This window comes from Poromitra crassiceps (genome assembly GCF_964638095.1).
Source record: "Poromitra crassiceps genome assembly, chromosome: 3".
Taxonomy (NCBI): Eukaryota; Metazoa; Chordata; class Actinopteri; order Beryciformes; family Melamphaidae; genus Poromitra; species Poromitra crassiceps.
In genome coordinates this window covers 39,498,539-39,570,627 of record NC_139625.1, presented here as the reverse complement: position 1 = coordinate 39,570,627, position 72,089 = coordinate 39,498,539, and the positions used below count along the sequence as shown (strand labels likewise).

General features: G+C 43.1%; 3 protein-coding genes across 3 annotated transcripts; all 3 read left to right on the top strand.

Annotated features, from left to right (window-relative positions):
* Positions 1–17,846: 17,846 nt before the first annotated feature.
* LOC310773100 (adhesion G-protein coupled receptor G2-like) lies at positions 17,847–24,275 on the top strand (the record flags this gene model as incomplete). Its single annotated transcript, XM_083633018.1, has 7 exons — positions 17,847–17,875; positions 20,114–20,270; positions 21,069–21,179; positions 22,768–22,889; positions 22,969–23,234; positions 23,639–23,797; positions 24,044–24,275. The coding sequence occupies 7 exons, from the start codon at positions 17,847–17,849 to the stop codon at positions 24,172–24,174; spliced, it is 975 nt and encodes a 324-aa protein (XP_083489144.1). The 3' UTR covers positions 24,175–24,275.
* A 31,765-nt stretch (positions 24,276–56,040) lies between these two features.
* On the top strand, positions 56,041–58,879 carry cyp1c1 (cytochrome P450, family 1, subfamily C, polypeptide 1; the record flags this gene model as incomplete). The annotated part of the gene is made up of 1 exon (XM_083634178.1): positions 56,041–58,879. One exon carries the CDS (start codon positions 56,041–56,043, stop codon positions 57,616–57,618), a length of 1,578 nt encoding a protein of 525 aa, XP_083490304.1. The 3' UTR covers positions 57,619–58,879.
* A 1,744-nt stretch (positions 58,880–60,623) lies between these two features.
* cyp1c2 (cytochrome P450, family 1, subfamily C, polypeptide 2) lies at positions 60,624–62,198 on the top strand (the record flags this gene model as incomplete). Its single annotated transcript, XM_083634179.1, has 1 exon — positions 60,624–62,198. The coding sequence occupies one exon, from the start codon at positions 60,624–60,626 to the stop codon at positions 62,196–62,198; it is 1,575 nt and encodes a 524-aa protein (XP_083490305.1).
* Between the last annotated feature and the right edge of the window lie 9,891 nt (positions 62,199–72,089).

The following is a 72,089-nucleotide window of genomic DNA, read 5'->3' as shown; positions in this document are numbered from 1 at the left end:
TGCATGGATTCTGACAGATAATGGAGAGAAGCCATGCCATGCCTATTCCAGGAAATATATAGCAGCAACAACTTCTTTTGGTGGAACTCGACTTTGGCAGCGTGTCTTAATTCCTGCTGAACACATCCTCCACTTCAGATGATGTCATTTTGTCAGCCTCTTTGTTTCTCTTTGTGAATAATTAACCCAGATAAGCAGCAAATACACAGGATGGCCCGGAGATGAGATAGAGGGATGCGAGGGAGGCAGACAGATGAGAGAGAGAGAGAGAATGAGAGGAAGGGGGGGGGGGGGGGGGGGGGGGGGGGGCGTTTCACCAGTTCTTGACCACATTCCAGGAGTATGAGGTGAGCGGGTGTCAACTGCCCCAAGAGGAATCCCTTTGATAGCGCTCCTATCTTCCCAGCGATCGATACATAGCACCATGCTGATAAAAGAACACAGCTCACTTCAAAGCACACGCCTGCCATGATGAGGGGGATTAGTAATAAAATGTCAATTATTAATGGAGGTTGAAGGGTCCCCTTTCAAGTGGGAGAGAAATTAGATAATGAAAATCAAACAGTGTCTGCTGTCCATGAATAACATCCTCAAGGTATTAAAATCCCCTTTAAATTCTTACACTTTTTTCAAGCCACTTTTCATGTAAAAAAAAAAATCCATTGTCCCATTTAACCACATTTGAGACAACAAGCTGTTACCACTATGAAATCTATTGTTAGGTTGTTTTGAATAGATGCATTCATGCATCAATAATAACCATTATTGGATGTGTTGAGTGGAGATTATTACTTCATAGAAAGGTCATATGCCAAAACCTCCTGCAACTTTCATGCAAAGCTGTTCCACAGCTGCCTTGAATTTGAACCTGTAACCCTCACCCCCACATAACCCCGACATCTGTCCCACCAAGCTATGGATGCAGAGATCCATAGCGCATATGCACCTGAACTCTGCACACCTCACTGTGGCTCTCCATCAATAGCTTCCCCCTGGACTCCTGGCTTTGTTCTTTGATGTTTTGGCTTTCTCTGAATCGGGTGGCCAGCAAAGTTGTTTGGGTTTTCTTCAGCTGGAGTTCAGCTGTGAAAGCCATGTCTTTTGATTTGTCTTGTCAAAAGCGCTGATTTATTGATTGGCGTGCCTATGATAATCAGGCAGAAAAGAGAGCTGGGCAGTGCACTTAAGACCTCTCCACTAGTTGTATCAGAGAACGTGGTTCATGGTATATCGCTCTGTGGGCTGGAATGTTAAATATTCATGGCAAAAGACTCCTCAACATATGGATTAACATGCATATTTTATGTTGGCGGTCCCATATGGCAGACTTATTGCAACAAAAGGCTTTGCATGAATCCTCTGTCTTCTTGCCCTTTCACTCTGCCCATAGGCAAACTGCTTGCCGTCTCCCCCCTGCTGCAGTAAGCAACACAGGCGCATCACAGCCACTAATGAACCTGTGTGAGCGTTTCTGGGTCATTCTTTCCCGTGAAGTTCACATGAAAGCAGCTTTATTGATTTCTCACACCAGGCAAATGTGCTACGAAGTTTTCTCTCTACTCCCAACTCAAGCCTTCTACCCCCTACCTCTGCTGGCAGAGAGGTGTGCGCGCTCGATGGAGGGTCATGTTTGTTTATTTTCATCCAACTGGTCAGAGGACTAGTCTCTGAACACCATTGTTTTGTTCGCCTGTCAATTTGGTCATTTGTAAAGTCTTCAACCTTTCCATTTGAATATTAATTCCCCTTCTCCAGGGAGTTTAACTATACATAATGAAGAGCTAAATAATAGTTATATGCAAACATTAATTAAGAGCTAACAATCTTTGACAAGTGTCTGAACTTATAAGGAAAATGCAGCGAAATAAAGCCCAGAGGACAATAAAATCCCCATTGCTGAATTTAATAAATAACTACATATATTTAATATAAAAAAGGGGATTCATGCAGTAATGAATAACACATATAAAGCCTATATTCGTTGTTAAAATAATCCGAAATGTTGTAAATTGTAAAGGAGAGGTCATGGGGCCAGTGTCACAGTGGGGGTGAGGGGCTCTTTAGAGGGAGTCTGCAGCACTCAGCAGGAGGCTCCTGGCCACCTGCAGCTGAGGACAGCCCAAGAATGATCACATCACCTTTAACAAAGGGCCTCTTTAAGGTCAAGCTGGGATGGCTATTTCTGTCCCCTCCATGGTTGCAGCATGCACCCTTTAACCCAGAGGTTCTCAAATGTGTTTGTTTAGGTATAATTAGGTATTAGGTATTAGGTATATTAGGTATATGCTATTTGCACCTAACAGAATGTTATTATGTTTAATTATGTTTAAAGTATGTTCATGCCATTTGCACATATGGGCAGTGAATACGCCACTGTCTGTGGCGTGTCTTACTGCTTTATTGCTTGTTGCCTCTTGTTTTTATTTATTTATCTTTTATTTTTTGCACTATGTTGTAACGGAGCCTACAGCACAAGAATTTCACACGTGATACTTGTACTACGGAGTGACAATAAAAATCTTGAATCTTGAATCTTGAATCTTGCCCAAGGACACTTCGACATGCGGACTGGAGGAGGCGGGATTCGAACCACTGACCTCTTTTATCCGAAGCAATTAGGCCATGTTCACATTACAGGCAAATCTGATTTGCTGATAAAGTAATTAATCATCATTATCTTGATTGGTTTCCCAAATCTGATTTGGGGGTGTGTCCGCACTGCCACAAATCTGATTCTCAAGTCGGATCTGTGTGTCCAGACCTATGGTCCAGACCTAAACAGCCTATCTGCATGGGTTGCTATGGTAACGACGTGGGCGTCAGTAAATACGTACGTTGGTGACGTGGTTTTCCTGTGCAGAAGCATTTGATGACGAGTTGCGAGTGACGTTCAAATCAGATTTGGTGGATCTGTGCGTCCGCACTCAAGTCACATCAGTCGAAAGCACATTCGAAGCAGATTGGAAACTACCTCCATATGTGGTTTGGGACAAGTGACACAAATCAGACTTGGAGCGTCCAGACTCATAAAACCAATCTGGATAAAGTCATTAATAGGTCACTAAAGTTCACAAATCAGATTTGGCCTCCTAGTCTGAACATGGCCTTAGTAGTGGACATTGACTACCTGCTCTACCTCCTGAGCTACAGCCACCATTACTTGCAAATCAATTGTGAGGATGTCCTTCAGTAGAATTCATTCATTTTTTGTGAGTGTGTGTGCTGGCAGTAGGTGCTGGTGCCTCTAATGGCCTCTAATGGCCACAGTACACAGCCACAGTACACAACACAACACAACACAACACAACACAACACAACACAACACAACACAACACTACACCACACTACACCACACTACACTACACTACACTACACTACACTACACAACACAACACAACACAACACAACACAACACAACACAACACAACACAACACAACACAACACTACACCACACCACACCACACCACACCACACCACACCACACCACACCACACCACACTACACTACACTACACAACACAACACAACACAACACAACACAACACAACACAACACAACACAACACTACACCACACCACACCACACCACACCACACTACACTACACTACACTACACTACACTACACTACACAACACAACACAACACAACACAACACAACACAACACAACACTACACCACACTACACTACACTACACTACACTACACTACACTACACAACACAACACAACACAACACAACACAACACAACACAACACAACCGTGTTGTGTGTGTGTGTGTGTGTGTGTGTGTGTGTGTGTGTGTGTGTGTGTGTGTGTGTGTGTGTGTGTGTGTGTGTGTGTGTGTGTGTGTGTGTGTGTGTGCGTGTGCGTGCGTGCGTGCGTGTGTGTGTGTGAGCATGCATGCATGCGTGCTTGCAGTGGGTGCTGGTGCCTCTAATGGCCACAGTATACTTGCTGCAGAAAATAAACATGGAAAGTTTTGTACGAACAAAAGGACGTGTGGTTGGAAATGTGCTTTTTATCTGCAGTGTGACAGGCAGCTTGCTGGCTGAACTTCTTACAACACTATCCACTGTCTGACCATCGGCTAAAATATCACATGATTGGTCATCTCCATTTCTTTTTCCAGGTCATTGGCTTTGTTCACATCTAACATCCTGTGATCTTCTAATGGTTTGGTTCGAACGCACGACTTGAAGAGCTTGTTAGATGATATCTGCACCTTTGTGACCGATCAAATGGCTTCTAAACCTTCATATTCCCTCAGCCGCCTCTGTCGCTCTTTCGCCGCAGCCATTGTTGTTGTGGTTCTTTTTGTCACCGTTATATGGTCTCCCTAGGTTACGCTTACGTCTTTGATCTCTGGCGTGCAGTGTAAATAAATGAAGCTGCTGCGAGTAGCCTCAGTAGCTACCATAGGGCCTAGGCAACCAGGCAGACGAGCCACCATAGGGCCTAGGCAACCAGGCAGACGAGCCACCATAGGGCCTAGGCAACCAGGCAGACGAGCCACCATAGGGCCTAGGCAACCAGGCAGACGAGCCACCCTGCTGCTCCTGACCCGCTGGGACCGTGCCAGAGAGGAATGCCCGGGCAAACACCAGGCAGACAGACAAATCAAGTTACTGGCAGCCTTTCAGACCGACGGCAGACAGACAGCCAAACCAATACCTCAAGCACAAGAGAATGATGTCACGCTGTCTCCTGCCTGACAACGGTGGCACTTCCGAGTCAATATTACCACTATTAACACAACGGTCTGGAAGAAAAGGCCCATTTGAAGGATTGCGACAAACCACAAAGTACTCATATTATAGGGTACGCAAAGAATCACCGCGCCACAAAGAAGCTATCATTTCATTCAAATTGCCTCGAAGTATGCAGCCTGTCGTACATTCGTAACACGACCCCAGTGTGATGCACGAATGATGAAATCCTCAATTCATAATGAAAGTGGATCTGCAGGCGTCGCCCACAGTGAGATCATTCCTTTCCTTATTTGCCCCTCTGACTCACCTAGGGGGTATGTTACACTTGGAACGAGGGGGTGTGGTCAAGTGTCTGCTCCTGAACAAATTCTGAACTGCGGTGAAATCCAGGGAGAAGAGAACGTGCCCTTGTGTTAACCAAGAATTCAGGTTGTTTTCTTTTGACATCTTCGTCTTACATAAATCAAACTCTGCCTTGCAAGGGAGAAACTTTCACATACAGATTACATTTCAAGGCACAGGCACCTTAACCTAATGACCCATCAAAGAATCACCATGTCTTTAATCTCCCCTCAAATCTGTTAGCCTTTCTCATCTCGCCACCATGCCCATTCCCAGCAGTTAGCCATGGTCACCTGGTCATCACCTGCACTTCCACATTCCCTTCCTTTTATTCCCCAAGTTTTCACACTCATCTCCTACTTCACACCTCTATGGTCAGAGGTTTGGGCAGAGGTTTGTAATCTTGGTCCTTCTGGCTCCCCACTGGGCTCTTCACACTTCAGTTTAGCCTCCAGCCATCCCCCCTCCCAGCCCCCCGATGAGAGGATCGTCACTAACTACACCACCGTCCCCTGTTACACCACATGCCTGGTACTCGCCAAGCAGCAACCTCCAGGGCTAAAAGATTAAGCCAATGTGGAAGTGCCAAAACTGTGTTCGGTCACAGCTACAGGTGCAATTTTACGTGTGATTGGGCTGAATCTTTCAGGAAGTGTAAAGAGTAACTTCCCTTCCCTCCATCTTGCCTGGACCAAGAGCCGCCCATTCGTTCACAGAACTTCCTGTCATTTGGAACAGTTTTGCCATGGTGTCACTACAGTATTCGTGCATTCCTTTATAACTGGGGACTGGTAATCTTACGACTTCAAAGGTCATGAGCTGGGCGGTGACGTCATCAGAGCTGGTATTTCCCATTCCAAACTCGTAGGAGCCTCAGCAGCCCCAACCTAAAAAATCCAAGATGGCTGCGCCGCGCAACAACAGTAGTAGTAATCGTACTAATATTGTTTAGCACTTCTGTTTTGTTTGTGTCTCATTAAATCAGCTGTACACACAGCGCGCGCCTACTTCTATCTGTGTGGACATGAGGCTGCAGTGTTTGTATGCGCAAAATGCCGCGAAATGCCATGTTGTCAATTGTTATTGCTAACAATGGCTTGCCTGGCTAGCGACTGTATCTGACCAATGAACAGTGAACTTCCCAGCCCAAGTTTTCTGCAAATGGAACGCTAACAAAACGGATGTGATGTAATTTAGCCTCCACATCCCAGTTATTTTGCGATAAAGGAACGCACGATATATCACTATCACTCTCTACCCTCATCCATCCCATCTACTACCTACCTCACTACTACTGTCACTATATCACTATCACTCTCTACCTTCATTCATCTACTACCTCAATGATGTTATTTGGTCCAGGAAGTTCTGTGAATGAATGGGGAGCTCTCGGTCCAGGCAAGATGGACGGAAGTTAAACATTGTTTTTTGCACAATCTTCTTACTTATCACAAAATGTCTGTCTATCTGTCTGCTGTCTGTCTGCCCTCTGATTTAGCAGCTGTGCCGAACTGTTACGCTGTTCTGCTGTTGGGATAGGCGCATGTGTGGTTCTGATATTCTGAATATATAAGCTACAGTGCAGTAAAAATAAGGTTGTACATTGATTTCCCTGCTGTGCTGCTGTGTTTGGTCATTCAATTAATGGAGAGAGAGGGAGTCCTCCAAAGATATATGTCGGTTCAGTCTTTGTTTTTGTATATGTGAATGTTCATAATTAAGAGTGAGAGAGAATTGGCTGAATTCTGTAAGCAGAATATATGGAGACAATTTTTTTTTTATCATTGTAAAGCCACAGCATAGTAAAGAGCCTATTAATATGATGTGTGTAGTTCTTCATAGATCTAGCCTCTTCATTTTGGGGGGCTGCAGACCCCCTGCCAAATGTCCCCACCACTTTCTATCTAACCTATGCACTTGGCCACTATTCATTTCAACTAGGTGACTGCTAACTCCTTCATTAGGGCTTATATAAGTATTGTCTTGGCTGCCTGAACATAATTCCAATCAAAGTTAAGAAAATATGTTTTGATTATTTTATTTTACTTTTGTTTATGCCTACAAAGCAAATGCTACTTTGTACTTGAGTTTTCCCTTGGAAATTATTTTAGGTATATATGGGCCATTGTATTTCCTGTTCTCCTCCCCCACTATTCTAAAGCATGGCACCCATTCTACCCTAAAGTATGGCGCCCATTCTATTCTATATTTCTATATTTTCTATATTTCTCTATCATATGATTGTTCAATGTATTATTATTACTACTGTAATTTCCCTGCTCTCTCCTCCCCCACATCCCCCTGCTCTCCCTCCCTCCTCCCTCCTCCCTCCTGCTGCTCCCTATTTCCCCCTTCCCTGCTCCTTCCCCACCTCATCACTTTCCTGCTCTCTCCTCCCCATATTCCCCATGCGCTCCCCACCTCATCACTTTCCTGCTCTCTCCTCCCCACATTCCCCCTGCTCTCCACTCCCCTGCTGCCTCCCCACCTCCTCCCTCTCCTGTTCTCCTCCCCCACTATTCTAAAGCATGAAACCCATTCTACCCTAAAGTATGGCACACATCCTATTCTATATTTATATATTTTCTATATTTCTCTATCATATGATTGTTCAATGTATTATTATTACTACTGTAATTGCTAGTGATGTGTCAGCTAGAATTAGCTAGACATATTTTCTGTGAAGTCCTCTGAGACATGCTTGTGAATTAGGGCTATACAAATAAACTTGACTTGACTATTTAAGCAAGCAGTACTATACAGCAGAATACAGTATATACAGTAGGGAGACAATTGTTTTTTCATCATTGTAAAGCCACAGCATAGTAAAGAGGATATTAATGTGATGTGTGTAGTTCTTCATAGATATTTGCCTCTTCATTTTGCTCTCAAAGTGCACCAGATTGATGCATTTTTATTTCAAATGTGCACAATTTTCTTCCGTGCCGCCCCTGGACCCCCCTAGTGGGTGTGAGCCTCACTGTGAGGTCCACCCACCATAATCTCTTCAAATCCTGTGGGAAACATGGGATTCAGTGCAGTGGTGATGTGGCTATACAAACTGAAGAGGCAGGTGTCAGCACGACATCCTAATGTGTCTTGAAGGCATTCAGCATCATCAGATTCTCTTGATAGCACAAAAAACTGTATTAGTGTTAAAATGACTGCAAAGCGCGTGAAGGGCGCGATCCTGGCAGCTGGTCTGGCGCCCTTCGTGCGCTCGGAAAAAAGGCCTCTTCATCTACAACTCCAGGGGTGAATTTCAGTCCCAGTCCGCCCCTGGTCATCAGTGATGAGTGATGAGCGACATTAAGGATGATGTCATAACCACTGTCAGTGGTTATGACATCATCCTCTCTCGCGATGGGTTGTTGTGATCTGGGGTACACATCCGCGTGGCTACACATGACATCATCAGTGGCACTGATGATGTCATGTCATGCCTCACAATCTTCAAGTAATGTCATACCCACTGATCACAACAACAAAAAAGTGCACTCATGGCACATCGTCTCCAGAGTCTCCACCCTAGACGAGCGTGTACAGCGCGCAAGATGTCTAGTTTCATTAAGGCTTAAAGTTATGCATAATTAAGGGCATGGCTGCTTTGAGTGACAGGTGGCTATAGGCATCAGCTCATCCCTATCTCAACACTCATCCAAATATGGTCACTTCTGGCTCCAAAAAAACCAAGATGGCGACGGTCAAAATGCCAAACTCAAAGCTTCAAAATGGGAGTCCACAAACCAATGGGTAAAGTCATGGTGGCTATATCCATATATTTATACAGTCTATATATGGTCCTCGTGTCTTCACTCCTCACCTCGCTCCAGTGTCGCCACATCTCCTCACCCGCTCGGACCAGCAGGCCTCTTTGTGGAGCCTGAGGTCGGGGATGGGGGGGGGTTGGGGGGTTGGGCTGGGAAGGGGGTGCGGGGGTAGAGTTACTGTATACTGTCACTGTCACTGACCGGCAAGATGGGGATAAGTCACGTGGGTGGAGGAGTGAAATGCCTCCGCCGCCTGGCTATAGACGCTGATGTCATGGCGAGATGCCCTAGGGATGGGCTGCACAGGCTGGTGATGTCATAGCATGCTGGAAAATCTGGTGGGTTTTTTTTTGGGGGGGGGGGGGTGTTTGGGTGGGGAGATGTTGGGGGGTATAAATGTGTGGCTTTTTGCAATGTTGAAAATTAGGCAGATGATGGGAAGGGCAGTGCTTCTAGATAGCGGCGCCCCTACTGTCTTTTCATGTTGATGCAACGACACGTAATCTCATCTGATGTCATTGAATGGGAATAGGATGGAATTACTGAAAATTGGCTTTTTCCTATAACCAACAAAGCATGTGTAAATTATTCTGCTATTTACAGTGATAACACTGCATCCACACAGTGTTCCACACAGTGATAACACTACATCCACACAGTGATAACTCCGTGGTGAGAAAGTCTCCACCGACCAAGGTGACCTTGCACTAGGCCTCCTGTAACTCTAGGATGCGCGACGAATGCATTTCTGTCAACCGCAATCATGATCCACTGCATGCAGCCTGCTCCACTGTCCTCGTGTTCATGTTTGTTTGTTTGTTTGTTTTTTGGTTTTTTGGTTTGTTTGTTTGTTTAGTTCTGGGAGACGCAGCACTGACCAGTATAGGCTGCCACCTTGTGACCTTGTAAAAGAGAAGCAATGAAAAATTAATGTGAGAAATTCGACCGCCTGTTTGTTTTTTGCTATTTAAAAGCTCCACAGATCATAAATTATGTTTACTCCATATTTTACCATCATATCTCCACTTTAGCTTTGTTTTTCCTCTCAGACATGAAGGGACCGTACAGAGAGCAGCAGGTGTTGTAGTTCGGGTTAGGAAGGAAACCAAAGAGGGGGCTAGGTTACATCAAACTGATTTATGTCTGTAATGTGAAATATTGTAGCCACATGCAGATCAGGTTTTACAGTGAGGCAGTACAGCACACCACCACATCAGCCATGGCTGTGCAGGGTGAGAGACACACTGTACACCGGGTTGAATGAAGAGCCAGCCACTCACTGACACACTCACTAACACACACTCACTGACACAAACTCACTATGACACACACTCAATGACACACACTCACTGACACAAGCTCACTGACACACACTCACTGACACACTCACAGACACAAACTCACTATGACACACACTCAATGACACACACTCACTGACACAAACTCACTGACACACACTCACTGTCACAAACTCACTACGACACGCACTCACTGTCACACACTCACTGACACACAGACACACACTCACTGACACACACTTACTGACACGCACTCACTGTCACAAACTCACTACGACACACTCACTGACACACGCTCACTGACACACAGACACACGCTCACTGACACACTCACTGTCACAAACTCACTATGACACACTGACTGACACACACTGACTGACACACACTGACACACACTCACTGACATAAACTCACTACGACACACTCACTGACACACACTGACATGCACTCACTGACACAAACTCACTACGACACACACTCACTGACACACTCATTGACATAAACTCACTGCGACACACACTCACTGTCACACACTCACTGACACACTTACTGACACACACTCACTGTCACACACACTGACACAAACTCACTGACACAAACTCACTACGACAATAAACTCACTGACACAAACTCACTACGACACACACTCACGGACACACATTCACTCATAATGTAAACTCAAGAATACTTTTACCCTCTTAAGCCAGTATTGATTGCATTGTACAGCGTGATTTTTTGGGGATGAAATACATTTTTTGGTTGCTTTTTAAGTTTTCTTTGACTGATATTTAATATAAATGATATGATTAGGTACAGTAGAGCAGTGGTTGGTGTCCAGGGACCACCAGGGCTCCTTGAGGGGCTTCCAGGGGGTCTGCAGCAAATTGATGAATTGTTAAACTTCTGCATTATTTCATTTACAAGATGAGAGAATGTAGAAGAATGAATGTTTTGATTATAGTGTCTCTGTTATCTCTATACTTAAAATACACACAGTCATGGAATTCTGGACACAATCATATCTACCAATACAATATATTCTCAGATTTGGGTCAGAGATAAATCTCATCAAATGGGCATCTGTCTGTATGTGGACTAAATTGGGGTTCTTGATTTGAAGAAGATACAACAGTGTTATAGCGGACGATCAACTGTGATGTGTGGTTACTGTATGCGTCCGTGAATGTTTGAAAGCATGCTTACACAAGGAGTGAGTGAGTGAGTGAGTGAGGAGTGAGTGAGTGAGTGAGTGTGTGTGTGTGTGTGTGTGTGTGTGTGTGTGTGTGTGTGTGTGTGTGTGCGCGCGTGCGTGCGTGCGTGCGTGCATGCGTGCGTGTGTGTATGTAAAACTCTCTCGTAACGGACAAGCCCGTCTTTTATTGTCACACGAACACCACAATACATGCATGCGGCCACAACACACTCATGCTGACGGTGGCCGGTGAAAAGTGTCCTCTGCATTTAACCCATCCAGGCATGTCCTTTCCTCTGAGGGGCAGGCCAGGAGCAGTGGTCGCTTTCTCGTACAGCGCCCGGGGACCTACTTCGGATGTTGTCGTCACTGGTCGGATGACGATGACGATCTGATCTTCTGCATGTTTTTGGTGGGGGGGTTATATACGGAGGAACCCCCTGGGGGGTACGGGGAGAACATGCAAACTCCACACAGAGAGAAAGGCCCTTACAACGAGATAACCCACCTGGGGAGTAGGCACTGAAGATATGGGGGGGAACACAACCACACCGCTCACAGTGTCCCAGGCGAGAATCGAACTCAGGACCTTCTAACTGTGAGGCGACAGCGCTACCGACTGCGCCACCGTACCCCGTACCACACACACACACCGTGTGTGTGTGTGTGTGTGTGTGTGTGTGTGTGTGTGTGTGTGTGCGTGAGAGTTCCAGGGGGAGAAAGTACATTGTTGACCCCTCTATGTCCTCGTGCCTCTGGCTGACTGAGCTGGTCAGAAATAGCAGGGGCAACTGTGTGTGTGTGTGTGTGTGTGTGTGTGTGTGTGTGTGTGTGTGTGTGTGTGTGTGTGTGTGTGTATGTGTTTGTGTGTACACACATTTACAGGCTCAAACATGTAAAGAGAGCAGAAACAGGTGCCATAACACACACACACACACACACACACACACACACGTATGCACACACACACACATACACACACAAACACACACACGTACGCACGCGAACACACACACTCACAACGTCTGATATGCCACATTCCAGCACACGGCCAAGCTGCTCCTCCTTTGCTTTACACCCTCCATCAAAAACTCTTAAGACTCCCAGACCCTTTTACACTCTTACACTGATTAATTGCAAGATCCATTTACAGAACTAAGCAAATAGCAAAACATAATTGACAGAACTAAGCAAATAGCAAAACATAATTTACAGAACTAAGCAAATAGCAAAACATCATTGACAGCACTGAGCAAATAGCAAAACATAATTTACAGAACTAAGCAAATAGCAAAACATCATTGGGAAGCAACTGTCAAGTATATGGATTTGAAGCTGTGTGTGGAGGATGAGGTCACTGAGCTGATGCATAGCTGCTCTACCTCACTGTCACTTGCCTAATTGGACTGGCAGACTGGCTCATATCTGCCTTGAGTTAAGATCCTAATCTCTTGATGCAGGCCATGTTTAATACCCAGTGGACAGACAACCTGACACATGTATCATGGACATGTATCCATATGTATATGGAAGGACCAGAGGTGTAACCGGAGGCTGTCCCTCTGTGGTGGACGGCAGGTGATCGGCTGACCTTGGTCCAACCGCCTCCTGCCACGCTGTACCAGATTGCTGGTGACAACGGCTCACTATGTGGGCTATGTGTTCCCTTACACCCTTTCACCTCTGGGAGGTTCACACACGGGGCACAGGGCGAGGGATACAGCTGCATGTTAGGGTGGGGTAACAGGAGGGCTTGTGGATATGGTGTTTGGCCATGGAACTTCAGCTCCACTACTCTACCAGTTGTCGGCCTGGTAATCTTTATGGCTAAGGCCGCCGGCTGGTACACCGAAATCACGGCAGCTGTTGTTTTCGTCGGTGTGGCCGAACAGGCGACCGAATTCACCAGGGAAGCGCCACAATGGACGCCGACCACACGGCTCAGCCGCAGCCCTCCATTCCACGGCAGGAGGGCAAGGCTCCATTAAGGGCCATCAAATATGAATGTGCCATAAGGCTCTGTCATCAAAACACTGAGAAGATGGCTGCTAAAAACAACACGCAGTGAAAAGCCTTTACTGCAGAGCTCAAAAGAGCTATGATTTAATCATCTTTGCCCTGATTGTAAATCACCAGGCAATACCGATTTTATTTATTGATAACTACTGGCAGACATGACATCTGTAATTGGCAAGACATAAATCACTTAATACACTGGCTACAAGCATCGCTACTTGAGCCATTACCTATTTGCACAATACATCGATTTGACTAATTGGGCAAATGACGATCCAATGGAGGGGGCAGTTTGCTTTCTGACCTGCCCACATTATGCAGTGTTAACAGCAAACTAATGGCCACATGGCCATTAATGCAGAAAACAATGACATCACCAGGCTGACCACATGGATCGATATGTTGAGTTAACTCCAACCTGTCAATAAAAACTCCATCAATGAATCCAACCAGGCCTATTCAGACCAGTATCAGGTCTTAAATGTGTTTAGTGCTGCTGGTGGGGCGGTAATTGCCTTAGCAGGCTAGCTGTAACGACATTAGCAACATGTTAACAGCCACAGTGGAGCTTGAGCTGGTTCTCTGGAGGCTCTCACTGCTACATTTGTCAATGTAAGGCCAGCTGCACTTCTGTTTAGCTACAGTGCTATTCAACTCTCTTGAGATGTTCTGGACGTCTTTAGTCAAAGTATTTATTTATCATACATTTATTGCATGTGTCCCAAATGTTGGCATATTGAAGGAAAAAATGTGTTGCAGGCAAATGTTTGCAACCACCGATTACTACAATAAGAAAGGATGATGAGAAATCCATATTGATTTTCACAGGTTTTCACTAGAGGGCGGCCTCAACACATTTTTCAGACCTCCTGGGCCAGTCTGCTGAGGTCATTTACATTGTGATTTAAGGACACAAGGGGGCCATTGTTACTGTTGCAGCACACACACGTCTGTATGAAACTTTAGCTGGTGGCTCCATCAATACAGTGAAGAGCCCCCTGCTGGAGGGATCTCACTTCATATCATCACATGCTACAGATTAGCCCTGTGTGCCCCCCTCCTTGCCCACGCACGCACGCACGCATGCACACACGCACGCACGCACGCACACACACACACACACACACACACACACACACACAAACACACACAAACACAATCATTCAAATTAGGATAAAATATTCAAATTAATTTTACAGTGTTTCAAAAAGGTAAACATCAAGAATAGGAAATTGGGGGTGATAAGAAAATCCAAACACCACTGGCTGCCACCATACTGTCCACTTTCCTGACTGCGACAGTCAAACTAATTTGTTTTTTTCTATTTGCATCACAGAAAACAAGCCTACGTTGTCATGGATACCGTATCGAAAAAGGAAAGGCTTTGCATAATGCTTCGTGTGGGCATCATCCATCACAAAGATGCAATGTAAACAAGGTGAAGTACATTTTCAAAATGAAAATGCCTGTCTTTGTTTTGTAAATGTAGTTATACAAATGTAGTTATATAATTAGATTTTTTGAGGGTTTGTCTGACTGCACAACAATTCTCTCTTTGTGATATAATAGATTAACTTGAGTCATTTAGTTTGACAGTTATTGAGAGTTGATTTAAGTTGTGATGTTGACCATGCACAAATGACATCACTCACCCATAACTCAAATCAACTCTCAATAACTGCCAAACTAATGAATGACTGCAAAACTGTGTGAATAATGTGGAAAAGCATAGAGAAGGCCAAAGTGTGAGACACAATGGAAGTTGAATGGAACTTTTAAAGTAGTGGAAGAGTAGATTGAGGTCCCATTTTAGTTGGTTAGTCCAATGCTACTCTGCTTCCTATCAAGTGACTATAATGTGTCACTAAATGGTCTCTACAGAGTGTCAGGTGATACTCACAATAGTGTGGAAATCAGTCTATAGATATTCAATGTCTGGCTTAGGGTTAATCTTTGGGTTCAGGTTTAAACATATGGTCATGGTTGGATTTAGGTTTAGGCTAATGTCAGGGTTAGGGTTACAGATACACCAAATAGACGTGACAACTTTTTGTCACCTAATATTTGAGTTTCAACACTGGATGATCCAGCTCAAGTAACTACAGAGGGAGATGGTATCACCCCCCCCCCCCCCCCTCCACTTCACCTGAAAATCCATCCATGTCATTCAGGTCTATGTGAAAGATAAGGGGTGTGATAAAGGGGAGATACAGCCCTTTATCACAAGCATGTCTCAAAGGTCATTATACTGTATAACCAGTAATTCATTAAAATAAGATTACATTGTCATTAATTTACAATAATTCACCCTTTAATCTATCTATCTATCTATCTATCTATCTATCTATCTATCTATCTATCTATCTATCTATCAATCTATCTATCTATCTATCTATCTATTTATTTATCTATCTATCTATCTATCTATCTATCTATCTATCTATCTATCTATCTATCTATCTATCTATCTATCTATCTATCTATACTGTATATGATACATACAATTGAGTATGTGGGGAATGTTTGCTTGTTTGTTTGTTTCAAGTTCTGTGTTCGGCCACAGCAGTTTTACATGCGATGGGGCTGAAACCTTCAGTGTGTTTAAAGGGCACCCATGCGGGTGACCTGACGGAGCCGTATTTTTTAATTAGGGCAGATTAATTGCCCTAATTGCCCTAAGGCTGATTGCCCTAAGCCTGAGGCTATAGTTCAGTGATCAGTGATGTCATCATTGTGAGGCTCTAGCCGCTTTCACACCGGCCTTGAAAGCCATAAAATGCACGGAAAATGAGATCCGCGCCTCCGATGTGAAAGTTGTAAACACGGGTTGGTGGGTAATTGTTGTATGCCTTTCGTTCCGCCAGTGGACCTAGTCACAGCGCCGGGTTACCCTGCAACCCACCTCCACCTGAAAGCGTAGGAGAGGCAAGCCGGAACGGTGCGAATGGTCAGCTCATTCATAAAAAAAATACAGGGGAAATCACCTCATGCAGCAAGAAAGCCATACGTGAAAGTAAAAAAAGGTGGCCAGGAGGAATGCTCCATGCCTAGTAAGTAGGTTAGGCTTTATGCTCAAACAATGTTGACATTAGTAGGTAAAATTAACTGATATAATAATAAGCTTCAGAGGACTATAGCTGTCTGTGGCGAGTTGGTCTGAGCATATTCCCTCTGGAAACCAGCTCCAGAATTGCAATCTGTAAGCTAGCCAGTTGTGCATTCCCTTACAAAAACTACTAACGTTAGTCATGTGCATTTATAGCCTATACTATTCCCCCGACGACGAGTAATGTTATGCAGACTGCAGCTGTTTGATATGCGGGCTTCGTCTTTCAGAACGGATGCTAATTAGGCTACTTCATGGGAATAATTTGCTTTACAAAAAACTGGAACCAAAAGATAATAATTAGCCTTGTACCTATAATAGGCTACATGATGGTGCATCTGTGATCCATAAAGTCGATCAGATGAATATTGAAAGCCTTGTTACCATGCTGCATGTGGACAACACTTTCGTGTTTTATCAGTTGGATCCTTAACGACCACAGCTGCACGTCGTTGGCTGGTGTACATCAGCGATGTTTGGTTGTTGAATGAATTCGTTCATCATACAGTAGCCTAGGCTACACTAACTTATGAAAATATTCATTTGGGCTAGGAGGAGCTGGGTGGAAATGCCTCCGCTCGCCTTTCAATCCGGGAGCGGTGGCTGTCACCTGAAAGCACACCCCAGGACGGGAATGTGGCGGTGCTGCTTGGCTGTGTGTGAAAGCAATTTCTGTGGCGAGGTTCCCGGCTTTGCGGGCCTTCTGAACTGCAATTTTGCGCAATCTGTGTGTGAAAGCGGCTTCTAAGTGATGGGAGTATACTGTAAGAAGGGTAGAAGGTTCCACCCCCGGGCTGTGCGGGTGACCCGACGGAGCCGGATTTTTTAATTAGGTGATTGCCCTAATTACGATGTCATAGAGCAGGCGAGGCCGCGACACGCAGTGGTCATCAGTGATGTCATAAGAGCAGGTGAGCTACGGGCGAGTCCACGCAGCGGCCGAGCTCATACAAAATCCCCATAAAATGAATGAACAGAGTTGTTAATGGAGGTGACCCCATCGAAACCAACATAAACACCCCCTTAATCTTGACTGCTTAATTACTGCAGCACTTTGCCAGGAATTCCTAGATTGTCTGGCATCCTTATGACATAATACAAGCTGAGTTCTGGCTGTCTGCAAAGAAACCAGTGAATGTGGATGGCAGTCTCAGCAGTACTTCTGAACTATTGCATACAGAACTAGAGAGAGACTCCTGGCAGCCCATCACTTATGGTGACTACAATTGTGATGCACCTGGCGAACTGATACTTGGTCACTGAATGGACTGCATTTATATACACAGCCACACATTGTGTGCTGTGAAAGGTCAAACATGCTTATTTGCAAAGTAAACAGATGACAGGACATTAATTACATGCTCCAGGAACACTACTGTAAAGTAGGTCTGGGAGTTGGTGTGGAGAGCGACCATGCACAGCCACAGAGTCTCCTCAGTCAGGTAAGAATCAATCAAAAATAGATTCTACCTTCAATTCATGGTGAAACATCATTTAATCCCATAATGCTGACTCCTTAGATTGCTGTTATCTATGGATGAAAAGCAGCGCTGGACCTTTACTCGGACTATAGCAGCTCTACTCTGCTGCTTTTTCCTCAACTGCAACTTATGTGAGAGCTGTGAGTAAATTTAACATAAGATAACTCAAAAGCAATGTTAAGGTTAACTCATTGATAAAACACCTTTGGCTTTCATCGAGTTTATCTTGATACATGGATAAATAAATACCAATAGAATAGAATAGACTAGAATAGATGAGACTAGACTAGACTAGACTAGACTAAAAAGAATAGAGTAGAATAGAGTAGACTAGAATAGAATAGAATAGGATTTATGTCTGGGTTGGAATCACCATGGCACATTTGTACAGTGGAATATCATTTTTTGTTGCTGTCATTTTGTACATTCTTTCTACAGACACAAATGGGTTGTGCCTGAGCAAACATTTACTGATAGTGACTGCCATGAACAATGAGACGAACCGTAATTTGACATCTACACCTATTTGCGGTAAGCTTGATAACTAACTATGGAGAGATTAAATATAGTCTTCAGGTGAAAATTCATCAGTGAACAATGGTTTCAAATCTGATTTCAGATACCTATCTTCTCAATGGGACGAAGCTCTGCATCAGAGTTGTCAAGGAAAACCAAACAGAAAAACTTGGTATATAAATCAATCATTAACACTCTTCAAGTCCTCTAGAGTTCAGTATAGAATGGATAGATTGAAGTGTTGAAATCTGGTTTGTGTTTTTAGATCACATTGGAAAGTCCCAATGCGCCTTGGACATACAGAAACATGAAGAGAATTACAGCCTAACTCTGAATGAAGACACGCTACAGCATCAAGACATGATACTGTATTCTCAGGGATGTTCTTGTATGCCATCTGCACTCTACAACCAATCTTCAGGTATGACGAGCAAACTGCCTTTGCATGCCGTTTGCATTAATTGCCAGTGGGAAACATCTGTGTTGGAAAGTCAAACACATTTGGGATCTAATCAGATTTAGCAGAGGATTGTACTGCTGTGTCCCTTGGCGACCACACTGGAGCAGTTTGAGAGCTGGATTTTGAAGCAGGCTATGCCAAGAAGTATTTTTAACCACCTTGAGAAATATCATCAAAGTGATCTAATCCAATCCCCTCCATCCTTAAATAGGTTTTGTGATTCGTGCTGCAACCAAGAGGTACTACAAAACGGCCATAATGTAGTTAGTGGAATTACTATTACAAATCATAGCTTGTATTAGGGGAACCAGAGGAGAGATGATGTTTTGCACACAAAAGCTGTTCGAGAGTGCCCTCTATTGGTGAATGTTTTTACCTCCTTCACTGTCACATGCTCTCAATCTCCATTGGACTGAATGTAGCACCATTTCTTACACACACAGTGAGCGTTCGTATACCTGCTGTGTTTCAGCATTTCTTTTAAACCTGGAAAACTGTACAAAGACGCATGAAGTTGAACCCGCACATCTGTCATATCATAACACTAATCTTGCATATCAGTACCAGTGTTGGTTATTTTGCCCAGGCGCATGTCTAATTGTGTGTTCTTTATATATTTAAGGTATGAAGCATATTAGAATAACTAAAAACAATGGGTATTGTGGAAATTCATCCTACGGTAACCAGATTTGCAAAGGTATTTTCATTTCTTTATATGAGCTCTTATCATCAATAAACCAAAAAGAACATGGCAATGAAATCAAATATTCCTCTTTGTGTGTGTGTGTGTGTGTGTGTGTGTGTGTGTGTGCGCGTGTGTGTGTGTAGGCACACATGTTACAGAATTCCTTCTTGACGTTTCTGATGGAAACATATGTTGTGTGAGGTGTAACCAAACATGGGATGACTCGAGTATTTCGCCCCCACCCCCCCAAGAGCCAACGACGAGTACTACTTTCCCCCCACCAAGTAATATACAATGTATTATCCAACTCCCCCCTTTGGTTTCCCCCATCAGTGCAGAAAAGGCAGCGTAAGTATGAGTTATAACAACTCATGGCAATAAAACAATAGTAGCAGAGGAACGTTTGATGTGGTAGTTGTAGTAGTGGTGATAACTGTAGTTTGCTGAAATAGACATTTGGAGGAAATACAGCTCATTACAAAGTACGGTATTTAGAAATGAGTGTGTATAACACTATTCTTATGTATTTCCACTGCAGAGAGGTCATGGGAAATCTCACAGCCTTGGTGAAACAGATGGGAAACGCCACAACAGCGGCCATCTCAGCCGGCGATGTCAAAGGCCTCATCGAAAAGCTCCCCCCCAAAAATCAAACCGACATCATCTTTGGCTTTTCAGCAGAAGATAAGATGCGTGTATGTACTGTAATTTGGCATGAGAGTTGTGCAGCGTACACAGACTGAACTAGGCTCTTTGAGACAGCTGAGACAAAGTAGATGTACACACTACCAGTCAAAAGTTTGGACATACCACATTTTTCTTTATTTTTACTATTTTCCACATTTTAGAATAATAGTACAGACATTAAAACTAAGAGAAAACACAAATGGAATTATGCAGTGACCAAAAAAGTGTTAAACAAATTAAAATGATCGTATAGATTATTTAAAGTAGCCACTCTCTGCCTTGATGGCCAAGAAAACGATTTGTATAAAAAAAAAAAAAAAAAAAAAAAAAAAAAAAAATAGGCATCAACTTCTCTATTTATATTTGTCTGAGACACAACTTTCAAGCATTTACACATAAGCCTTTGGGAGAGTGAAAAACAGTACTGTCAGTCAGTCAGGTGTATCAGTCAAACTTTTGGTTGGTAGTGTAAAACATAATAGCCTATTTCACAAGTTTAAAACACTGCAGTTTCTCTCATAACCACTCTTTTTATTTCTAGACTGTTGAGAATGTGTCGAGCTTCTCCCGATCGGTGCATATCTCAAAAGAGGCCAGTGTCAGCGCAGTAAACCGAAATGGCACATTTGTTGGGGTGGTTCAGTTTCCAGGCATTTCTCAGGTACATCTTGCTATGTGCATGTGTATGACATAAAAGAGAACTTGAGCAAATTATACATAATAATAAACAAAAATATAAAGATTATATAATTACATCTAAACCTGTTTGATTTGTTTTTCCTGTGCCTGTGTTTCACTCTTGATAGGACGAGGAGAACAGCACTGTTTTCAACAATGAGGTACTGGGAATTGATATGGGAATCCAAATAGCCAATCTGTCAGATACCATAGACATTCACTACAGAAATGTGGACAAGGTGAGAGACATTTGTTAACAGATGTGATAATAATCTTTAAATTGGTGGTGGAAAGAGAGAGTATGCCCAGTTTATTTTCATTATACAGAGGGGAGCCAGCGTCTCTTGCAATTCCTGGGATGGAAAAGGTAGTACTACTCAGATACAGTACTTTTAATACACACTAATACCCTGAGTCAAACCGTCCACAGCTGTCAATGTGATAAAGCACTCCCCTTTAAAGAGGACATGAAACATTTAATCGTATGCTTCTAGTTAATTTGCATTTCACTTCAAACAAGACAGGAAGGACACGGCTTTCAAATCTGAAATTTACCTCGATTCGCTACAAAGATACAAAGAAACAACATTTCAGCTTTTCACCAACTAGGGCACTGCTAGATGATGTCACTAGGTTGAGTATCCTAAGTGGCGTCAGCGGAGGACCAAAATGCGTGACTCAGCCAATGAACAGCCAGGAAGAGGTCTCGCGCTACTTTTGAATGCTAAAATAAAGCTGATAATGTACAATTTGATTAAAAAAAATAATAATAATCAAAGTACAACACAAACTGTCCATTTTGCAGCAACTCGACAGTGCTACTTAATCCAGGACCTTAGTTCGTGGAACTCTTGAGAGTAAAAAACTGGTCCATTGGAGTGAATGGATGTCACGACTCTTCTATATACATGACTCTGGGTTGACTGTACAGTATAAGGATTTTGAACGTTTTGATGAATTAAAACGATCACAATCCAAGTCAGAAACACAACAGCATATGCTGTGAGTCTGTTAGAATTAAAAATACTACCAACACTTAAGTACCCTGTACTCCACTGTACTTTTTTTTTTACTCCACTGTACTGTACTGTACTGTACTGTACTGTACTGTACTGTACAGTCAACCTATAGTGACATCATCAAGCAGCGCCCCAGTTGACGAAAAGGTGAAATGTTGTTCATATTTCTAGCCTGATGAAAACCAACGGTTGAAACGCGTTGCGTTTTGTGTCTTGCCCGTATCACCTATATGAAGATGTACACTGTTTGTTAACTGTGAAGTACGCAGGTACAAATTACTTCTTATTAAATTTATTTACCTTTAAACTCTAAGCAGCTCATTTTTCGCTTTGTCATTATAGATGCCTGCTGAGTTGCTTTGGTCCACACCTTTTTGTGCGTTCATATTTCTAGCAAATCTAGGTACATTTTAGACTTGAAAGCAGTGTCATGTCTTGTTTGAGGTGAAATGCAAATGAATAGACTCATATGATTAAATGTGTCATGTCCTCTTTAAAGCAGCTTCTTATACTTTCATAGGAAAACGACCAAAGTGGACCACAAAGGGCTGTCACACCAAGGAGGGCAATAACAGCTTCACATGCCAATGCACTCATCTAACATTTTTTGCTGTGCTGATGGTGAGCTTCTTCCATAAAATAGCTGCCTTGACAATACGTTATCTTAGCATATAACTTTTTCTTAGTACTGTATATGATTTATACTTGCAGTTTGACTCTAACATTGAATGAAACATTGATTTTACCACAGCTATCAAAGCTAGAACAGTTCACCTCATTAGCAGTTTGCTTACTTCTCAAAACACAGTCACCTCCAACTGGAAACATTAGTTCTTCAGATGTGACGTCTCTGACCTACATCACGTCCATCGGCTGTGGCCTGTCCATGTTTTTCTTGGCAGTGGCTCTCTTCATGCACTGTGTTATGAGGTATTGCTTTTATTTGCTTGGCTTTTATTCTAACCTTCTGAAAAGCTTTTTCTGACACAAAACCTGACTGGATCCACAGAAAAAGGAAATCGACCCAAGCGATCAAGATCCTGGTCAACCTCTTCATCGCCATGTTCTTCCTTAACTTTGCCTTCCTGATAAATGAGCAAATTGCGAACCTGGGGAACTTTGGCGGATGTGTGGCCATAGCGGCCTTCATGCACTACACTATGCTGGCTACTTTTAGCTGGTTTTTCATACAGGCCCTCCATTTGTACCTTCAGCTGAGGAAGGTCCCTACTGAAATCAAACACTACATGGTGAAAATCTGCATTACTGGATGGGGTAAGAGAACACTGAAAAGATGCCTATGCTTTATGTATTTAATTCCAACCTACAAAAGCATAACAACCAGGTATTTATGTGCAAAATTGGGTTATCTTTAGGCATACCAGCTCTAGTGGTGATTGCTATTGTTGCAGCAGGAAAATATACTTACATGGTCATAAACACAGATGCTGGGAATTCTGTGAAAATGTAAGTAATTCTTAATGATAACGAGAATATCTATTTTCAAAAACATTATCCACATTTCTTGACACTATTTTCCCCTATCATTTCCAGGTGCTGGATTTCTGACTACAGTGTCCACCAGGGAGTGAATATTGGCTATTACGCTGTAGTTTTCATATTCAGTTTTCTCATATTCATTATGGTCGTACGGCACATTTTTCTCCTGAGGCCCAAAGTGCGGAACACCCAGGAGACCAGCTCCATCAAGAAGAACACTTTCTCCATTTTGAGCCTGCTCGCCTTGCTGGGCATCACCTGGGCCTTTGCTTTCTTTAGCCACGGCCCTCTAGCCATAGCCTCCTACTACATCTTCACTATCCTTAACTCCTTCCAAGGTAAACTTCAAGTCAGCACATGGCAGAGTTTTGCCCATCTTCTCTAACTACTGAACATGTGTCACTAACACCATGCCATCACACACACACACACACACACACACACACACACACACGCACACGCACACACACACACACACACATACGACTTGACACAATTTAGCACCATAGGAATAGTTATCAGCTCGTTCTGAACTGTTGTTTGCGTGCCGTTATTATTGTTACTAGGTTGCCATGTTCTTCCAGGTTTCTTCCTGTTCTTCTACTACTACAACATCAGCAAGACCGTTGGAGAGGACAGAAGCTCCACACTCAGCAAATCGGACACAGCTACTTCAAATACCTATATCACATCGCCTTCTGCTCCACAACTGTGAGCTGACTGTGTACAGTGTGACCATTGACTCAATGAGTGTGACAGCTCTTGTACCTCAACAGAAAAATATTCCATGCCTCAAATTTGACACAAGGGGGCACCATTGTGTTTTATATGGTCAAGTAGAGCCTCTATTGCAGTGGTTCTCAATGTGGGGTCCAGGGACCTCCAGGAACCTTGAGGCAAATTGTTAAAATTCAGCATTATTTCATTCAGAAAAAGTTCACACAGTTACAGAATGTAGAAGATCATAGTTTCTCTGTTATCTCTCTAACTACAATTCAGACAGTCATGGCCAAAATCATATCTGACAATAAAATATATTCTCACACTTGATGAAATTTGAAATATGATAAAATGTTGGGTCTGTGACTCTAATGTAGAGTAAATTAGGTCCTTGCTATGAAAAAGATTGAGAATCACCACTCTATTGTGTGAGGTGCAGCTAATTTATGCAAAATTACAAACTCTCTTCCTCGCTCTCTCCTTTACAAAGGAATTCAAAGTGTTGTTGAATTCCTGATGCCGCCTGATGTGAAGCAGCTAATTTGGTTTAGCCATAATGAGAAAAACAGCCACATGAACACTGCCAGGAGGATCCTCCTGGAAGTGATGACTCTCCTCTCTGCTGTCTCAGCCAGCAGAGGTCCTCTCTTACTCACGGCATCAAGCTCGTGGAGAATGCTGTGATTCACTCAGGCTGCATTACAGTCCTCCTAAATCAAAGCTTCAATCATACATTGGAATACAGAGAGTAAATGTTTATGGAGTCAAGTATTGCCCTTGTATGAGTGATGTGGTTGTCATGTGTTAGGGGGACAGCAAAAGGATTAAGAGCGTAGAGTAAAAAGAAGGTGAAGGAAAGTCTTGTCTCTCACAGAGTGTTGGGGGGGGGGGGGGGGGCTTGCTAGCTCGTGCTTTGCGTGCCTGCAGATAATTACCTTGTGCCTACAGAGAGCAGTATCCTCTGAGCAGGGAGCCTTAACAGGCGCACAAGAAATGAGCTCATGGCTACCTATAGTGATAAGAAGCTTGAGCGCCTGCTGCTATGTTGAAACCTTTATGACTGGATTTTACTGTGCATTTACACCATTTAAAGGAGCTGACTAGCTTGGCAAATATATTAAAATGACAATTGTGTATTATTTTTTTGTCTATTGTCCATGCATTTACATTTCTTTATAGTATTTCTTTATATTCTGTTGTTCAGGGTAACACAACTGTATAGCAGAGGGCATCTCAATCTAAAGCCGATTCAACACATGATATATTTTTGGTTTGGTATCTGCCTCTCTTCCTATAATGCAACGTTTTCACTCTGCCAGCCTTACAAACAAACAAACAATGGATCTGTTTTCATTGATGCAATTATTTGCCATCTTATTTGCTTGGTAAGGTTTTAGTTAGATGAAATTTGGTCAGCATTGTTCCTGGAATCAGTGGTGCGGGACAAAGCGTGCAGACCCTCAGACAGATGTGCAACTGGTTCTGTGAATTACACTGACATTTGATGTGGCCTGTTGAATCATATCAGGAAATAGTTGGGAGAGAGCTGTCTGCGGAAATGCCTGGCATTGTGCAACGAGGATTTTTAAGTTACAGTATCCTTGGTGGAAGTATAGCCAGCGGGATACAGCGTTTCCTTATGCAGACCTCTGAGTAGGACTGTGAGATCGCTGAATGACATCCAGAGAGCAACGCTTGTTTATTTATCTATGACTGATTAATCTTCTAAATGACCACAGCCTGCCAGCCAAAAACGAGGGTAATTACTGCCATACACATCTGATTTGTATTGCCCCAAAAAGCTCTTTCATGCAGAGCACAGCAGGCTTCTATGGTGTACCTGTGTGTGTGTGTGTGTGTGTGTGTGTGTGTGTGTGTGTGTGTGTGTGTGTGTGTGTGTGTGTGTGTGTGTGTGTGTGTGTGTGTGTGTGTGTGTGTGTGTGTGTGTGTGTGTGTGTGTGTGTGTGTGTGTGTGTGTGTGTGTGTGTGTGTGTGTGTGTGTGTGTGTGTGTGTGTGTGTGTGTGTGTGTGTGTGTGTGTGTGTGTGTGAGGACTTTCATCTGGGGACTGGGCTTCCTATGCTGGTTGCAAATGCAAATTGCAGCTCTGTGCATTAATGTTCATGAAGCGCACTGCAGACAAAATAGGAAAAATGTTAAAAGCTTCAGTCTTGAGCAAAAAATATCATCACTGCATTGCCATTTTTTTCTGGTCAGTCATCCAGTTTCAAAGTGTCATTAAATGCTCCCAACAAACACGTTCCATCATTTACCACACTTAGATTGTGATTGGGAGTGTTTTACAACCATCAATCTAGACACTGTCAGAGATGTATGGTGAACCTCAGGGTTCTGTATTTTCTGTAATAACTATGTCAATCACAATGATTTCAAAATGAGGGGAGTGGCAGGATGCTAAAATGTTCAAGCCATGCCATAAAACTGCTTGTTACCAGAGTGAAAATGTGGCCACCAGAATAAAATTGAACATGTGTAGATGTGTTTCCTTTAGTGGCGGAAAATTGAGGAAGCATTTTTAATTGCTCTAAATCTGCTAAGGCTTGGGAGCCAAATGTACAGCAGTGGCTTGGACGAGCACCAAGGCATTGGTGTTTGTCTCCAGATTTCACAGACAGCCCACTGACACAAAGTACTTTCTTCATAATACTGAAATTATGATGCAGGGAAATGAAGCTGGAATTCATTATTGGTGGATTACACTTACATACTTCTTGTATTAGATAGATTAAGATTAGAAAAAGAGGATTTCAGCCTCCAAGCAAGCAATTGGTTCTTAAAGAGACCCTAAATTCATGCTTCAAGACGTCTATAAAATATTCTACTTTGAATAATAATTGGTGTCTGATGGTTTCCCCCCACAGAAAAGTTAAATTATCTTGTTAAAATCCTTAAAATGGCATCACCTCCTTCTTCCTAATTTAAAAATCCAAAGCAACCAATCAGGGTTATCTAGAACATAACTAGCCAATCAGAGCATACAACATGGGCTTTCAACACATTCTCAATCATGACAAAGTGATGACAAGGGTTCCTGACCGATCTGCAGTATATGACGAGTTGGGAGTGAGAATGTGTTGGGGCTTTAACTGCTGAATCCTGGACAGGGATTAGCTCCAGAATTCGTGATGTCACGAAACTTGCTGGTTGAAAACGGCCTTTTCAGTGAGCTCTGAGAAACTTTCCACTTTCAACAATGATTGTGGAAACAGCCTTCTATTTTATTTTATTTATTTTTATATAACCTTTATTTAACCAGGTAAGTCATTGAGAACAAATTCTTATTTACAATGGTGACCTAGTGTTAAACTCTGCACAGTGAAGCTCAGCCATCCAACCAGAGGAACCAGAAGAAAAACTGATTCTTGACTTTAGAGGTCTTTAAGTATGAAATCGTCAACAAATTAGTCGTGAATGTCCTTTTATCTCTTATAGAAGTTAAGTTAAGTTAACTTATCCTTTATTTATCCCCATGGGGAAATTCATCCTCTGCATTTGACCCATCCTCTACTAGGAACCTTCCTAGTACTTACTACTAAGTACTAGTACTTAACTTAACTTAAGTATGAAATCATCAACAAATTAGTGGTGAATGTCCTTTTATCTCTTATAGAAGCCTGTTATTCTTTAGTAGCACAGGTAGAAGACCAATAATCACACTGTTCTCTCACAGCCCGAGAGTGTGAATAGGGTCAGTTTTATGATGGACATATTTCAGGTGAAGGAAAAGAGGCCTGGGCTTTGCAGGTATTTTATTGTAATGGAGTCTGGGCTGAATCCTGCCTTGTAAAAGCCAAATTGCCGATCTCAAATTACCTGTAAAGCACAAGGTCCTGTTCCTGGAACCTTATGTGTCTGGAGGAAATATGATTAGTCTAATATAATTAGCAATGCAGTTATATGTATATTCCTTTATATACTGAGTAATATCTCTACTTGGATGGACAATGAAAAGGATGCCCATTATCAGTAGTCTATTTTTCTCACGAACAGAAATATGGGCATGCCAAATTGACTTTGTGTCATTCACCACTACTTTGTGCTCTTGTCCGGCCCACGGAGCACCCCTCCCCCTGCTCGTTTTTTTTCATAAGTCCTTGAAATGATTTATTTCCCAGTAACTTTGCTCGTGAAATTGATGTGGACTCGGGGCCTTTGTAGCGTCTGGTTTCCCCGCTGGCTGCAGTAAAATCAGGCTGAGGTCCAGGCGCGGGGCAGCGCTTGCGTGACTGCAGAGTGGGGGAGCACCGGCCATAAGTCTCTGTGCAGGGGCACCTGCGAGGGTCCCGCCTCCTCGCATGTCACCATGTAGCCCCAGACACACAGCATCCAGGCTGATAGATTCGAGGCTCCATATTTAAGGGTGTAGATTTATGATGGGCGGTTGCAGCGTGTCAGAGAAACAGCGTTACTCTTGCAGTGAGCACGAAATGAGGCCTCTTCCTTCAGGAAAGTGGGGAGAGAATGGTGTGGAAGGGGGGGGGGGGGGTAAACAAGGTGCTTTCAGGTTACTGGCCATGACTGGGAGAAAACGCTCCAATTCAGCAGAGGGGCCAGATGGCTGCAGATGCATATGCCAGACTTGACTGAGATGAACTGTCTTGCCTGGACACGCCCCTTGAGAACTGGAAGTCGGTTCTATGTCTGTCTTTGCTGGTCATCAGTAACTTTGATCAGCTCGGATGTTGGGAGGTGATGGGGTGATGACCTGTGAAAGCATTCAGCTTGAAAACTTGACCTCTGGATTTCAAGCCTCTCCTCTCCACCGGGGCCTTGCTTCCCTTCTCACGTCATGTGCAGCAGCAGCGAGGATCATTCCCCTCTGTGTGGGGGAAGATCACGTCATGCGCAGCAGCACGGACGATCATTCCCCTCTGTGTGGGGGAAGGCATTCACTCTTTTCACTTCCCAGCGTGATTCTAACTCCACTCAGGTGTGCTCCATCAACAGCTAACAAATGGAGCTGTCCATGGTGCTGAACCCATGTTCACTTATTACCTGGGCGCAGACAAAATGGCGAGCACCATGTACAGAGATCTCAGCAGAGGAAGTTGGCCACCATCCCCCCCCCCAACCCCCCACAACGAAGGTTTGTCTTCTTGTACAACGGGTCATTGGAACTATTTTCTGTGAAGGGGTGCTGTAAATGGGGAGGGGGCATGGTCTACTTCACTATATAAATATTATAGTGCTACTACAGAAGACAAAAGTACTATGATAAGGTCACTATAACTCACGGACACTGTAAATCCATATCAGAGTATTATAGGAATATATAGTGATTTGCCATCACAGAAATAACAAAAGATATGGCTTGTTGCTGGACAATATCACAGCATCATGTTCCGTTTAACATTATTACCTTATCTTTATCACAGACCAAATCATATCCATAATGTTTACTAGCTCTTATGGAGCACAGAGCAAAGTGTTGGTGAGCACTGCAGATATGGAGAATGGAGATGTCATAGGCTACTCATATGTCTGATCAATGGAAAAGAGACTGCAAACTAATTGCCACTTAAAAATCACTCATGGCTCTGCTGATTAACGGGGCAGCCGGTCCACCAGAGGTTAAGTAAAAATAAATTAATTTATAAAAACATCAACAATAATATGACTAATGATAATAATAATAATAATAATAATAATAATAATAATAATAATAATGATAATAATAATAATAATAATAATAATAATAATAATAATAATAATAATTCATTCAAGTCAGAGGAGTCCTACATTTTGCAGAACATAATTTTACTGTGAGAGTTTCTCTATGCAGGAAAAAACCCTAGCCTCTTTCACGACTGTGTTGTCACTGCTTGTGTAGGAAAGCAGTGACAACACAGTCATGAAAAAGGCTACAAAAACCCTGCAGCCCCATTATTACACATACTTTTTTTTTCATAATCTTCATGCTTTCAGATATTTCTGCTTACTGCTTGCTAGGATTAAGCTGACTGGAAAGTCCTCCTTCTTCTGAACAAATTAGGTATAGCAGCACTCCATGGTTTTATAGAACTGTGATTGATGCTGTTCTAATCATAAATGATTGTGATTCTATACACATGGTGAAATCGCATCGAACTATATATATATATACTGTATATATATATATATATTTATATATTTTTTTTTTAATTGGGTTTTTCGCATCAAACTATTTAGAAATGCTCTCGGAATTATCCTTGCACTGTGTAGTCTGTAAGTTATTGTAAGTCTATTGAATTGAATTGAATATAACTTTATTGTCCACCAGGGTGGAAAATTGTCTTCGGCTCACCAAACACAAAAACCAACAACATAAGGAGCCAGAAGGCAATTAGTGAGACAAAAGTACAGAAATAGACACGGTTAGATTACACATTAAACATTAAAAACAGTTAATGTCTGTGGTTTAAATTTTGTTGGTCACTTTGCAGAGAGTTAAGAATACTGATGGCAGTGGGATGAAGGACATCTTGAATATGTTTTTTGTTGCCAGAGGAACTTTATAGCGCCTCCCAGAGCCCAAAGGCTCAAACTGGCTAAATAAGATGAAGATTTATATGATGTCACGTTTCCAAATGTTGAAAGGCTGAAAGGTTTTGATTGCTAAAAGACTTGGGTACGGCGATCATGTTTAGGCCCTGCACTTTGACGCATAGGTGGGGATGGGGGGGGGGGAGGGTTACGTATCCCCCACACCCCGGGGGAAAAAAAATCTGCTGCTGACATCTCTGTATGGAGATGCCGCCATTTTGTCTGTGCCCACATCCCTCTAATGGTTCAATTCCACCACATTTTACAGCCCTGCACAGCCCGTCACCACTCGGCTCTACTTGCTTCAACCCGATGGACGTTCTGCTTCGCCCGCCGTTCATCTGCCCCCGCCTACACCTGGTCGTCATAGCGACCGCATATCTGCCCTCCACCCATGTTCCGAAGTAGGCTATAATAACGTTACAATTAAATCCATACACAGAACTTTTAAACTGTTTATGAAATACTGGTGCCTCTAAATGACCTACAGTGTGTGTGTGTGTGTGTGTGTGTGTGTGTGTGTGTGTGTGTGTGTGTGTGTGTGTGTGTGTGTGTGTGTGTGAGCGAGAGAGAGAGCAGTGCTGGCATGACCACAGTCCTTGATCCTGGCCTGAGCAGCCAGCTCATAGCATCACAGCATGTTGGGCGGGTGTTACAGTGTACATGGGCAAATGTGACAATCGACCAGGAGAATGGATATCACTTTGTTGTTAGTCAAAACTCACAAGCGCTGCGCGAGGGACGGGCGCGAGGGACGGGGGTTGCGCTAGAGTGAAGCCTCTACCCCCGCGGCCTCTCACCAGGCAAGACCGAGGCTTCACCAAGCGCCTGCGGCCTAGCGGAGCCGACGCAGCACTGAACTACACAAGCGCTTCAGAGCAGCGGACTTTTGGACAATTGAAACCACCGCGCCGATTTTATTTCACCAGAGGCGAAGGCAGCAACACAAAAGACTGATGGAAAAGCATAACAGAAGATAAGGTAAGCCCCCCACTAAACTGGTATGCAGTGCTGCATTGACAGTCAGTAGGATAGAGAGTAAACACGATTCTGCCTGACCAATCAGTCGTCTACAATGTTTTCACGTCACCGTATGAACCCGGGTTCGCAGAATAGAACCCCGACGAGGCAGGGACCAAAAGTAGCACGACTCAGCCTCAAATATAACCGGGCTGGGCCGGTTTTTACCGGTGGGATGAGACCATTTATCCAGTCGAGCGGAGCGGGACCGCGCTACTAGCTGCGGTGGAATTGGGCCATAACTCATTTGGGCCACTAATTAGCCATTTTGCCAATTTAATTGGCCCTAATTACCTCATTCAAAAGTCTGGCCCTGTAGCCGTCTGCTCGGGACTCCTGTCGGTACCCGTGCCAAATATGAATGCTGTCAGGCCAATAGTGTCCAAGGAAAATGAAAGAGGCACAGAGATACATACATACTGTACATTATGTAGCTTTGTTCATTTATGTGTAAGATGTCAGCATTCAAATAACACACTATCGTACAGCATACTGGGAACTAGTGTTGTCCCACCGCAAGAAATATTGCCAAATTTCAAATGTTGTTCTTTTCAGTATCTGCAGTATCTTCTCTACAAGCAATAACAGACACTGGATTGGACGTCTATGATTTATGGTCCCTGTGCACTGTCTGAATAAAACAACTGTGAAACATAACTTTCAATGCCAGCAATGAAAGTAATATTTCACAGTTGTTCTATAGCTTTACGAGCAGGCTGGATGAACAAAAACAGTTGTCAGCATCTGTAATTTCCACATAAATATTGATTACACGTGAGTAATGCATAACATTTCCAGAGTAATTTAGATGTATGACTCCAGTATACATCTGTCATGATATCATCCTTCTTATTTATAAGACACTGTTGCCAGCATTTTCTGTCTAAAGTATTTCCTCATTCGAGCTGGATTTTAACAGACCTCATAACTACCAGTTTGGTCCCGCACTTTAGAGACATGAAAGCCTATGGTTAAGAAGCTAAGGCCGTCTGGATCCTCTCACACTGTGCCTAGTTTGCCTGCTATTGCCTTGGCTGTCGTTCGGCCTTTAAAATTCACACTTGGTTAAGTTGTGGTATTTGCTTCACACAAGTGGTGTAGGCTTTCCCACAATGACGAACAATTTACTGGAGGGACTGATTCATTCATTTAATGCTAGAGAATTACGATATCTTCACACTACAGGTAGAAAAAGAAACGTGTCTAAAAGGGCTGCAAGTAATGCTATTCTATTCCCATGTGCTGTGGACTGGTACTAAAACACCAAAAATAAAAAATAGAATTAATCAAGTTTCCCCCCCTTCCCATCCGGAGGTAACACGGGGGCTAGAACCTGCGACCGTCGTGTTGTTAGGCAGGGAATCTACTGCTGCACTACCCAGACGCCCACTCTTTTTTACTGATTTCATTCCCATTTCCCATGTCAATTCACCTCACAATTAGTTATTATATTACAAGAACATTGAGAAAAATGATCCTGCTCTCCTTCTCATGTCAATTCCCAAAGGCAAGACAACTCTCTGGCGTGTGTGGGGTGAGAGTGTGCGTTTCTGTGTCTGCACGCAGAAGCCCACAGGGGTCTGATTTCAGTTAAGCCACATTATTGCTCAAGTGTGGTATTCTCAGACTGTTTCTTCTGCCTTGTTCTTCTTCTGTAGAGAGGCCTCCATCACTCTATATCCAAGAGTGAGAATACTGTATATTCCCCTACATAAATAAACTGAGATCTCACGAGGAGAGAAATAAGGAAAGCATCCATTCTCATGCCAATCCTAATCAAATCTTGTTTGTATCTGTGTGTTTGCGTTTGGGTTAGTGGCAATTTAATGTCAGGGACCACCAGAAACGTTTGTTTCCTGGAACAGCAGAGGAAGTTTTTTGTTTTTTTTCATCCTCTCCATGGCTCATTTTTAATGTCTCTCGTTTGTCATTTATGGAAGTCTCAGAACATAAGGATGTGGCTCCGCTAAGCCCCCCGGCTATTGTCCCAACATGTGGTCCAGCTCTTTCACAGAGTGCTATCGGACAAACCGCGCCATTCAGGCTTGATGAGTGTTCATTTAGAGTGAATAAATCTTCTTAACATGTTGCTTTGAATGTGTCCATTAAGTGCTCGTGATGAAACGTGGGCTTCACCCCTGGGATGCTGCAGTCGGTCAATAATATGTTTTAGAAGATCACGTGAAATTTCGCAAAGTCATATTGACTTTTTGAAACCAAAACGCAGTCTGACTTGGTGTTGCACAGCTCCTAGTTAGAGTGTGGCGTCTGTGTTTACAGCCAAAGCTTCCAGGGTCCCAGGCCAGACAGCTCCAAGTGATTCCATCCCAGCAGAGGTATTGACTGAGGCGGTGGCAGAGGTTAATCTGGAACATACTTGTGACTATGTCGGCCTGTGTTATCCTGCTGTCTCAGCCTCCCTCTTGATTTATGGGCCTCATCTCGCTGCTGTTCGCCATGTCTCTTCTCGGACTTAAAGGATTAGTGGAAGTGACGTCAGCTGGGTTTCCCCCTGCCTCCACTCAGACTGTTCCTACAGACACAGTGTGTCTCTCTCGGTCTGTGTGCAGGTCTGTGTGCAGGTCTGTGTGCAGGTCTGTGTGCAGGTCTGTGTGCAGGTATGTGTGCAGGTCTGTGTGCAGGTCTGTGTGTAGGTCTGTGTGCAGGTCTGTGTGCAGGTCTGTGTGCAGGTCTGTGTGCAGGTCTGTGTGCAGGTCTGTGTGCAGGTATGTGTGCAGGTCTGTGTGCAGGTCTGTGTGTAGGTCTGTGTGCAGGTCTGTGTGCAGGTCTGTGTGCAGGTCTGTGTGTAGGTCTGTGTGCAGGTCTGTGTGTAGGTCTGTGTACATGTGCGCTGTAACCTACCCCAAGTGGAAGCGCTATGTGTTGACGCAAGTCCACAGTGCCACTATACTATAGTAGTGTATTCTTAGCACCGGTCCAATCTCATTTTGCTGTTGTGTTGAGCTAATGATAGTCCGCTAAACACTGTGGAGAGTAAAATCAACACAGCCAGTGACTGAGAAACCCTGCCTGCCTGGATCCAGGGAATTGGGACCACATGTGCTTACTTGCTGCTCTCTCCTGCCCTCAATGTCAATTCTCCATTTATTTAGTTATGGCACAATTTAGAAGAGCCCACGTCACATCCATGATGACAGCAGCCATGCCTGCTTTGAGCATGTCACTTCCTGAGGTTGTGGGATTTCCATTGATTGCGGGGGAAACCTCCGAGGAGTTCACGTCTTGGCCTACTCTTAAGGACACCTCGTGCTGCCTGTCACGTCATTCATCGCACAGCTCCTGTGCCTTGTCATGTGGCCTCACATTCAGTCCAAACAAACGCATGACAGCTAAAATGATGATGAGAGATGAACGTGGAGGAGTATTATTATCGCCATGGCGCCACGTCATTAAGAGTCAAATACAGGTCAGTCAGGGTTCATCGGGGACGAGACACTTCACTACTCTACTATGTGTGCTATCAAACTGCGTTGTGCGTTACGGCACTCCAGAGAATAGTTCTCTACAGATCATGCCTGTTATTTGTTGGCAGTATGAAATAAAATAACATAAAAGTGCACACCTTAGCTGTGAATTTTCACAAAATTCCCACATTCTTTGGGGATTCAGAAAGAATTATATGTTATCCCTACAAACATGCTATGGGACTGCACTGGGTCTACTAGTTCATGCAAGGCTGGAGCAACCAACGCATATGCTATTCTGCATACTCCAATCCCATCGTTCCTATCTAATGGAGGGAATTTGGCATGAGAGAGTAGGTACTGTACAGAGACATGAATGTTAGCGTGAGCTTTTTCTGGATTACATCAGTGGGAACGAGTGAAATCTCCACACAATGCCACGATCCTCATGCTGCCTTTCTTCGGCGCCAATCTGCGGTCTCTATATGGCAACCGGAACAGTAAACTCTGAGTGACCTGCCTGTCATGTGACCTGTGCATGTCATTCCTCAAAAGCTACAGTGGGGCATGTTTCCCTTTGACCGGGCAGGGAGGTCACTCACTCACATATACCAGCCGCACACACGCACAACCACACGTTAACACGCACATGCTCACACATACAAAGCGCGGAGCTCTTGCGACTGCTCATCCTACAGTACCTCGTCCCCCTTCCCCCACTGACACCTCTGCCATTGCTCTCCCCTAAGCTGACCCCTCCCTGAGCCCGGTCAGAATGTGCCTTTCACACGGGCAGCTGGCCAAAGCAAATAAACCAGCAGCACGCCAGCTAACGAGGGCGTGAAAGGGGTCAGAGGGGGAGGAGCTCGCCGGGAGGTGCCAGGAGTGACAGAGGGAGGGACATGGTCACGCAGAGAAAACAAGCCCAGCAAGAGCGAGCCAGCCTTCTCACGCAGGGGCCCAGACGTGTGTCCTGTCATGCAACAGCCGCCCCATCAAGCCAAATTAGGGCTGACGGAGGTAATAAAGCGAGGGAGCAAAGGAAGAGAGAGAGGAGAGGAGGGAAGAGCAAACCAATCTTTCTCCTCGGAGACACTGAAAAACGAAAGGGAGGATATATTAGTCACATTTTAGCCCACGACTCTCACACAACAACTCCGGTGGCCTCAGTGTACCTCAGAGTGGCAGGGTGTCTGCACGACAACACCTCCGCCATGCATGTCCTCAGTTAACCTTCCGCTAAAAGTCATCTTACAGAACTTTGAAGAGCTGGCTCATCCATTTTCCTTTCAGCAAAAGAAAGGTATGAAAGTAAAGTATAAAGTATAGTGCAAATATGGCAAAGATCATTTGGCGACACGCAGCTACTACTAATCCTACTGCCAGCAGCCCAACTTTATGTCTGTTATATATATATATATATATATATATATATATATATATATATATATTCTTTCTTTCTTTCTTTCTTTTCTTTTATTCACACACACTTGAAAAAATATACAACTTGAAAAATGAAGGAAACCAGAGTGTGCAATTGGGAACCCCGAGGAAGCTTTCTGAGCTTTTGGTGGGGACCCACAAGAAACATAAATTCTGACATTAAATAAACAATTTTCATACAGTATAGAACAGACAAAACAAACACAACAAAATAGGACAGGGTACTGGCCTAATACCCCCACAACGTATAATACAAGACATAGGACAGACAAGACAATTCCCAGTCAATTTCAATTCAGATATGTGGCTAATAGTTGATTCTTCAATATTTTTTTAAAAGAGGAGACAGAGTGTGACATTTTTATGGTTTCATCGAGCTCGTTCCAGATCTGCGGGCCCCTACACGCAACACTAAGATTAGTGCAATGCAGTTTCCTGGTTTTACCATGAATAAGATGTTTCGTCCTAGTGTCGTGTGCGTGCAGAGGCACACAGATTGGAACGAGCTCACGTAGGCGGCGGTTTAAATTGTATGTAACCTGGTACATCAAACAGGCATTTTGGAAGTAATTGTATTCAGTAAGGCGTAGGAGATTATAATGATAAAATAAAGGAGCAGTTGGTGAATTGAAATCAGAAATATAGGTGAAAAGAAGCGGCTGGCCGCGTATCGGAGGAAAAATGTGTTAGTCTACGGCTCTCCACAGATCAGAAAAGGGGATGGAGCAACGACCGGTAGAGCAATTGCGGTGAAAATGGGAGAAAAATCTGAAAAAATAAAAAAGTCACTAACTATAATGTAATATAGTTATGTAATAATAATGTAATGTGAAAATGTGTGTTGTGTCTTGCCTAATCATAGTTAAGACAGACCCTCAGCTTGGACAACAAACGCAAAAAGCAAAGAACAAGGAGACCAGAGCTCATTGATGAGGCCAGTCTGCCTCCACTGGGAGGCGATCAGATGGTCTGAGGAGGGATATGTCAGCTAGCATAGGTGGTCTGTGCCAGATGTGAGGTGTAGGGTGCCTCTCGGACAGCATATGGAATACATTGTGCGTGAGGGACTCCTCCGAGACCGCTCTCTCTGAAACTATTTGCTTTGTGAGGCAGGCAGCCCCCCTCCTCTGACAGAAACCGTGTGATTGAGAAATGTTTCACCTTTAGCGATGGGTGCCACGAGGAAGAGGGGGAGAGGAGCAAGTAGAAGGACAGGAGTGAGAAGGTCCAACTTGAAGGTTGTTTGTGTCTGGGTCTGCCTCCATGGGATGTCTGGGGCGGGCGACCCACAGGAAACACGTCTCAGATAACACCATTCATGTTGCTATCGGTTGGGGTCATAAGCCAACATTTAACAACATGTTAGAACTTTGACATTTTTGCAAGTAAAATTGCTAAATATTAAAGTTATATTCTGTCTATATTTCATTACACATTACACACGCTATTCTGTAAGGTCTGTGTGTTTTCAAGATGGCTTTCAAGGTATTGAAATGGCTTTCAAGGTATTGCTTTCAAGGTATTGTGCACAAAATATGCGATTCACAGTCTTCAGGTCTGCCTCAAACACAGTTCCCTCCCTGTGGCTGGCACAGCAATGTCAATGAATGACCAAAGCATATCGAATGGGCAGGAAGAGCCACATCATCCCCTATGAAATAGAGGGCAGACGTCAGTATTCATTGCACATGTCTGTGAAATTGTTCCCAAACAATGACAGAGCGCCACTCACAGCTATGCCTGCAGGGCTTCTTCTAAAGACCAGAGAAAAGTGTCTCCATTGTTCACCGCTAATACTAGTTTCTCTGGGTTTGTTCTGTAAAGTTAAGGAGAACCTGACAAACTCTCCAGAGAATCAGGGACCCTTGACTTTCTTAGATATCATTTTGTCCTCCTCCTTCCTCTCTACACACTCTGCTCAAGACAAAGATGGGAAGATAGGAGGTCTATCCACTTCAGGATGCTACAGAAGACAGGGTGAAAGAGGTGTCAAACACCCACATGATGGATAGTGTTCCACCCTCTCCAGTGTGAACTCTAAGGATAACCATTTCAAACTAAGCCATGAACAGTAGATACTTTTCTCTCTGTCAGCGGAGACATTCTCTCGCCACACAATAAGATCACTAAATGGCTATTAGTCTGCTAACAGCTACGTGTTTACATTCCCCCACAAATGACTGCAGCGCCAAAAAGAACATGCCTTATATAGGCACAATCCCAGCCCACTGAGTATTTGAACTTGTCCCATACATAAATATAAGACAAGGCCAGATATCATCATTGTAAATGGTGATTTCTCTGTCTAGACCCAGCCTGAAACTCCTGACCGCAAAAATAGAGACTCTCAGGCCGACTAAAGCTTTGAGGAAAGGTAAGATGATATAAGAGCTTCAATCATGCTAGCAGAGACATTGTTACACAAAAGTGTGCGTGCGTGTGTGTGTGTGTGTGTGTGTGTGTGTGTGTGTGTGTGTGTGTGTGTGAGTGAGTGAGTGAGTGAGTGTGTGTGTGTGTGTGTGTGTGTGTGTGTGTGTGTGTGTGTGTGTGTGTGTGTGCATCTGCCTGTATATAAGCATCTTTGTTAGCAGCTTGCATGCATACGTATGAGTATGCATGAGTGCTTGGGTGAAGCAGAGTTTCAAGCAGTCTCAACTGTTTGACTGTAAAGAGCTGAACAGATCAATGGTTCCCAGTTATTTCCACATGGGCCGAGCCACAGTGTGGGCTACAGTCTGAGATGTGGTGAATTACACAGAGGATGAGGTGGACCCCAGTGCAGCTGGGACTCGCGATTCGCGAAACATGCCAGAGTGAAATAATGCCTGGAAACTGAGTGGTGATTTGTGAGAAATGATGCTGTGGGATACATGTGTTGCATAAATAACATTTAGAATGTACATAGTGTCTCGACCTGCTCTTGTGTCCCTTAGGACAGTTTTCATTCAGTCCAACAAGTGAATAGTCAATGGTCAGATTGGTCAGGGCAAAAGTCTGGTGCGCTCATTTCTCTTCAAGTCCCAGACTGAGTGTTATAGATATATCCCAAAATAAAACATGCTGGAAAGGGCAATGACTAACTTTAAGTGAACCAAAAAAGTCTTCCAGCGCACACCAGGGTAGGAATGACACTTGTTTTTTATTAGATTATATTTAAAAATAAGAAAGAGCGCGGGCAGGAAAGCAATTACTAGAAGGTGGCTAAGACCGGACAGACCCACAGTAGATGAATGGATTGATATAATTTACGAAATATATAAAATGGAGAGAATTACTTTTTCAATTAGACTGCAACAGGACAAGTTCATGAAAAGATGGGAAAGCTGGATAATGTACATCATAAATATTAGACCATCATTTGTGTAAACTGTAATAGCGTTTGTTTTTTCTGTCTGTATGCTGGATTGTTTTATTTCATCCCCCCATAAGAAAAGGGGTTAGAGTAGTATGAAGGCACACCCCATTGCTCGGTTTCGAGCACTATAAAAATGTGGATTATTGATGTAAGTTATTGACATAGGATAGAACATTTGGGAGTAATGGTCAGTAACAGTATAAAAATGTAAGACAACATCATTATGTGAATTGACATCGGAATGATTGGGTAGGATGTTTGTACATGGTTGAGCATGATGAAAAGATGGATACAATGAGGAAAATGTGTGAAATGTATAATGGACCTGATAATTCTATAATAAAAAGAGAATTAAAAAAAATAAAAAAATAAGAAAGAGCGAACTACGCGTTTCACAAACTGCTTCATCAGATTTGCTGTGTGCATAATTGCCAACAGGTGTAAAGTCATCAGGTGCCGATTGCTGGTATATCAATTACCCAATAGAACACACCTCAAAAATTAAATAGACAACTTCATACAATACAATAACAAGCACTGCTGCTGTGCACAGGGCATCCTCACAGGGCATCATCACTGCTGCTGTGCACAGGGCATCCTCACAGGGCATCATCACTGCTGCTGTGCACAGGGCATCCTCAGCTGTTTGACTAATGGCATATCTTTATCCTGCCTCTTGATTTGCTTCTCCAAGTCAGGCAAGAGAGTGGTATCACTCTAGCTCAACTTAACCAACATCAATCAACAAACACAAGAACAAGGTGGAAATCCAAACGGACAAACGATCTGGGAATAGTTTGTTATTTGTACTGTAGGTCAGAGGAGCCTGTTTGACACTCTCAGTCATCATCTGCGTTACCTAGAGAACACACAACAACAGAACAAATGGTCCGAGGGGATAGATCGGCCCTGAGATCGGCAGAGAGTAGCACTGCTGTTCTCCGCCTTTCTGGAGCACAAACATGTTCTCTGGCACAGAGAAGCCTTGACCCCTGGACATACAAGGAAGTCAGGGCCATCCCTCACCGAGAGCCAAATATGACAAGGCGCAATTTGAAGAGCCTCTGAAGGCAAAAGAGGGTGCCAGACTTGTGTCATCCTCATGGATCACAGGGCTATTTCACGTCAGCTCGCTCTCAGCGCTCATCCCTACTTCTGTATTTACAGACAGATGTGTAAACACTTTAGCGGCTTGTTCCAGCAAGGAGAGACGAGCATGACTAGGGTGTATATCGCTGTTGTCATGTGAAACCCCAGTAACTCCAAACATCTGAACTTTAGTTGAAGGATTACATGTCCTCTATGGGTTGAGAATGTCCTCTGACCTCTTGGGCTTCTGAACTCCTTTCAAAACCACTCAGATAATGTCAAAAATACATCAGGGTAAAAAAAGAAGGCTATTTTCTTATTTGGTAAATGGTAAATGGTAAATGGCCTGCATTTATATAACGCTTTTATCCAAAGCGCTTTACAATCAGCTTTTTCTTTTTCCAAGCTTTGTCTGAGGGGAGGCCCACATTCTCAGACTTTGAAAACACTATAGATAGGTCATGAAGAACCTCTGGGACTGAAAATGGGCAAAATGTGGATGGTTGCTTATCAAATGTATCAGATGTAGAGAAACAGAAGCACACAAGTTAGATAAGGATGTTTAATCTTTGAGAAAATTGAGAAGCGGATTACACAAAAGGGGCTGCAACAGTAAGACGTCCCTAATATTTCGTACATTCACTATATTTATAATATTGCTTCGTAATATAGAACTAGAAATACCGCATCGCGGTTGTATGCATCCACTAGTTTTGGTTCAAGTGAGATGTTATATTGTCTCTCCTGATTCTAAATATAGTTGAATTGCTTGGTTTGAGCATTTTATAAAATGTAGATGGAAAAATGAATGGCAGATGAATAGATGGAACTAAATACCACATCACGGTTGTATGCCTCCGCCAACAAGTCATCAGTCTACATCCATGTCTGTCCAGACTCATACAAGTGCAAATACCCTGAGGCCCACAGCACAGTGGTGTGGCCATTCAGCCTTATGACACCTTAGATAATTTTTGGGGGTACTTCAACAGCACGGCCATACAAGGCGGACATTTTTTGTTAGGTTAGGTTAGACCACCCAAATCTGTGTTTTTATTTTACTGTACATCCCAGAACATGGCGCTAATGGCGTTAGCATTGTCCATCCACATACTGTTGAACGTTAGCATTTGAGCTAACGCTATTGTAACCAACTAGGATGCACATTGCACATGCAACATTACTAATCTGATTAATATGACATATTTGGGTGATGTACCCCATCAAATTGCTGTAGCAGGCTGTTTTAAAGCTAGAGCAAAGTTTCTGGTGTCATCTGAATTACTTACTTACTTTGAATATGAAAAATATAAATGTTGGTATAATAAACTTTGATTACCAGTCCTTTTCATCAAATTAGTAGCTATAATTGGGAGTGATGGTGTTACAGTAGGCTACTGGTGGAAGTGCACAGTCACAATCTGGCCCTCTGAGGAAATTTTTTGTGGCCCTCACTATCATCAAATTTATCCATCCCTGCCCTAGACATTCCCCCAACCCACCCCTCGACCCATCCCAACTCTCTATGACCTTCATATCCCTAGCAAGAGCCATTTATCCTCAGCCCCACCCCTTCCTTGAACCCCACACCCCCTCCCACCACCCACATCCCCCTAGCCACTCTCTCTAACCATCCCTCGAACCCCAACCCTCTACGACATTTCTATCCCTAGCTATGTCCTATTTTTCCTAGCCCTGCCCCTTTCCCTCCCCATGCCCGTTCCCACCACCCACATGGCCTAGCCACTCTCCCTACACACTCCTCGAATCCCAACTCTCTATGACCTTCCCATCCCTAGCTATGGCCCATTTTACCTTCTTTGATGAAACTTCTTTGATGAAACGTGCGGTCGTGAGGTCACAGTGACCTTGAATTTTGACCACCAAAATCGAATCAGTTCATCTTTGAGTCAAAGTTGATGTTTGAGCTAAATTTGAAGAAATTCCATCATGGCGTTCCATTAGATATCGTGTTAACGAGCATGAAACGGGCGGTCGTGAGGTCACAGTGACCTTGAACTTTGACCTTTGACCACCAAAATCGAATCAGTTCATCCTTGAGGGCAAGTTTACCTTTGAGCAAAATTCGAAGAAATTCCATCAAGGTGTTCCTGAGATATCGCGTTAACGAGCTTGAAAATGGTGTTCGTGAGGTCACAGTGACCTTGAACTTTGACCTTTGACCACCAAAATCTGATCAGTTCATCCTTGAGTCCAAGTTGACATTTGAGGCAAATTTGAAGAAATTCCATCAAGGCGTTCCTGAGATATCGCGTTAACAAACATCGGGCGGGCGGACGTATGGACGTACGGCCAACCCGAAAACATAATGCATCCGGCCCAGCTATCGCCGGCGGAGGCATACAAATAATCAATGTTGGCATGGCAAGACTGGAAAGCAGTCTGCAGCAGTCACAATATAAAGGGATTCCAGTGAATTCTCTGGCCTTGGTAAAGATTCTGCTCTACACAGTAATTACTTCACAGGGCTGTGGTGTGCAAATGAGGCGTGCCACATACAAAGCACACAAGCCTACCAAAAGGCCACCCACGCACACTTATTTCACACTATCGTCTCAGACAGTACTGCTTGTTCCCACTGAAGAACACGACTTTCACACATTTTAAACATCTTGGCTAGTTACTCGCTACACTGCCAGTAACAAGGTTGGATTTTTTTTTTCTTTAAATTTCCACATTTTAGAATAACAGAAAAGACATCAAAACTATGAAATAACACAAATGGAATTATGCAGTGACAAAACAAATCTTCCTTTTGCAATCCCCTAATTATTAAGTATTTACCTGGTAAATTTATGGTAAATTATAGGTAAATGAGTAGGTAAATACAGAGAAACTACAGCTGAAATGATAAGAAAATTACCCATCAATACAACTAATAATAACTACTGGTAATCTAATTTAGAACATACTGAGGAAACAAAATCCATTGAGTTTGTTTCTGTTGCAATTAGTGTGAGGTTGAGCCACTTGTTTAGTTTGTTTTTAGTTTTGTCTTGGGACACAAGACAAATTTCGGACTAAAGTGAAATCTACTGAAAAGGGAATAACAGTTACAAGGGATATGGTATGAGCCTGGTAATAGCATACCGGTACCTACTTATTTACCAGCGGTATCTTAATTACACAATAATATGCTATAATTGACCTACAGTATTTACTGGGTATTACATGTAGTAATTAGGGACTGTAAAAGGAAGCGTTATCTGTTAGATTCTTTAAAGTAGCTGCCCTTTGCATTGATGGAAAGGCAAAGGCTTTGGAAAGAAATGCATGCATAGGCATACATTTCACTATTTATATTTGTCTAAGAAACAAATTTCTACCGAATAGGAAATAGATACACTAAATTACAAAGGGGGACGTTTTTCCAGTCACAATGATGCGATCAGACGAGCTCACCAGTGAGACTAGGATGAGGACCAGTGTTGGGCAAGTTACTTTCAAAATGTAATATACTACATATTACTAGTTACTTTCATTTGAAAGTAATAAGTTACTTTACAATATTACTGTCTGTGTAGAGTAACTCGTTACTTATTACACTACTTTTGCATTACTTTTACAAAAATAACTGCAGCAGCAGAATGACATCGCTGCCCCGGAACCATCCCGAAAAATAATTTCAACCGCCTTGAAGTCAGTCCAAAATTCTAAATGTTATTGTCATCTATAGTGGTTATTTGCATAAAAACACACCGTTTAATTAGGAAATTATTGTATCTTTTTTAAAATATGTGCTTTGATTTTAAAAAAAAACTCAATTTGTAACTTGAGTTACTTGACAAAGTAACTGGTATAATATTACTGAAATCCTGAAGTAATAAGTTATATTACTGAGTTACTGTTAAAAGTAATATATTACATGTAATATGTTACTTTTATAATGAGTTACCCCCAACATTGATGAGGACTGTGCATGAACTCTGCCCTCAGAAACGGTGACTTCACACTGTGGGCGATACCATGTGACGGGGGGTAACCCGACCGATTGGTGACCCCGCTTCATTTTCAGGAGACTAGAATGCAGTGAGCTGCTCAAGCGGAACATATGGAGGTGCAAAAGAGAGGGAATCACGGAACATTATCCGCCCAATTACACAATGAGAAGAGCTGGTAGTATCTACTGCACGTAATGTTCAGAGCCGTCCTCCTAGTCCTAATCAGACCCGCTCAGCCTCCCCGCCTGCAGGGATCACAGCCCGGGACAGTCTGAGGCAGAGACAAAACAGCTCGTAAATGTGTGCGTCACAAAAAAGTATATAGAGTGAAAAATGTCTGTCTCATGTCCAAAGACGAACAACCTGCTTCGTGTCCTATTGAGGCAAGCGGAGCAGATGCTCTGCATATGATGCGTTTTTTTCCTGTGGTATCAAGAGACAAGATGCTTTCATGGTTAACCAAAGTCCAGAGGAGTTTGATGGGGAGGAGGAGAATGTATTCAAAGCATTGTATTGGAAGTGTAAACACACCAACATTTTGCACATCAGCTTCTCATCTTTCTCAGCAGTCAGGATTTGACTATGAAACATACTGTACTCTGCCTCCAGCCTGCATGGCCTTAGTAGCACATGTTGAAAAAGACTACAATTTGTCTGTGTCTGCACAGAAATTGGGGTAATTGTATTTTAGGTTACATTTTGTTTTGGTATTAAGGAGCCTTCATAATGTGATTATTGAATGACATTAAACAATGCATTTTTCAATTGTAAAACCTTGAATTATTTTCTGCTGGTATTGCTGCATTCATTCTTTGACTAACTCCACTGTCCAGACATTGTTAACAAACAAAAAGGTATTAACTTAATTTATATGAATCTCTGTTATGAATTAATTTGGTGCTGTTTGAAATACATAAACAAATATATATATTATTTTGTTCTTGTATGCAAATGTTCAAACGTATGTCTCGGTAGAAAACATTAAATGCCATTTTAATAAAACTAGGCATCTCGCGTGCTAGGCGCACTCAATTCCTAGGCTCGCCCGTCCTGCAGCTCATTGAGCTGGCCCTGCAGCTCACATACGCCACTCGGCCGCTATGCGGCCTCACCCGCAGCTCAATGTCTCCCTCTCTGTCTCCCCCTCTCTCTCCCTGTCTCTCTCCCTCTCCTCCTCTCCCCAGTCTCTCTCCCTCTCCTCTCTCTCCCTCTCCCTCAGTCTCTCTTGTGAGCCTCAGACTGATGACATGACATCATCACTGATGTCATCATCAGTGACATCATCACTGAACTATAGCCTCAGCCTTAGGGCAATCAGCCATAGGACATCACTGATGATATCATCACTGGGACTTTAGCTCCCTTTTATATAATAGCGGACCCGTGGAGACCCCCCTGTGAGTTAAGCCTAATTTATACTTATTGGAAAGTGTCGCTCAACACATGGTCGCCGACAATAAATAAAGTGTCGCTCATGTTGCTGCATTTATGCTTCTCTCCTCTGCTCAACGGTCACGTGACACTCGAACGCTATAGACAGAGAACTAGTGCAGACAGCCAAGAGAGGGAATGCTGTCAGTGAAAGCACGTCGGAGGCAAGATGTAATGACAAACAAACACACAACTCACCTCCTCTCTCTCCGTCCTTGTTTGTCACAGTGTTCTTTGTGATTTTCACGAAGTCATAGATCAAGGACATACTGATAAAAATAGCGGGGACACGTTCATTCATTTAATTTCAGCGAAAACCAAAACAAGGAAGTCAAGCGCGTGCCGTCTATATAGCCAATCATACTTGCGCGACACTGTGACGTCAGCGACACTAGAAATTTCACTAGGTAGCAGACACCTCTCACCGACACTTGAAAGTGTCGACTCAAGTCCTCATTTCTGTCGGCGCCGGTTTCAAAAATGTCAACAGACAAAGCATAAATTGGGCTTTAGGCCCCCCTTGTTCTGGAACATGACATCATCACTGATGACATCATCACCGATGACATCACTGATGACATCATCACTGAACTAATTAGCCTCAGCCAGGAAGAATGACATCACTGATGACATCACCACTGACATAACTGATGACATAACATCATTAGGTAATTAGGGAAATCACCTAATTAAAAAATCCGGCTCCGTCAGGTCACCCGCACAGGTGCTCTTTACAACCCCTGAAAGTTTCAGCCCGATTGCACGTAAAACGGCACTGTTTTTTTTGGTACATATTTGCTTTTCATTCTATCGGGCTGAAACTTTCAGGGGGTGTAAAGGGCAGTAGTGCGGGTGACCTGAGCCGGAACTTTTAATTAGGTGATTGCCCTAATTACCCATGTCACCAGTGATGTCATCAATGATGTCATACCATCACTGATGATGTCATCAGTGATGTCATACATAGGCATTGATGAATCAGTGACACACAGACACACACGAGAGAGACTGATGGAGAGGGGGAGAGAGTCTGAGGGAGATGGAGAGAGAGGAGAAGGAGAGAGACTGAGGGAGAAAGAGGGAGACATTGCGTGTGCTGCCAATAGGGCAGGTGAGGCCACGCAGCAGCCAAGCTGTGGGCGAGGCCGCGCAGCGGCAGAGCTGCGTATGCGAGCTGCAGGGTGGGCGAGGTGGGGCAGCGCCCGAGTTAGCGAGCTCGCGTAGCAGGCAAGCCTAGGAATCGAGCGCGCATAGCGCGATAGTACAATAAAATAGGGTTATTTTTTACTGTCAGTGGAACAGCTCCAAAGGACATAATTTCTTATCAGTCTTGTTTCTGTAGTTTCCAGCTGTGGGACAAATTTGTCAATGTACAGAAATCTTATCCTATCTGACATTGTTTCAAGGTGGATTTTCACTTCAATTTCCTTTGCCAGTCATCAAAAAGAGCATCTCTTTACACACAGCCAGTAATGTGCTGCAAAACCACTTATAAAAGGTTTGTTACTGGCAGGTAATAATGACAGCCAACTTGAATGTAGGGAAACTGATGACAGCATTTAGTTTAAATGTTATAATAGGTGTAATAGGTGTGATGGATAACACCTCTTTTGTTACATTTGCATCAAAGATTAATTGAAGAAATGTGAATAGTTGAAATGTGCCGTGGTCTGTTTTATCTCATACTGGGACGTTTGCGTAGCCCTGTTTGAAGCTAAGGCATTACCCCAGCACTTAAAATGTGGTAAATGTGGTTTAGTGAGGGCTGAACTACTTTGACAATGACCAATAAAATACTTTGAGACAGTTCAGAATTGTATTGTGAGTTTTTTTTTTTGGTTAACCCTATGCATGAGAGATAGTCCTGGTGGCGCAGAGGGCAAAGGTCACAATGAACTCTTAACAGTACAGCTCTCAACTTCCCTGTCTCTCTCCACTGTACAGCAGATAAGCCATAAAAGTGATATAATAAAAAATGTGTATCAGGGGTGATGGATGACAGATGTTACAGTGTGAGCTAGGCCTAATCCGACAATACATTTTAGGGGAATATATAGGCTACAAATAGGCCTATTACAAATCCCAAAGCATGCATTTAATATACTGTAGGTCAAACAATAAAACAGAAAATGGAATCACACCAGCCGTGACGTCACACGCAACTTAAAATGAATGTGGGCCAGAAAGTGGGGAGGCCAATGTGGGGGGGGGGGGATGGCCCCCTTGCTTGGCTCCCCCCCATTTTCAAACTCAGCCTTAATTTTTATGTCAACTCCACACCTTGCATGGTTTTGATGCTATTGCATTCGCAAAATCTGTCTACAGATGTATAAACACCTGGCAAAGTTCTCAAACCCTCTTCTGTGGTAGTTTCCGCTACAATAGGTGTCACCAGGACCACATTTTGCTATGGTGACACGCACGCACGCACACACACACACACACACACACACACACACACACACACACACACACACACACACACACACACACACACACACACACACACAGACACACACACACACACACACACACACACACACACACACACACACACACACACACACAGAGAGACTCTCGTAAGGTGAAAACAATACCAGCCAACAGTGTCGCAGCTGGTAATGAACTAGAGGAGGGGGGTCACTATCTCACTAGGCTATTGTGTATCACGGACACACTATAAGGCCCTATAGGAATATTATAGTAACTTTTCTCTATGGGCCCCAGCACCAAACTTGGCCAACTCTTTTAATTTACGTTTTTGTATATTTTGTATGTATGAATGCCATGTGATATTCACTTATAATTTGATATACTGTATATGTAGGCGTAACATCGAAGACACACGGATGATTGTGCCGGAGAGACAGAGAAGAGATAAGAAGTTCAAAACATTTTTAAGGGGCACCCCTAAAAGAAGATTCACTATTTCTTTTTATATTTATTATTTATGGAAGGTGGGGAATGCATAATCAACTGTGTCCTACCGATCTCTCAGCCTAAAACTTTGATGAGTGAATAACGGAGTCGGGGTCATCTGGAAGCCATTTCTACTTGTGCTTTCTCCCTCGTCTCTTTTTAATCTCTTAGCACGCCGCGCGCCCCCCCTCCCTCCCTCCCCCCCCCCCCGCCCCCCTCCCGCTCCCCGGGGAGGCCGGGGTTCAGTGACCGAGCTCCACGCACGCCAGGCCGGCATGGCACGCAAAGCTCATCCCCGCTCCGTTCCAACCTAGCACGCAAAAACTCAACGGGATCAGAAACAAATATCCCTATACTGTACATAATACATGGTTCCTGTCCTGGGTGCCACATTAAGTGAGGATATATCACGCACACAGCAGTCTGCACACATGGTTAACACAACACACGCACACATGGGAGCCTGTCATTTGGTTGCAGTAACTCCAGGTAATTTGGCATTCAGGACCAGGATCCAAATCCAGAGATGGGAAGGGAAACAGCAATGAGTCGACTGAGATAAAGAAGAATAAAAGAAGATAAACCTTCTAAGACAGGTCTTAATTCATATGTGTGTGTCTGGATAATATATCTTGGAGCAAAACTCTATCTCAGAACCCTGGATAATGTTTACATGAATATCTGCCACCTGGTGGAGTCTTTCATCTAAACTAAGTACGTTGCAGTATCAGCAGCGTTTTATGAGGTACGGTTAGTGTGTGTGACCCCGGGGGCAATCAAGCCCCTTACCGACCGCGTTAGTGCCATGCTCGACACACTGAGCTACAGGACCACATGAAAGTGCAGCACATGTAAGGTAATATTGTGCTAAAGGTTAAAATCATAGTTTTGGAAAAGGTCTAAATCCTCATTTTCACGGTGTAACCAAGGACATCAAATCATTCCAGGAAAGCATTCTCCAAAAATAGTTCTCTCCTCTCATGCGGGCTGTTTGATATTACGTCCAGCCACATCATTTTCGGTCACAGTGGGTCTAACATCTTTATCAATGCTGAATAGGCTCTTTCGAACGCCATTTACCTTCCCTTATCCCGACTCAAAACGGACACAGGACATTGGAACTGTTGTAGTATGGGTCTATACTGACCCCACGTTGGAACTGTTGTATGTATGGGTCTATACTGACCCCATGTCAGGTTATACCAGCGGCTACTGTTCTAGTGGTCGTGGACTCCTTTCGTTGTGAGAAACAGCCTTTAAATGTGGGGTCAGGTGAAGTTCAGGATGAGTGAAGCCGTGGACATTTGGCAGAAGGCTTTTTTTGGCAAGCAAACAAACAAGAAATTGAAGTCTCAATAATTCAAGAGTTTTCCCCCCTCTCTCTCTCTACACTTCACTTGGACCTCCATAGAGGGTCTTCATCAGGCTGGAGGAGGTGGGACCTCCATAGAGGGTCTTCATCAGGCTGGAGGAGGTGGGACCTCCATAGAGGGTCTTCATCAGGCTGGAGGAGGTGGGATGTGTGTGATATAAACTGACTGAATAGTCGAAAGACATTGCAAACTTGTCCTCCTGAAGGCCAAAGTCATTTTGAAGCTCGCTAGATATTTGTATGATAATAATGGAAAATTGCGTCCACACCTTGATTATGATTATTTTGAAACATCTTTAAAACCAGAAAAATTCCCCAGCGGTGCTTTATATTAGAGAGAGAAAAAAACCAACATGTTAAGGGATTCTCTTATTTTGTTATTTTGGAACTGGCATTGTTCTTCACTTACAACAAAGGCTTCCACAAACTGGATTCGACTCCATTTCACATTTTACCATAATCTACACCATGTGAAGAGCTGACCAGTAAGCCTGGAGAGCTGAACTCAATAGCTAGGGTTGAAAGTGATATTAACTTTTTGTGCGTATGGCGTGACAATGCCGCGTGCTTCTACCACTTTAGCTGCCAGTCAAGATGGTATCATCCTGTTGAAGTGAATGGTGCCTATTCCCTGCTTTTCTTCTTTTTTCCCCAATTTATGCAACAATCAAAGCAGAAACAATTTTTCGAAGTGTCTCTCTGTCCTCATATTGCAGTCTGGCCGGGAAGAATGCTCTCATTGCAAACATCACCATCACAAACTAGCAATGTCCGGTGGTTACCTCGCTGCATGGCTGGGATGGCGCTGGCCCAGGGGATGTTTTGGTTGGTCTGTTTACTGGTTTGTCTGGGTTGTTTTTGGCCGCAGCGTTTTCAATCTTGGCTCACCTTTGTTCTCTCAAAAGCCTAATCTACTGAAACTAAAATTCCTGCATTCCCCCTCCGCTCTTCCCCTTTCCCTAAGTCCCACCAGCTCCCCAACTGCCTGTTGGACCCCTGGCTTTCCTCTCCTGGCTGCCCCCCCCCCCCCCTCCTCCTCCCCTTCTCCTTCCTCCCTGTCGGTGCTGTGCGTGACAGTAGCTCACTGAGAAGTGGAAATGAGACTAGTAAACAATGATTAGCTCCAGAGCCGGGGCAGCCCTGGTCTGCCATTGGTCCTGTCTCCGCACAGCGCGCGCCCACCCGCCAGCACATTACATGCAGTGGCATACAGACCCCCCCCCCACCCACACACACACACACACACACACACACTCAACTACCCCCCTCAGCCAGAGTCAGCGCGGGGTCAGGGCCAACCTTTCACAGCCAGGTTACAAGGGATAATCACAGGCAAACACAGCAGCCACACGCAAAACGCACACACAACCCCCCCCCCCCCCCCCTCCCTAACACACACACGCACGCACGCACACAAACACACACATACACACACACTCCCTCCTCTCCTCCTCCTCAGCCACAAACCTGGCTCTAATTAACGTGATGGGGATGCGAGTGGCCACATGTGTATGAGGAGCAGACTCATAGCAGAGGGGCGGGGGTGCCTAGGGTGTCGTGTTGCACCCAGAAAAGGATTCCCCTATAGGAGAAGAAGGGAGAAGAAGCAGTCATCCCCGGTGCAGCAGCGTATTGGAAGACATTGCTATGTCTCTGGTTAACCGAGGATTCATTCTGGAGGCTTTGGTGCTCAGCCACACCGCATTTCTCAAGACAAACAGCTCTTAGGCAGCGCTCTGAACCAGCAAAACTCTCAACATGTGTAAAAGGCTGTTTTGGGACCATTGTTGTTAAAGAATAGTCTATTAAACAGATAATGCAGCTTCACCCAAGTTACTTTTTCCAACACTCAGGCACTCTGTCCCTCTCATTACCTTCAGGCCTATTATGTTAAAACCCAAATCCTCATACGTACATTTTTGGTTGTGAATGTGTGGTTTTCAGGCTACTGGTGGTAATGTCAATAGAGCAGGTTAGTGAAAGGCTTTCTATCAAATCTATTGAAGCAGTGAATATTTGCTCAAGGGTTGTGGAAATTAAGCTTCTTCAATAATTAACCAATTAAACATTATGGCTAAATATACAGATGGCGGTGGCATGGTTAATGGTCCACTTGATAAATGAGATGCACTTTACCTGACTTTTAGCTGGACTGAATTTACTGATAAAATTGGATTGAATTCTCCTTCTCATTTGGCTTATTACACCATCAAAAATAGTTCTCTCCACCCTAAGCGTCAGACGTATTCCCTTCCATGTTTTGCTAATTTATGAAACATATGATACGAATAAATGTGTATGCCTAATGTGAATGTTTTATGGATCTTTACATTTCAGCATTTTTAACAATTCCTTCATGGAAAGTTAATGTCTAATATCTACTGTGGAGGAAGCGGGGGGGGGGGGGGGGGGGGGGGGGGCAATTAGATATAATTTTCAACAACCCATCTGGATCCTCTCCAGTTCCCCAGCCTATAGCCTTCTCCTCTCCAGCCTATAGCCTTCTCCTCTCCAGCCTATAGCCTTCTCCTCTCCAGCCTATAGCCTTCTCCTCTCCAGCCTATAGCCTTCTCCTCTCCAGCCTATAGCCTTCTCCTCTCCAGCCTATAGCCTTCTCCTCTCCTGCCTATAGCCTTCTCCTCTCCAGCCTATAGCCTTCTCCTCTCCAGCCTATAGCCTTCTCCTCTCCAGCCTATAGCCTTCTCCTCTCCAGCCTATAGCCTTCTCCTCTCCAGCCTATAGCCTTCTCCTCTCCAGCCTATAGCCTTCTCCTCTCCTGCATGCTGATGAGTGACTGTGCCTGTGTGGCAAAGTTTCTGTCCCTCTGACTTAGTGCCACCGCACTTCGGAAATGTTTTAGTACCTTCAATTAGGGTCATTACCTCCCTGCAAAAATAAACTTCACAGTTGGTGGGAAAACAAGAAACACAAATCTTGTCTTTGGCACAGAGGAGGAAAATGTTTCGCCTTTGGGAGTTGAAATCAGTCTTTGAACTCAACATTTAATAGAAGTGTGAATATGAAAAGGAAAACTTATGGTGCAGTGTGCAACTGTATTTTTCTCTATCTACATGTATCTATCCATCCATCCACCCACCCACCCACCCACCTACCTATCGTCTATCTATCTATGTATGTATGTATGTATGTATGTATGTATGTATGTATGTATGTATGTATGTATCTGTCTGTCTGTCTGTCTGTCTGTCTGTCTGTCTGTCTGTCGGCCTGTCTGTCTGTCTGCCTGCCTGCCTGTCTGTCTGTCTGACTGCCTGTCTGTCTGTCTGTCTGTCTGTCTGAGATGGAATTTATGAACAGTGTGGAAGGAATCCAGCCGAAAACGGTGGACTCATATTTACCAAGACTTTGTAACCATTAAAATAAGGAACATTATATATGAGTCATTGTTGTGTGGATTTAATGTAACCTCAAATGTAGCTTTGCGTGTGATCACTTAAGGACATGACTGAGGAGTGTGGCTAAAGCAGAGGAGAAGGGCACCTGAAGTCTGCTGTCATGCAAACGCAATTTGGGTTTTGTGAAAACTGGAAGACATTCTGTAGCTGTAGCGCTATAGCACTCTCAAATTCAAGTAAATATTTGATGGGTTGTGCACGCTGAATTATTGTGCTTCCTTTTTGTTGTATGAGCACTCAGCTCAAATTAGTCTGCTGGCTTCAGAAGTCTGCAGATGATGATTCATTAAAAAAGAAAAGAAAAGAAAAGAAAAGAAAAGCAGCTTCAATTCTAATTTGATATATTCCTACAGGTTTCAATGTCTGGCAGTCTATTAATGAGTTCATGGAATCTTATCATACTTGATTGTTTTTTAATCTCACAATCTTGTATCACATTCACTGATTACAGGATTTTCTCTTGTGATTTTTTAAGTAGCTCAATGATAATTTATAGTTTTGCTGTGATACAGCCTATCCCTCTAAAATGCAGTGTGGCATTGCTATAGGCTACAGTTCTTTTTGTAAGTGTTATATAAATATAGAATATTGTGACAAAGTTAGCCTATAAATCACATGATTTTAGTTTGTCAAAAAGTGCAACGTTTAATAGCAGTCTCAAATGCAGCCAGTTGAAGCGTCAGGGGATTTGGAGTCGGGTAGGCTACATCATGGTGCGCAACTTTCACTCAACTATGTTTCACGTTTGTTTTGAAGCACAGTGAGACATAATGCACATTTCACACAGACTGAGACAGTTTTATGAAAAAGGAACAAAACGACCCGAGTTCAAAGTTCCAGGGTTAGATAGATTTAAAAGGAATCACAGGAAATCCTGGGAATTTAAGGATGACAAGATTGGTTTTGAAGATTATATTGGTGGCAAAAGGTAGGCTATTAAGGCCTTTTTTAAACGTCATGATAGCTATAAATATAACATAGCTATAACGTTTGGCTATAATTGAGTTACTATTGCAGGCTATACAATTTAAATGTAGGCTAGCCCATCGCCTATCTCATCTCTTGAGTTTTGACCAAACGTGCCAACTAACTTTTACGCAGATCAAATACTTTTGTTTTAAACAGCACCTAAATAAATGAACAATTTTACGTTCACGTTACAAAAATGTAATTAGGTCCAAATAGACGTTATTGTAACAAAAACAAACAAATGTGAACTTAATCTGCTGAACAAACCGTAAAACGCTTTCTAGCCAAAGTGCGCCCGCTGAGTCTTCTGCAGCCAACAAGAAACACATACTTTCAAATGCGCAAATACTGCCAGTCTTCCAATTAGTCAAACAAACAGGCTCGACACGTTTATACTGAATCGGTCACCAGTTGCTGCCTGCCTGTCTCCCTGCTGGTGTGGACGGCACTGGCAGGCGTTCACGCTGCATGCTCACAGCGTCCGACATCTCTCACAAGTGCGCGCCTCCAAGTCCGAAAGCAGAGAGATAATATAGTGCAGGTCTGCTGGGCTACCACAATGGGAGGAGTATGGAAGTTATCCTGAGCCCTGCCCACCAACTGCAAACATATAAGACGCTGTAGTGAAGCAAAAGCAGGCACTAAAGCCTTAAATCTTGCTAAAAAGACTGACTAAAGGCAAAAAACCTCTCCTAACTCACTTTTGAATTAATTTCCTCTGAGTTTTGAAATTATAATATGGCATCACTGGCATTTGATTAAGCTTATTTGAAATACTTTTCTCATCTAATATGGATATAGAACAGTATTAGTTTTTCTCTCTCTCAAAAGTTACCATAGAACAGAATTTGCTGGGAAGTGAAGACTTTTTTTTTCTTTCCCTTTTTTGATGAACACATGTGCAGAAAATCTGTCACAATGGCACTGGACAGCGAGTTTGGTGTGAAGGGCAGCAGCATCATCAGGGAATGGAGCGGGCAGGTCCAGCCTGCTCTGGTTGCCTCTTTGGTTTTCCTCTTCTGTCTGGAAGCCTGTCTGTGGGTCAGGAACCTCAGGCTCAAGAGAAGACTGCCAGGACCCTTTGCCTGGCCCGTGGTGGGCAATGCCATGCAGCTGGGCCAAATGCCTCACATCACCTTCGCCAAGCTAGCCAAAAAATATGGTAATGTGTATCAGATACGACTTGGCTGCAATGACATTGTGGTTCTCAATGGAGACAGGGCAATACGTCAGGCTCTGGTGGTGCACAGCACAGAGTTTGCAGGCAGACCAAACTTTGCGTCTTTCCAGTCTGTCTCAGGAGGCAGGAGTATGGTATTTACTAGTTACAGCAAACAGTGGAAAATGCACAGGAAAATTGCACAATCAAGTCTCAGAGCATTTTCCTCTGCAAACAGTCAGACCAAAAAAGTCTTTGAGCAACATGTTATGGCTGAGGCTATGGAACTGGTGCAGATATTTTTGCACCAGAGCACTGATGGACTGTATTTTGATCCCGCTCAAGAATTTACAGTAGCTGCTGCTAATGTGATTTGTGCTCTGTGCTTCGGGAAGCGATACAGTCATGATGACTTGGAGTTCAGGACCCTGTTAAAAAAGCTGGACAAGTTTGGAGAAACAGTAGGAGCTGGCAGCTTGGTGGATGTCATGCCCTGGCTTCAGTCCTTCCCTAATCCAGTGCGCAGCATCTATGAAAACTTCAAAAACCTCAATGAGGAGTTTTTTGCCTTTGTGAAAGATAAAGTGGGGCAACACAGAGAGACGTTCAACCCTGATGTGACACGGGACATGAGTGACGCCATTATCAATGTCATTGAGCACGGGAAGGACAATGGGCTGACCAAAGACTTTGTTGAAGGAACAGTCACAGATCTAGTTGGAGCAGGTCAAGACACAATATCAACCGCTTTGCAATGGATTCTACTGCTGCTGGTCAAACACCCCGACATGCAAGCCAAACTACAGGAACTTATAGACAAAGTTGTGGGCCAAGACAGACTGCCATCCATCGAGGACCGAAGCAGCTTAGCCTACCTGGACGCCTTCATCTATGAGACCATGCGCTTCACCAGCTTCGTCCCTGTCACCATCCCCCACTCCACAACCTCGGATGTCACTATCGAGGGTCTCCACATCCCCAAAGACACAGTGGTCTTCATCAACCAGTGGTCTGTCAACCATGACCCTCTAAAGTGGAAGGACCCACATGTCTTCAACCCCTCCCGCTTCCTCGATGAAAACGGGGCCCTCGATAAAGACATAACCAGCAGTGTGATGATCTTTTCGACAGGTAAAAGGCGATGCATCGGTGACCAGCTTGCCAAAGTGGAAGTCTTCTTATTTACAGCAGTGATGCTGCACCAGTGTAGCTTTGAGGGAAACCCCTCGGAGCCCCTCACTCTTGACTGTTCCTATGGGCTCACGCTCAAGCCTCTCCAATGCAGTATCAGTGCCAAGCTCAGGGGCAAGCTGCTTGGCTTGGTCTCCCCAGCATGAACACCTTCTCCCAATACTGTGACTCAAGGCCAGCAAAGACTAATCACTTCCCCACCAATGACATTTAACAGTGAGTATCAGTAAAACTGCACTAAAAGCTGTTGTTGTAACTTTTTTCATATTTAATATTTAATGAACATCAAAACACAGTCTATTATGTTTGAAATGTTGTTGATGCAGGGTTGAGAATATAAAAAAATATGTATGAATATGAAATAAATGTTAGCTATAGCTAGAATTCAACAAGGCCAAATTAAAAGCTTGTGGACTGTTGGAATCAATGAAGATACTATTCAATTTCTGGTTCACAAAATACTCTATACTTGATAAAATTTTGTACATAAGTATAATTGTTGCATTCTGAGTTGTGTGCTTATTTTATATCCACTATTCAGCATGTACATTTATGACATGTGCAGGAAATAGCAATATCCCTGAAATGCCAATACAAACCAATATAACTTGTGAATATACTTGTGAATGTTATGATGTCACTTGAATGCGTATTTTTCTTTCTTCAGTGTAATGGTGTAAGAATATATTTAGCCGTTGCCACATAAAACAGTTATAAAGTATTTTTATAGTTACATTATTTCAGGTATGAATCATTTTAAAGAAATGTAATCCATTTCACTATCTACTGTACTCAAAGCATATGAACAAATATATTGATGGAAGGAAACAAAAAAATGCTGGGGTGGTTGAGAGGCCGGGAAACGAGGAGGAAGTCTTTCATCAAGTAAAGTCTCTCCAACAACGTTCCAAAGACTTAAGATGAAGGAGAGATCTCACAGGAGTCTGGAAGTACACAGGGTTGACTGTGTTGGTGAAAGCATGGACCATGAACACGTTACTAACCTTGTTATAGCCAGGGTTCTGTTTTACTGTATAAGCAGTGCAGCTACAAATCTATCATACACACAAAGTCTCACCAGTAAAACCAGTACAAAAGTGCAGCACAAATAAATCTTTCTCACTTTTCTCTCACAAGACATTCTCATAAACTTGTTTGTTTACGAAGCAAGATTTTCAAAGCTACATGGATGTCACTTCACACCTCTAAATAAGAGTCTGCATTCAGGAATCGGCTTTGTGATGTCCTAAAGATGTGATGTGTCTCTCTCAAGGCAACAAACTCAACTACAAAGGCATTGAATGTTCAGGCAAAGATTCATCATATGGAATATGTTGTTATTAGATTGTTTGCTCTATATGGTTGGAAAAATAAGCTATATCTGAAATGAATAAAGTGAACTGTCAATGGTCAGTAATAACTCAAGTCTGGGTCTCTGAGTTTGTGTTATGTTTCAGTAGCATTTGTCTTCATATCAATTACACTACACCAGACAAGCATCGTTTATTAGTTTAATTTAAAGAGCCTCAAACCAATATATCATGCAACAAGATAGTTACAGCGTGTTACATTACAAATGCAAAAATGATTTAACAACAAAGAAGATAAGTCATGTTTTTGTGGTAGGATGAACCACTAAAGATATCCATGGCACTGTAATGTGGTCATCAAGAACCAAAGTAGTCTTGAAGCACTTTTTCAGTGACAAAGGTTGGGGTTAGGATTAAGGTTGGAGTTAGGGTTAGCTCAAATCTGATGAGCCCTTAACCTGCTAAAGTGCCCGAGGTTCTCTAGGTACAATGCAAAACTGATTACTCAGTCTTAACTGCCTTATTTACCCATTGTCAGAACAGTCAGATATGTGCCAACTGTCTGACATCTGCTTGGGGCTGGCAACATGGTCCTTAAAATGTCTATTTCTGTTCATCATCATTACTCATTGTTATATAAATAGAAAGTTCTATAATACTGGGATTGTGGCTGAACATCACTGAAACCCACGCTGACAGGCCTTTTTTTTTTTAGTTCTTTGTTTCATTGCACAAACAGCCATATAAGATTTATTGTTGGAGTACTCTGTTCTGAATTCAGTTTAAAACTATTTTGATACAGCCACAACCCTAACAGCTACATTATCTCAGGGACTTTGTTTAAAGGTCTATTATGCCATAACTCTGTATATAGGCTATATATTTTATGGAGCATAATAAAATGTGCTTTTTGCATCTGTTTAGTCTCCTGATCTGAGCTTTCATGGTCATAGCTCAGAGCCTCTTCCTATATGATTATAATTAACAGCTTGACTGAAAATAACAGACACAAAATCATGTTTAAAATAACAATGGGAAATTGTATAGGAAAGTTTGAATAGTAAATTATATATTTTTTATATTTAAAGCTATCTTATCCCATATAGTGTCACTTTCATACAATAAGGTAAATATAGCAAGACAATGTATGACTCCATTATATGGTACCCATCTCATTTAAATTCAGATCAGACCGTTAAAGTGCATGTTTGTTTGTTTTTTCAAATTTGTACTGATTTATACTTGATATTTATTGACAAATAACCTTTAGGCCTCTCTGTCATATTCTTTGGCAACAAAACTCAAAATCTCTACTTTTTGGCAACAGGGCCTATTAAGTAGCTGCTCTCCTCCTCTCCCCATTTTCCTACAACGGACACAGCTGGAAGGAGGCCTGAGTAGGAATACATGTGGGACTCTAGGGTCTCCAGGCTGTGTTCATAATGGGAGGGGAGAGATAATAAAAAACCTGAGTTGCTGACCCCTCCCACCATAGAGATACTTATAAGCAGGGGTGTTAAGGCTTGAATCTACATTCTTCTAAAGTGGTCATCTGAAGACGCGCCGCACCACCGCTATCCACTCAACCTGACCCAGTCCCCTTCACTAGATAGTGGAGGAGGGGTGAGACAGCGTGTCAGACGTGCTTGAAGTCTTAGGGCGTGGATTGATTTAGTCAGAGTCTGATTATAACGACTAGAAAACACACAGAATTTGCAATTGAATGTATATAGAGGAACCACTTGAAACGCTCTCTTCGCAGGAATAGTTACTGTAAGGTCAAGTGAAAATTGTCTTTCGATTGGACACGGTGGATCACAGAACAACTACAGGATAACACAATGACACAAGTGGACAGCGAGTTTGGTGTGAAGGGCAGCAGCATCATCAGGGAATGGAGCGGGCAGGTCCAGCCTGCTCTGGTTGCCTCTTTGGTTTTCCTCTTCTGTCTGGAAGCCTGTCTGTGGGTCAGGAACCTCAGGCTCAAGAGAAGACTGCCAGGACCCTTTGCCTGGCCCGTGGTGGGCAATGCCATGCAGCTGGGCCAAATGCCTCACATCACCTTCGCCAAGCTGGCCAAAAAATATGGTAATGTGTATCAGATACGACTTGGCTGCAGTGATATTGTGGTTCTCAATGGAGACAGGGCAATACGTCAGGCTCTGGTGGTGCACAGCACAGAGTTTGCAGGCAGACCAAACTTTGTGTCTTTCCAGTCTGTCGCAGGAGGAAACAGCATGAGTTTTACTAATTACAGCAAACAGTGGAAGATGCACAGGAAAATTGCTCAATCAACAATCAGAGCCTTCTCATCTGCCAACAGTCAGACCAAAAAAGCTTTTGAGCAGCACATTGTAGCTGAAGCCACAGAACTCGTTGAGTTTTTCCTGAAACTCAGTGCTCAGAGCCAGTATTTCAACCCCGCTCGTGAGCTGACAGTAGCTGCGGCTAATGTGATTTGTGCCTTATGCTTTGGAAAACGTTATGGACGTGACGATGTTGAGTTTAGAGCCTTGTTAGTGAGGGTGGAGAAGTTTGGAGAGACAGTAGGGGCTGGCAGCTTGGTGGACGTCATGCCCTGGCTTCAATCTTTCCCCAACCCGGTCCGCAATATGTTCAAGAACTTCAAAGAGCTGAATCAAGAATTCACTTGCTTTGTAAGGAGCAAGGTGGAGGAGCACAGAGAGACCTTTGATCCAGAGGTAACCCGGGACATGAGTGATGCCATCATTGGGGTGATTGACAAGGCTGACAGTGACATTGGACTGACCGAAGCGCACACAGAGGGCACTGTGGCAGATCTGATTGGCGCAGGTCTGGACACCGTTTCCACTTGCCTTCACTGGATTCTCCTTCTGCTGGCAAAACACCCCGAGATCCAAACCAAACTCCAGGAACTTCTTGATAAAGTGGTGGGGCGTGACAGACTGCCATCTGTCGAGGACAGAAGCAGCTTGGCCTACCTGGACGCCTTCATCTATGAGACCATGCGCTTCACCAGCTTCGTCCCTTTCACCATCCCCCACTCCACAACCTCGGATGTCACTATCGAGGGTCTCCACATCCCCAAAGACACAGTGGTCTTCATTAACCAGTGGTCCATCAACCATGACCCTCTAAAGTGGAAGGACCCACATGTCTTCGACCCCTCACGCTTCCTTGATGAAAATGGCTCCATAAACAAGGATCTTACAAGCAATGTGATGATCTTCTCAGCGGGGAAGAGGCGCTGTATTGGGGACCAGATTGCCAAAGTAGAGGTCTTTTTGTTCTTTGCGATTCTACTCCACCAATGTAGCTTTGAGAAGAATCCCAATCAGGACCTGTCTTTAAACTGTTCCTACGGCTTAACACTGAAGCCTTTAGACTACAAGATCTCTGCCAAACTCAGAGGAGAATTACTTAACAGTCCATAAAAAGCCTTTTGATTTCTGCTGTATGTTCTCCCACTAAAGAACAGCAATGCACTATAAGGTATGTGTCCCAAAGTAAATAATATGTAATAAGCTCTCTTATTCCTCTTGGAAATACGTTTGAATTTGTGCTCAATTATGATCAAATGATAAGCGTTCTGACTTCTGCTGACATTTGAAATTTTGACCAAACTTTAAGTCACTGGTTTGTAATTTCACTCGGTCCCAAAATATCTGGCAGTTCATGCATAAAAAGTAAATTCCCTATATGAAGAAATTGAAAGCATGTGAGTCATAACTGAACTGTTCTGAGCAATTCTATTCTGAAACTCTGAACTCTGAAAGTGCTGTCACAAAAGAATTTGATGAGCTCAATAAGTGACTGAGAAAACCCAAATATATCAGTAGAGACTGTGCCACATTATCTAAGAAATAAAAAATATAGCAAAAGCTGTGATGTGGTGGCCCAAAACCACAGTTCATAATAAAACTTAACTATGTATTGTTATTTATATGAGGATATTTAGTTTAGTCATCCCAAATTGGAATATAAACTGGTGGTCACAAATACATTTCACTGTGTTTTTTTGTTTTGTTTTGTTTGTTTGTTTTTCTTCACTGATGGGGAGGAATCACGTGCTAGCTGTTTGGTCCACATTGAATAATATGAACAATTATTTATCCTACCACTCATTTATGTGTGTATGTATTGAATATTTTTGTGTCTAAAATTAATTCAAATACAGGGTGCAATTCATCTAAATCAATGTACTCTTAATCATGTATGGTGATATTTCTGTATATGTTCATATGTTCAGATCGATGTTGTTTCAAACATAATTCAATTATCAGTTGTACCGTATTATTTCCTTAGTACATTTCATACATCATTGTACAACCTGCTTTATGAGGCATGCCATATTGTCTAAAATGATAAGTTGTATACAATAGCTACAAAATGTTTGCTAATAAAAGTGAGCCTTGTACATGGCAATATAGTATGTACTGTACATTTTGACTGAGGCACTTGGATGTACAATAAACATTTATACTGATTTATCTATGGGATGTATCAGTCTGGGCAGCCCAGTGGTAAGAATCCCAGAGGCCAGTGGCGTTAAAGAGATAATAATAGACCCTGATGTTTGATCTGTGTGTCATTGTGAAAGATTAATATGGGTTATAGGCCCCGCCCTGCATGCTCCTCTACTCCGCCCCTACAGGGCCATGCAGACACTGACACTCCACATCAGTGGGAGGAAACAGTCAGCAGCCACAAATCACTCAGAAATATTTCACGTGGGTCACTCTGTCTGTACCTTTGACTCCTCTCTTTTTATTTCTTAACACATACGTCCAGATTCAGCAGGGTCAGTATGGCCTGTCATCCATCTCATTGACATCATTACAACTAATGAAGGCCGTCAGAGCCAAGAGTCTTAAGAGTAGAAAATAAAAATAATTATTAGAAATATGAAACATGAACGTTTTGGCATTAGACTCAATATTAGTCCGGAGCCTGCACACTCAGTGCCACAGGCTTTTATTGACAATCATGTGGGATTTCTTCCTGTTCCAAGAAATAGTCGAACAATCCAACTAAATGTCTCCATGCTGGCCGAGGTGATAACACCTTCCATTCTCCTCTTAGATGAAAACACAGACAACACACTATACTTCACACTTATCCTTATTGTAAGTATAAATACTATTTGAAGTGTGGCTTAGCAGTTTATAGTTTCCATCCCTGCTCTTCCTTTTATCCCCCTCCCCCCCTTGTTCCTTGGGTATATGTTTAGCCTCTCTGAGCTGCCCTCTGCTGCTGGGCTCCAGGCCAGAGCCTACCTGCCCACATGCAGGAGCAGCACTGTGGGTGAACTCTGACTGAGGGACGCTTGTTTTCACTGAGGTTAACACAGAGCAGGCTGGAGACGTCCTGTTCCACTCTCACTCTCTCTCTCTACTCTGACACCACAAGGACCTTAGCGGGGCGGGGGGCGGGGGGGGGGGGGGGGGCTCCCCCCTTTACCACCCCTTCCCAGCACACCCACTGCTGAAAGATTCCCTTTCACCCCAAGTCACTAGCTCTTCCCTCATCTGCACACACACCCCCCAGGCCCTAGACTTGCAGAGTTTCACTTCTGACAGGAAAAGGAAAACAAAACATGTACCGACCGGCGGTTTTTAAACTCGGTGGTTATTCACATTGCACGTACACAGAGCCACAGACTGACCTCCCACCTGGTTCTCCCTCCAACCGCTTTCTGCTACCAGTCCAGCAGACACAACTCAGCCCTCTTCTCTGCTCGACATGTGACAGGCAGCTACAGCCGCTGTTTGTCACATGTGACAGGCAGCTACAGCCGCTGTTTGTTACATGTGACAGGCAGCTACAGTCGCTGTTTGTCACATGTGACAGGCAGCTACAGCCGCTGTTTGTCACATGTGACATGCAGCTACAGTCGCTGTTTGTCACATGTGACAGGCAGCTACAGTCGCTGTTTGTCACATGTGACAGGCAGCTACAGTCGCTGTTTGTCACATGTGACAGGCAGCTACAGTCACTACAGTCGCTGTTTGTCACATGTGACAGGCAGCTACAGTCGCTGTTTGTTACATGTGACAGGCAGCTACAGTCGCTGTTTGTTACATGTGACAGGCAGCTACAGTCACTACAGTCGCTGTTTGTCACATGTGACAGGCAGCTACAGTCGCTGTTTGTTACATGTGACAGGCAGCTACAGTCGCTGTTTGTCACATGTGACAGGCAGCTACAGTCGCTGTTTGTTACATGTGACAGGCAGCTACAGTCGCTGTTTGTCACATGTGACAGGCAGCTACAGTCGCTGTTTGTTACATGTGACAGGCAGCTACAGTCGCTGTTTGTCACATGTGACAGGCAGCTACAGTCGCTGTTTGTCACATGTGACAGCTACAGTCGCTGTTTGTCACATGTGACAGGCAGCTACAGCCGCTGTTTGTTACATGTGACAGGCAGCTACAGTCGCTGTTTGTCACATGTGACAGGCAGCTACAGTCGCTGTTTGTCACATGTGACAGCTACAGTCGCTGTTTGTCACATGTGACAGGCAGCTACAGTCGCTGTTTGTCACATGTAACAGGCAGCTACAGTTGCTGTTTGTCACATGTGACAGGCAGCTACAGTCGCTGTTAGTTACATGTGACAGGCAGCTACAGTCGCTGTTTGTGACATGTGACAGGCAGCTACAGTCGCTGTTAGTTACATGTGACAGGCAGCTACAGTCGCTGTTTGTCACATGTGACAGGCAGCTACAGTCGCTGTTTGTTACATGGAGCTGTAACCATAGTGAGGTAGAGGTACGTGGAAGCAATTAGAGAAGAGGCAGACAAATGCAATTCTCCAGAAAATCTGTTCCTCTGTCCGGTGCCATCTGCTGAAATACAGCGGAACATTGTGTCTCTGAGCATTGGCTGGATACGGCCGGCTGGTTTTATTCATCCAGTCTTTCCTACAACACCACCCTGAACACCACCAGTCTGACCACAGCTACACTCCAAATCCAGAATGTGACAGACACATAACACAATACTTTGCGTGTTCTCCAACCTGACCTAAAGCAATAGCGATGCAGATCATCAATCATACTCTTGGGGGGAAAAATCTATGAAACTAAACATCTTGCTCTAAGTATTAAGTACAGCTAGTATTTGGGGGGGGGGAAGACAAGCCCGTGTAAAATGACTATGAACCAACTTTTTCCCAAAGAACACACTACACAAAGGTGACATTTTCAAAAGTCAAGTAACCAAGGTTGCGCAGAGTTCGAAAAACGCCCAACACCAGCCCCATCTCTCCGCAGATTAGTGTGCATATACTAGGATATTCTCATTATAAGAAGCGATTCAGTTGATATAAACACTGAACTTTGCCTAATAGGTTATCTGGCTGTGGTAGCTGGACCCAAGCTTCTGCCTGTCACTTTAGTAACCCGGATCCCTTAACAGCTCAATGTCTTAAAAGACGGTCACTCTGTCATCAGAGCACTTTGCAACATACAAAGAACTTAATTGTGTCCAATCCAAAATGGAAAGAGTTGTAATTTGCATTCCAATTCAATGTAATGTATTCCAGAGTTTGTCTGTGATGTTCCATTGGGGCCTTTGGTTAGCCCCAAAATGTTTCCCCTCTTTTGAAAACCCCCTCTGGAATTATGTCATGGCCATAAACATTGAGCAGGGCTTACAATATTGTTCCAGTTGACATTACAATCAAGTGTTGTGCCACCTCGAATTCTGTGATGCCCTGCTATAGACAAGATATGTATTTAAACAGGAAGTCTGTGATGCCCTGCTATAGACAAGATACGTATTTAAACAGGAAGTCTGTGATGCCCTGCTATAGACAAGATACGTATTTAAACAGGAAGTCTGTGATGCCCTGCTATAGACAAGATACGTATTTAAACAGGAAGTCTGTGATGCCCTGCTATAGACAAGATATGTATTTAAACAGGAAGTCTGTGATGCCCTGCTATAGACAAGATACGTATTTAAACAGGAAGTCTGTGATGCCCTGCTATAGACAAGATATGTATTTAAACAGGAAGTCTGTGATGCCCTGCTATAGACAAGATATGTATTTAAACAGGAAGTCTGTGATGCCCTGCTATAGACAAGATATGTATTTAAACAGGAAGTCTGTGATGCCCTGCTATAGACAAGATACGTATTTAAACAGGAAGTCTGTGATGCCCTGCTATAGACAAGATATGTATTTAAACAGGAAGTCTGATGCCCTGCTATAGACAAGATATGTATTTAAACAGGAAGTCTGTGATGCCCTGCTATAGACAAGATACGTATTTAAACAGGAAGTCTGTGATGCCCTGCTATAGACAAGATACGTATTTAAACAGGAAGTCTGTGATGCCCTGCTATAGACAAGATACGTATTTAAACAGGAAGTCTGTGATGCCCTGCTATAGACAAGATACGTATTTAAACAGGAAGTCTGTGATGCCCTGCTATAGACAAGATGCGTATTTAAACAGGAAGTCTGTGATGCCCTGCTATAGACAAGATACGTATTTAAACAGGAAGTCTGTGATGCCCTGCTATAGACAAGATGCGTATTTAAACAGGAAGTCTGTGATGCCCTGCTATAGACAAGATATGTATTTAAACAGGAAGTCTGTGATGCCCTGCTATAGACAAGATACGTATTTAAACAGGAAGTCTGTGATGCCCTGCTATAGACAAGATACGTATTTAAACAGGAAGTCTGTGATGCCCTGCTATAGACAAGATACGTATTTAAACAGGAAGTCTGTGATGCCCTGCTATAGACAAGATACGTATTTAAACAGGAAGTCTGATGCCCTGCTATAGACAAGATACGTATTTAAACAGGAAGTCTGTGATGCCCTGCTATAGACAAGATGCGTATTTAAACAGGAAGTCTGTGATGCCCTGCTATAGACAAGATACGTATTTAAACAGGAAGTCTGTGATGCCCTGCTATAGACAAGATACGTATTTAAACAGGAAGTCTGTGATGCCCTGCTATAGACAAGATGCGTATTTAAACAGGAAGTCTGTGATGCCCTGCTATAGACAAGATACGTATTTAAACAGGAAGTCTGTGATGCCCTGCTATAGACAAGATACGTATTTAAACAGGAAGTCTGTGATGCCCTGCTATAGACAAGATACGTATTTAAACAGGAAGTCTGTGATGCCCTGCTATAGACAAGATGCGTATTTAAACAGGAAGTCTGATGCCCTGCTATAGACAAGATGCGTATTTAAACAGGAAGTCTGATGCCCTGCTATAGACAAGATACGTATTTAAACAGGAAGTCTGTGATGCCCTGCTATAGACAAGATACGTATTTAAACAGGAAGTCTGTGATGCCCTGCTATAGACAAGATACGTATTTAAACAGGAAGTCTGTGATGCCCTGCTATAGACAAGATACGTATTTAAACAGGAAGTCTGTGATGCCCTGCTATAGACAAGATACGTATTTAAACAGGAAGTCTGTGATGCCCTGCTATAGACAAGATATGTATTTAAACAGGAAGTCTGTGATGCCCTGCTATAGACAAGATACGTATTTAAACAGGAAGTCTGTGATGCCCTGCTATAGACAAGATGCGTATTTAAACAGGAAGTCTGATGCCCTGCTATAGACAAGATGCGTATTTAAACAGGAAGTCTGATGCCCTGCTATAGACAAGATACGTATTTAAACAGGAAGTCTGTGATGCCCTGCTATAGACAAGATACGTATTTAAACAGGAAGTCTGTGATGCCCTGCTATAGACAAGATACGTATTTAAACAGGAAGTCTGTGATGCCCTGCTATAGACAAGATACGTATTTAAACAGGAAGTCTGTGATGCCCTGCTATAGACAAGATACGTATTTAAACAGGAAGTCTGTGATGCCCTGCTATAGACAAGATGCATATTTAAACAGGAAGTCTGTGATGCCCAATAGACAAGATACGTATTTAAACAGGAAGTCTGTGATGCCCTGCTATAGACAAGATACGTATTTAAACAGGAAGTCTGTGATGCCCTGCTATAGACAAGATACGTATTTAAACAGGAAGTCTGTGATGCCCTGCTATAGACAAGATACGTATTTAAACAGGAAGTCTGTGATGCCCTGCTATAGACAAGATACGTATTTAAACAGGAAGTCTGTGATGCCCTGCTATAGACAAGATACGTATTTAAACAGGAAGTCTGTGATGCCCTGCTATAGACAAGATACGTATTTAAACAGGAAGTCTGTGATGCCCTGCTATAGACAAGATACGTATTTAAACAGGAAGTCTGATGCCCTGCTATAGACAAGATGCGTATTTAAACAGGAAGTCTGATGCCCTGCTATAGACAAGATACGTATTTAAACAGGAAGTCTGTGATGCCCTGCTATAGACAAGATACGTATTTAAACAGGAAGTCTGTGATGCCCTGCTATAGACAAGATATGTATTTAAACAGGAAGTCTGTGATGCCCTGCTATAGACAAGATGCGTATTTAAACAGGAAGTCTGATGCCCTGCTATAGACAAGATATGTATTTAAACAGGAAGTCTGTGATGCCCTGCTATAGACAAGATATGTATTTAAACAGGAAGTCTGTGATGCCCTGCTATAGACAAGATACGTATTTAAACAGGAAGTCTGTGATGCCCTGCTATAGACAAGATGCGTATTTAAACAGGAAGTCTGATGCCCTGCTATAGACAAGATACGTATTTAAACAGGAAGTCTGTGATGCCCTGCTATAGACAAGATACGTATTTAAACAGGAAGTCTGTGATGCCCTGCTATAGACAAGATACGTATTTAAACAGGAAGTCTGTGATGCCCTGCTATAGACAAGATACGTATTTAAACAGGAAGTCTGTGATGCCCTGCTATAGACAAGATACGTATTTAAACAGGAAGTCTGTGATGCCCTGCTATAGACAAGATGCATATTTAAACAGGAAGTCTGTGATGCCCAATAGACAAGATACGTATTTAAACAGGAAGTCTGTGATGCCCTGCTATAGACAAGATACGTATTTAAACAGGAAGTCTGTGATGCCCTGCTATAGACAAGATACGTATTTAAACAGGAAGTCTGTGATGCCCTGCTATAGACAAGATACGTATTTAAACAGGAAGTCTGTGATGCCCTGCTATAGACAAGATACGTATTTAAACAGGAAGTCTGTGATGCCCTGCTATAGACAAGATACGTATTTAAACAGGAAGTCTGTGATGCCCTGCTATAGACAAGATACGTATTTAAACAGGAAGTCTGTGATGCCCTGCTATAGACAAGATACGTATTTAAACAGGAAGTCTGATGCCCTGCTATAGACAAGATGCGTATTTAAACAGGAAGTCTGATGCCCTGCTATAGACAAGATACGTATTTAAACAGGAAGTCTGTGATGCCCTGCTATAGACAAGATACGTATTTAAACAGGAAGTCTGTGATGCCCTGCTATAGACAAGATATGTATTTAAACAGGAAGTCTGTGATGCCCTGCTATAGACAAGATGCGTATTTAAACAGGAAGTCTGATGCCCTGCTATAGACAAGATATGTATTTAAACAGGAAGTCTGTGATGCCCTGCTATAGACAAGATATGTATTTAAACAGGAAGTCTGTGATGCCCTGCTATAGACAAGATACGTATTTAAACAGGAAGTCTGATGCCCTGCTATAGACAAGATACGTATTTAAACAGGAAGTTTAAATACGATGCCCTGCTACTGTATATACAATACCGGTATATAGTTTGACTTCCTGATGAAGGCTTGATGCCAAAATGCATCAAAGTTGGTTTTTAAAATCCAATATGACAATGCCATGAAAATAAAAGAATGTTTTCTTTTTTTTTAAGAGAGTGCCTTGATATTTTTTGTATTTCTTCTGCCTATATGTATCCCTATCTAAAGAGCACCTCAAACAAACAACTTTGAGTGCAGGAAGCGCTCCTTGCCAAACATTTTTTGATACCGGTATACCTATTTAAACACATTACTGATGAAGTCTGTGATGCCCTGCTATAGACAAGATACCTATTTAAAGAGGAAGTCTGTGATGCCCTGCTATAGACAAGATACCTATTTAAAGAGGAAGTCTGTGATGCCCTGCTATAGACAATATACCTATTTAAACAGATTACTGACGTAGAGCCCAAACATTGGTGAACATTCACATTGCATTTTGGAATATAACCTCACGCAAGCATAATAAAGACATGTGAAGTGAAGTGACACTTTTCAATAAACAATGACACAACTCATTTTATAGGGTGTGACGTTCAGTGCCTGTTGTTTTGTCCGTGCTACAGTAGGCTTGTGTTTTGGAGCAGTGGCAACGCAGGACCTTTGATACAAAATAACACAATGTGCTATTCCATTCAGCACATTTCTTTCCAGTCGGAAGTGATCCGTGTCGGTCATTATGAGCAAACTGCAAACATGTGGTTTTTGTTCATGGATGGCTGCTTTGGATAGATCTTCACATCACACTCTAGACACACATATAGACACACACAAGCACATAGTGTTTAGGTGCTTTGTTTGATTCAGAAACTGTGTGTTAGTCCTGCCTGTTCTCAGGTGTACATTGACTCCTTCAGTCTCCCAGTCCTTTTAAAGTTTCCACCGCAAATACTACCTGCTCAAATGTGCCCACCCACCGTAACTGGTCGCCATATCAACGCCACAACGCTGCATGAAACTACTGAGGTGCCTGTAAAAGTTTTTGTTTGTTTGGTTTTGTTTGTTTTTTAGTATCAAATTTACAACAACTAGGGATCTCGCGCCTGTGACAGCACAGTGGGATTTATGACATCACTGGGATTTATGACATCACTGATGATGTCACACTGGGATTTATGACATTACTGATTATGTCATCATTGGGATTTATGACATCACTGATTATGTCACAGTGGGATTTATGACATCACTGATCAAGTCAAGTCAAGTCAAGTTTATTTATATAGCCCTAATTCACAAGCATAATGTCACAGTGGGATTTATGACATCACTGGGATTTATGACATCACTGATGATGTCACAGTGGGATTTATGACATCACAGTGGGACAATAGTGGGACAGAGAAACAAACAGAGCCCCAGCTCCCATTGATGAGAATATGGCAAGTCAAGACATACATTAGTAATAAGTCATATAAGGGATTTCATCTGCCATTCGTTTCTCCATCTGCATTTCATAAAATGCTTATATATGAGAGATAAAGAGGAGTCCCGCACACTGTCAATTACTTGCAAAAAAACCTTTTAATAAACACAACGTTTCGGTCTATCGACCTTCATCAGGTTAAAACCTTTTAACCTGATGAAGGTCGATAGACCGAAACGTTGTG